The sequence below is a fragment of the Saccopteryx leptura genome, chromosome 5, assembly GCF_036850995.1.
Source record: "Saccopteryx leptura isolate mSacLep1 chromosome 5, mSacLep1_pri_phased_curated, whole genome shotgun sequence".
NCBI lineage: Eukaryota > Metazoa > Chordata > Mammalia > Chiroptera > Emballonuridae > Saccopteryx > Saccopteryx leptura.
In genome coordinates, this window is record NC_089507.1 from 193624933 (window position 1) to 193697021 (window position 72089).

Below are 72089 nucleotides of genomic sequence, written 5' to 3' on the forward strand. Positions count from 1 at the left end.
CATACACAAATCAAAAGACACTCAGAGGATAGCAATGAAAGGGATAAGAGCAGGCAAACACTAACAAGAACAAAAAAGATGGTGCAGCAGAACAAAGAGCAGACAAAATAGTATTTTAGGAGGAAAGTAGTAAAAAGACAAAGAGGGATATAGGATATAGCACACTGATCGGAGAAACAGTCCACCGAGGAAACAGCACATGAAACAGCACATGAATGAACATGCTCTCAGAAGTATAGTGTCAAAGTACAAAAATGACACACAAATGACACAGTCACAAAGAGAAATAGAGACAGAATCAAAAATAGAGAATTTAGGACTCATTTCTCAGGACAGATTGGAAGGAGAGATTAAATAGATTAAAAGGAAAAGAAATAGGATGGATAATGAATGAATGAATGAATGAATGAAACCAGGATGAGGCTATTCCTACTTCTGCACTAGAGGGTGGGCTTGTGGAAGGAGGTGAGAGGGGGAGAGAAGGCTGTGACTCTATATAGAGATCATGCACTCCTTTTTAAGTCCACATAGAACCCTTCCCGAAATGGACCATCTATTAGGCAACAGAAGAAACTGTAACAGATTCTAAAGGATTCTTTCACAGACTACGTTTTCCTGATCACAATGAAATAAAATTAAAAAGCAATTCAAGGGTTAAAACGGAAGGCATAATAGAAAATCTGATATATTTAGAATTAAGCAGTAACACCAGTTTTAAAACTTGTGAAATGAAACTATAAAATGGTCCTTAGAGGTAAATTTTTTATTCTAAAATACACCTGTTAGAAAACACTGAAACAAACACACGGACAGACAAGATCCGTTCTTAGAAACGTCAACAAACTCCAAGATGATTCATGTGCGAGAAAGGAAAGCACTTTCATCATGTAACATAGTTTTAAAAAGTAATATTTTAAAGATTTGGTGTATGTATTTTCAGGGTACAATGTGTAAGATACACATAGGAGTGTAAAATAAAAAATACATCACACATACATGTACATCATAACAAATCTGCCTTTAAAAGAACAAGTCATATTTAAAATACTCACAGCTGCTTAGGAATCTTGTTCCTGGCTGCTTTCTGAACCAGAAGCTTATTTTAATGTAATTCATGGTTGTCCTTCGGAGAGTCCATTTTCGTGTATGGTTCACAGTGGCTGGGTTGGGCAAATGTGCAAATCAGCTGGATATGTGAAAAAAAAAAAAGAAATGATATTCCACCTGGCAAATGGTTATCTAAGGAGTATCTTGTTAATTGCAGCAGAGTATCAATTTCTCTTGTTCATTTCAGATTTTCTTTTGGAAAATTCAACCCATTTCCTAAGGTTACAAATAACTGCTTGCCATCCATAGCACTTTGAATTCACTAAAATACTTCTTTGTAATGGTCCTCATTTTATGCCAAGGCATACAAGGTACACTTCAATTTGTTCACGGCTGAGTTCAGGAGAAGCGGCACAGAAACGGAATTTATATCACTTTAATGCCTGTATCCCACTATACTTTCAAATGCTTTGATTTCATTTTTGAAGACTTTCAGTAAAAGGCGGAAACAGCGAATCATACTTTAGTTGCAAAATTCTCTCTAGACAGCTAATAATCCGTTGGAAATTTTTCAATTGCTTTAAGTTCATTTTTAATGGAATTCTTTCCTAATATATGTATTTATAGGTCAACATTTACTAAGCTACATCCATTAAACCAGTGGTTCTCAACCTTTCTAATGCCGTGACCCCGTAATACAGTTCCTCATGTTGCAGTGGCCCCAAACCAAAAAATAATTTTGGTGACTATTTCATAACTGTAATTTTGCTACAGTTATGATTCGGAATGTAAATACCTGCTATGCATTATGTATTTTCTGATGGCTTTAGGCGACCCCGCTGGGGTCGCGACCCACAGGTTGAGAACCGCTGCATTAAACCCTTCCCTGTACAAATAATTACCCTTCTAATTATAGTCACACAGTCCTGTTATCACCGAGCTCTTTTGTGTTAAGTACAATGAAGTGCATGTGAGTGCTACATGGTGCACCAAGTCCTTGGGCACTAAGTGCAGGAGATGAGCAGAAAAACGGACAACTTTTCTTCATTTGTGAACATTCATTTTTCTCAGTTTATGTTTGTGAGTTTGAAGGAATCTCTTCTGTCAACCCCCCGCCCCCCCTTTTTTTGCTATAATTGTTTACATTCTGCAAGTCAAGCTGGAGTGTCTGTCCTCTGGTTCCCCAACTGTTTGTTGTTACTTAAGACCTGCCACTGGGGGCTCTGAAGGTTAATATTATGTGTCAAATTGACTGGGTCACAGGGTGCCTACGTATTTGGTCAAACATTATTCTGGTGTTTATGTGAGGGTGTTTGGGGATGAGTTTAACATTTGAATTGATAGACCTAGTAAAGCAGATTGCCCTCCCTATTGTGGGTGGGCCTCACCCAATTAGTTGAAGGCCTGAATACAACAAAAAAGCTGATCATCCTGAAAGTAAGAGGGAACTCCTCTTACCTGACTGCTTTTGTGTTGGAACATTGCTTTTTCTTTCCTGCCTTTGGAGTTAAAATATAACATTATTAGTTCTACTGGGTGCCAGGCCTCTGGATTCAGACTGGAGCTATACCATCAGCTCTCCTGAATTTCCAGCTTGCTCACTACAAATCTCGGGTCTTGTCAGTCTTTATAATCACGTGATTCAATTTCCTATTATCGCTCTGTCTATCATCTATCTATCTAGCTAGGTAGCTATCCCATTGGTTATGTTTCTCTGGAAGACCCTGAGTAATACAACAGGAAATAGATTCTCTGATTCTCCTGCACTTCCAAGCAGCTGCAGGCGGGCTGGGGAGGTTCTGGCAGCCCGGGCCAGCCCAGCCACAGGGGAAGCGGGTGCTGACTGTGGGGAGTGAAGACGCCAGGGCGGGAGTGCAGAACAAAGGAGAGGCATCGAGAAAATATGAGGAGCGGGGTTTGCTACACATGTCACAATTCATTTATCTTACACCGAATTTATGACATAGCTACTACAATTATCCCCATTCCACAGATGAAGAAGCTGAGGCTCAAGAAGAGACACTTGACTCGGCCTTAGTAAACGTCGGCGCTGGCATTCAGATGCAGGCAATTTGACTCTGGAAGAACGATGTGAAAAATCCTGTTAAGCTACAGGTAAAGGGAGAAATAATCATTAACACCCCAGAGAGGCCTGACCTGTGGTGGCACAGTGGATAAAGCGTCGACCTGGAAATGCTGAGGTCACCGGTTCGAAACCCTGGGCTCGCCTGGACAAGGCACATATGGGAGTTGATGCTTCCTGCTCCTCCCCCCTTCTCTCTCTCTCCCTCTCTCTCTCCTTTCTAAAATGAATAAAACAAAACAAAACAAAACAAAAACACCCCAGAGAGGCTTTGCTAATTCAAGGGTGAGACGGGGTAAGGGGGAGGTGAGGGGGGGGCAGGGTAGAAATGCTTGCAAAGGGGAGGAGGCGTGTGAAACTCTCTGTCGCGCTAACCAGAGCGTTCTGCAGTAGGAGCTGAAGAGGGATCGCAGCGGGGGACGACCTCTGTGGACAGGTGTCTCTCCTGGCTCTCAAACAGCCGGTCCCGTCTAGGCAGGAACCACAGAGGACGCTTAAGTTGAGCGAGCGCAGTGCCCAGCGTGGCCGCGAGAGGGCGCGCCAGCCTCGGGTATCAACTTGATCGCGCTATCCGGATGAAGCTCAGGCGACCCGACGGTCCCTTCCAGGTTGTGTCCCGAGAAGAGGCGCCCCGGGAGGTGTTTTCTCAGAGTCAGCCAGCTTCACTCTACATCAGACGCCCTCCCCCAGGAGCGGCGCAGCCCCCATCCCTTTTATATAAGGCCGTCCCCCCCACCCCATCTCATTACGAAGTCTGAAAGCGCCAGGGTGAGGAATTGGAGTTCTTGGAGACCGGAAAAGTAAATCTGGACAAAGAAAATCTGGAGCCAGTCCTTAAATTTAAAGCTTTGGCTGTATAAACAAACAAACAAACAAACAAACAAATAAATAAAACCTCAGCCGTTCTTCTGTTTGCTTTGGATTGAGAGAAGTATTTTAAGGGGTGGGGATGGTGCAATGAAGACATTAAAGGCGCGTTTGTGGTTCACTCTCTTCACACATCGGGTGGTTCCCTCTGCGGGGAATACGTTCCCCTAACTATCTAAAGCAAGCCTCTCCGAGGGCCACTTCCGCCCGCAGGGGGACTCTCTGAATGTCTGCAGAGTCAGATCTCCCCGCCTGCTGTCATCTGTCACCTGGAAATACACCAGGCAGGCGGCAGGTGCCAGGTCCTGTCGGTTCCCTAATCCAAGTCCCTTGCTGCGGGCCACTCTCCCGCGCCCTCTGCCCTCGCAGCGAATCAAGGCTTCAGGCTCACCATTTCCGGGCTAAGGGTGATTCTTCTTTCATTCCCCTTTTGGAAATGTAGGTTGGAGGCCGCCTGAAGCAGGGAAGGCCAGTCACTCCCTGGAATCCCCAGAGCTGTTTTCATCTTGGCCTCTAGGTCAGTGGTGGTGGCTTCAGGTGGAGGCCCTTGGGGGAGGAGGCTTGAAACAGATTGTGCCCTTTGGTAAAGTGGGGGGAGGGAAAAGGTAAGCGTGATTAATGTCCCTTTCAGGCACTCTGCTGGCCCCTGAAGTGGTTACAAAAGAGAAATAAAGTCACATGGGAAACTGAGTCACAGGGTGGGAGATTGCCCTAGCCAAGGTCACACATGTAATCAAATATAATTCAGATACAGACAAACCGATTGGACAAAGCGGCAGCCGTGTGGCTTGGGGCAACGGGGTTCACACCATGGAGGCCTCTATTTCTCCATGTGTAAAATGATTATGTCATGTAGTGTGTGGTGGATGTATGTGTATAAAGACCAATAACACACGTGTGCAGACCTTCCTTTGCTTCTACTGAAAAAATTCTCTGACCTACCCAGTCACTTTAAGGACCTCAGTTTTCTTATAGAGAAATGGGACACAATTCTGATGAACAATCAGTATTTATCCCAAAAATGATAGGATTGTTTGTCATAAAAAACAAAACAAAACAAAACACTACACTAAAGCCTGACTAGGCAGTGGCGCAGTGGATAGAGCGTCAGACTGGGATATGGAAGGACCCAGGTTCGAGACCCCGAGGTCGCCAGCTTGAGTGCGGGCTCAACTGGTTTGAGCAAAAGCTCACCAGCTTGGACCCAAGGTCGCTGGCTTGAGCAAGGGGTTACTCGGTCTGCTGAAGGCCCACAGTCAAGGCACATATGAGAAAGCAATCAATGAACAACTAAGGCGTCGCAACGAAAAACTGATGATTGATGCTTCTCATCTCTCTCCTGTCTGTCTGTGCCTGTCTGTCCTTCTCTCTGACTCTCTCTCTGTCCCTGTAAAAACCCTGGGCTTGCACAGTCAAGGCACACATGACAAGCAGTCAAGCAGTCAATGAACAACTAAAGTGAAACAACTGTGATTTGATACTTCTCATTCCTCACCCCCCCACACCATAAAAACAATAAATAAAATCTTTAAAGAGCAAACAAAAAAACCCCCTAAACATTTTATACATCAAAAACTAACCATTTTATAAATCCACAGTAAACTTTAGGATCTATATGGTCATCTCAATATAGTAGATCCTGAACACAAACACTTGCAATTCTGTCACCATTACCAAGAGGAATCTCAAGATAAACCAAGAGCAGAATAATACTCTATAGATCCTAAAAACACAGTACCAGTCAAGACCAGTGGTAGAGATTCAGCTGGTTCACACCGGTTTGGCAGAACCAATACCTAATTTTTTTGTTGAGTTCAGCAAAAACGGTTGTTAAAATGGCACTTGTAATCAGGGTTCTCTCTAAGGTGAGAGCCTGGGCAGCCACCCAATGTGGAAATTACAAATTTACATTCCTTACTCTTTTTTAATGTTCATCTGGGCAAAAGCGTATTCTAAGTGCCTGTATTAATGTTCATTTTGTCCTTGGTTGAAAGAAATTGCAAGTGAGGATGCCAGTCAAGAAACAATATGGCCTGACCAGGTGGTGGCGCAGTGGACAGAGCGTCAGACTGGGATGTGGAGGACCCAGGTTCGAGACCCCAAGGTCATCAGCTTGAGCGCGGGCTCATCTGGTTTGAGCAAAGCTCACCAGTTTGAGCCCAAGGTCTCTGGCTTGAGCAAGAGATCACTCGGTCTAATGTAGCTCCTCGGTCAAGGCACATATGAGAAATCAATCAATGAGCAACTAAGGAACCGCAACAAAGAATTGATGTTTCTCATCTCTTTCCCTTCCTATCTGTCCCTATCTGTTCCTCTCTCTGACTCTCTCTGTCTCTGCCACAAAAAAAAAAAAAGAAAGAAAGAAACAATATGGAAATTCCTTTAACAGTTTTATTGTTTTTGTCAGGTATTATTTAATATTTTTATTTTTTCATTAATATTTTGAAACCCTTTCTTGTAACATAATCTAGTTTGTATACCTCTTTTATTGTTCTTATTTAAGTATTAAATGCATGAAATAATAAACTACCTTTCAGTATATCATTTTTTTATACTTAAATGGTCATTAGGGCAGAGAACCAGTTGTTACATTAGTTGAATCCCACCACTGGTCAAGACTATTTTTTACATTTAAACAATAAAGGTATTCTCATTAAAATAGGCAAAACCATAATGCAGTCTTTTTTTAATTTGATGATCTGAAAGTAAGTAAATAGCTTATATAAAAAGAATAAGTAATAAATTATAAATAAGACTTTTAATGGAAAGGAGGAAATTTTTAAAAAAAAAACTATAGTCATTATTTGAAGCTGTTATGATTCAATATTAGAAACTAAAAAATACCTATTGAAAATGTTAGGTTAAAAATGAGATAGTAAACAAAGTGGTTGGATCCAAAAAAATATACTATAAAAAGTGTTTTTCTTTGTGTCAATAATTACAAGCTGAAAAGAAAAGAAAAAAAATTTTCTATTTACAAAAAAAACAGCCTGACCAGGCGGTGGCGCAGTGGATAGAGCATCGGTCTGGGATGCGGAGGACCCAGGTTCGAGACTTCGAGGTTGCCAGCTTGAGCGCGGGCTCATCTGGTTTGAGCAAAAGCTCACCAGCTTGGACCCAAGGTCACTGGCTTGAGCAAGGGGTTACTGGGTCTGCTAAAGGCCCGTGGTCAAGGCACATGTGAGAAAGCAATCAATGAACAACTAAGGTGTCGCAACGCGCAACAAAAAACTAATGATTGATGCTTCTCATCTCTTCGTTCCTATCTGTCTGTCCCTGTCTATCCCTCTCTCTCTGTCTCTGTAAAAAACAAACAAACAAAACAAAAAACAAAAACAACCCAGAACAAGATATGAAACTTTGGAGTCCTTTCAGAATTTTATCTTAAAAAAAATAAAATGCTCAGAACTCTAAAGAAAACCAATTACACTGAAATACAGTTTTCAAAATACTTTTATGAAATCCAAATTGATGGCATAGTAAGTAATACACATGCATTTTTATTAACATACTAAAACAATCAAATCCAGAGGCCAGATGTCTATGATTTGCAAGAGTTGTCTGAATACTAATGACATTTTGAGCTATCTATCCCAGCTGTCCTGTGGCTCAAAAAAAACTACCAGTGATTTCTCTTGGTGACAAAGTCATAGATTCTGCTGTCACTCCTGAGGCTTGTTGAAAACATTCACAAACGAAGAAAATGCTATTTCAGTTGGAGAGCAGTGAAAATAAAAGAGTTTGTAGATCCGAGTTTATAGCTCCCCTGGTCCTCAAATTCGGTGCCCCTAGTTAGTGTGACCCCAGGATGTCACGCCCTCATCCCAGTTCCTCCAGGCCACCAGAAGTCCGTCTTTATTTTTTAATCCACAAGACATGATGCAAAGACTTGTGCTCACAATTCCTAGATAGGGAAGAATCAAGCCAAGCTATGATTCATGCCTTCTTTGGCTTGACCAGAAAGAGCGCTGTGACCAGAACACAGGAAATTCTCATGTAGGACTTAGATGGACATACTTGTCCTAAATTCCAACTCCTTACTGTACCCACATGCACAGTAAAGTATTCCTTCAGGGCGTCTCAGACGTCACCCGGTCCTGGATTACTGGGATGGCACTTCTGGCTCCTCCCATTCCCAGGCCATCATGACTTGCGAGCTGGAGTTCTCCCCACAGAGCCCGCTACCAGCCCTCTGGGTTTTTCGCACCTTTTTTTTTTTTTTTTGCTTCCACTTTTCAGAGGCCTGTTTTTCTCATCTGCCTTTTAACTTGTGTCTGCTTGTTACTAAAGGCCCATGAGATCTATCTATAATTTTATTTCCTCATCATCTTCTGTGACTCAGGGATGAATAATCCTCCGCAGTGATCCTCCAAAACCTCTCTCACTAGACATAAAGCATGTTTGTCTGTCTTCAGGGCCACCTGCTCTATCTGTTATATCTTCACTGTGGATTCTACTTTCCTTTGATATGAAATGAATCTGTTTGTTCCACTGAATGCTTTGAATTCTGTGTAGTCTGAAATTAATTTTGCTATCTCTTATCTTTTTGCGTTTTCCTGATAACGCTGGGCTCTTTTTCTTTCTTTTTTTCCTTTTTTTAAGCATTTACTTTTAACAATTTTATTTTAGGTTTGTCTCTTAAAAGCCGCATATAATTAAAGTTTCTGTTGCGCCCCAATTATTTGAGAGTCCTTCTTTAAAGATCATTTTTTATTGTATTGTTTTTATCTTGTGCCATAAATTCAAGTTCCCTATTGAAAATACAGATAAACAAAAAGATGAAAATCACCCAGTTTTCACCATTCAGAAGTAACTACTGTTTCCTGAACCTGATTTGCATCTTTTCTTCTTTCTTTAGATTTCTTTAAAATTTAATTTATTGTGTTTACATAGATTATAGTGTCGCCCCGAATGCATCCCCCCTACCCCATATCCCCCTCAACATCTCCCTGCCCCCCTCCCAACTGAGCCCTCCCCCTTGCATCTCTTCTTTGACTTTGTGAACTTCCCTGTAATTTTCTGATACGTTCCCTGTATGTCTGAATTACATAGATTCACTATGTAATTACATACATAGATTCACTGCTTGCCTTGGAGAAGCCTCAGGCACATGATCTCTCAGCTCTATGGTGTGGCCAGAGGGCTTTGCAAGGTTGGGGAGGGGCAGCTTATCTTTTGATCTCAGTCTCTTCCTTCTATGTGGCTCTCATTGTCCTCGTACTAGAAGAACCCACAGTCCACTCTCCTCCATGGAACTCACAGGCATTTGTAACAACTGCTCAGCAATCCACTCTTAGCTGTAACTACTTCTGCCCCTTGGATGGTTCACTCATTCTACCTAAAAAGAGGGACCTGCGTTCAAAGGCACTTAGACCTCTTTAAGACTGCTTAGATTATAGTTGGCTTTCTTTCAGAATTAGTTTTCTTTGACTCTACTGAAACCTAACCTACAGATCGTCTACTTATTCATACCAACTGTTTGTTGATCACCTACCACGTGCTTGGTACTGGACACAATGAGCAAAAAAGGCATGGTCCCTCTATACCTTAAGAAGCTTTTATATTTACATGATTCACTACTCAAAAAATAAATAGATAAGTCATATCAGATACTTCTTGAAGCCCACCTCAAACCCTCTCTGTCAACGTTTTCTTTACCAGCTATTGCTCTAGCAACCAATTGCACACCAGTGGGATCCCAACACCTTTCCTCGGCTACACTGCCAATCACTTGCTTTCCGCCCCAGGGTTTCTCTGACTATACAATGAAGGAGCACACAGGATCCTATTCTGGTGCATGTACCAACCTGAAGAGGGTGGAGCTAATACCCACATAGGACAACTCTTTCTCAGTAGGTCCCAGAGCCACTGAAACGCTCAGTTCTTCTGCCCTGTAGGTGGACACTTCTGAAATGCATTCTCCATGGCTCCTCAGAGAGTCCCTAGCAGGACAGGCCCAGAGGTTCTCATCAGTGACAAGTTCACGAACACACTTTGGATACTTGCCTTTCCATCATGCTTCCCTCTTCTCGGTCCCCAACTCCTGTTTCCTAAGATCTGTCCCAAAGCAAACTATCCAAGTTCTCTGCTTTCTGGAGGACCACAGTCTAAGATTCAGTTACAAATAATAAGTGCTTTTAAGGAAAAATATGACATGGTAAGAAAGCTTCCATAAGAGACTTGACCTAGTCTGGCCTATCAGTGAAGGCTTCCCCAGAGAAATGACACCGGGGGGCAGAGACCGGGCCCACTATGGAGCAGCCATCCCCTCTGCACTGGTAGGGTTTGAGAGAATGGCTCTGGCGGTATCTGTGACGGATGAGACATGGTGGTGGTGGCCTGGAAGTCTCAGTAAAGAGCACCTAAGGCTGAGCTGACTGCCGAATGGTATAGTCACTCAAAGGGTTGCCCTTTAAAATGAACTGGCAGTAGCACTAGAGGCAGAGTGAGATCTAGTATGTGGAAAGAAAAATCGATGGCAGAAAGGACAGCATCAGTCCCATGGCCACCAGAGAGAAAGCTCTCCCAGCTGGTCAGCTAAGTCTGTGTCTCTGCCAGTTTGGATTGTATAAGCCCTGGGCTTCTTTTGTGAGCTGGGTTGGGGTGGAGCCCTAAGAGTGTTATACTGGTCTCCCTACCAATCTGGAGGTACTTGTTCTAAGTTAGTTTAAGAAGCTAAAAATAATCCTTCTATCCTATGTGTGTAGAGCAGTTTAGGTGGGTACACATGGAATTGCGGAGCTGTAACGAGCATGATTCAGGCACTGTGTTTAGAAGACAACTGACCTTATCCTCAATCTAGATGCTGTTTCTGTCCTTTCCAGTCTTTATGTGCAGTCTTTGGTTCCCACTCAGTTTCTGTCCTGCAGAAGACTGTGTTAGAAGCTTGGCAAATGCAGCACTGTGGCACATAAATATTATAGAAGTAACAGGTTTCTCTAGGGCTGTATTACCAGCAGGAAACATTAGATTCAGGGATAGTCTTTGACATTGTTAATCTAAGCTCCCAAACTTCTTTTGTTAAGTGCAATTGGATTGGTACGGTAGTCTCCTCTTCCAGTTTAGGGGACTTCCAGATCATGGGGAAAGCTGAAGTCAAAGGGGTGGCGTCTCTCATATCTCAGTTATATCATCCTGAAACCCTAGAATGACCACCTTAGCTGATAGGGATGAAAAACTGCATTTACCCATCTAGTCCACTTCATTACAATTTCCAAGCACCAGGTACAATGTTTTCACTATGCCACTGGTGCCACCTGGGTTATATACCATTGGCAAGAATCAGAGAAGCACAGTCACATTATGCCTATGTAACAAGGACCAGTGTGAACAAGCAAATGAGTTAGAGATCTAGGACTGCCTGAGCCCAGAAGACCTAGCTAAGGATTATTTCATCTTTTGAGTATGACTGTGGGAGGTGGGCGAGGTCAGAAATTTCTTGTTTCTACCGGTCCTGGTGTAAGATGGTTTTGCCTTCTCTGGGCCTGATAGATGTTTGAAGTGGCTACTCATGGATGGTCCCTCACATGCTACCCTTTAATGATGTCCTTTGACTGGTTGTTCTCAATGCTTCCTTGACTTCTGGTTTTTCATAGTGGGATAGATAGATTCTATAATATCCCACTGTTAAGATTCTTTTTCTTTCTGGCAGAAACACTCTTATTAGGCAGGTTCTTTTTGAAAATGACCCCAGGCTAGCATTCCTGTCTTGTGTGGCACTACTGGACCCAACTTTTTACATCTACCTGTTAAATAATGAGACCATGTGGAAAACAGATGAATTGCTTAGCTGAGGTTATTTTAAACTATTCAGGTCACGAAAAATTCACCAGCTCACTGTAAATGCATGGGCAAACCCATCCAAGATCAGCCATGCCCAATACAGACCAGAAGAACACTCCAGGTGACTCATTAATTTGTGAGCCAAATAGATACTTTTCACTCTATACCACTGAAATTTTTGTGGTTGTTTGTTATGCAGCATTATTTTTCAATAGATAACTAATACACAAGGGGTTTACATTTAGTTGCTGGGATTTGTATACCTTTGACCTACTCTTACAAGGGAGAGCATTTAGTTCCAAAAGTAGCAACAATTCTCACCCCCCTCTCCCTTTTTCTCTCTTCTCTCCCTCTCTTCTACCTCAGGCAACCCTCTCAGGCCTGTGAAATACACTACTGTTCCCCACAATTGCAGGAAGACACATCAGTTTTCCAAGTAGTTGTATTGAAGCCACCCTTATTTGGCTTGGATAAAGAGGGAAAGACCCTCATCTTTTCCCCATTTGAGGGAAATATATGTAATGCTCAGTTATAAGACATTCCCCATTCAAATCCTTTCCATTTGCGCTCACTTTGGCGGCATATATATAAAAATCCTTTCCATTTCCCCAACAATTTAGTGCTCCTTTATTTGTGCATTTTAGGGAAGAAGCTTTACGGAACCTTTTAAAACTCACATGTTAATCTGGAAGCTTGTTTTGGAATGTATTATAATGCCTCAATTGAGAGTTTCATTTTAATTCCAGGTTACATTTAGTTTGATTAATGCCTGTCTCCTCCACAAGACTGCTTCCGTGAGGCAGAAGCGCCTCTTGCTCACGTCTCTAACATCAGCACCAAGGACAGTGCCAGACACAAGATGTTCCACAAACACTTGCTTAATAAATCAGTGTGAACAAACCTTTTTGACCTTTGTCGTAAATAAGGATGCATAAAGTGCTTATACTTCTCTTTTATAGAGCATAAATTTGGTCATTTTTCAACAAATCTTTTATCACTTTTATAGATTACCATATTTATGATCCAGGTTGACTTTCACACTCCAGGCACTGCTGCCTGGGAGAAGACACTGAGGTAAGTTTTAGGTAAGAGAAAAACCTTTTCCTGATAAGGTTGTTATAAAAAATCTTTAACCTCAAAACCAAAGAGCAAGACAAGAACGAAGTATTTTTACAAACATTACCAGCATCTGTATTTTATTCTGCCTACTTGTGTATACAAAGGGTCAACTCTGGGAGCAGTGGTAGTCAACCTGGTCCCTACCGCCCACTAGTGGGTGTTCCAGCTTTCATGGTGGGTGGTAGCAGAGCAACCAAAGTATAAATAAAAAGATAGATTTAACTATAGTAAGTTGTTTTATAAAGATCTATTCTGCCAAACTTAGTGAAAATCTGACATAAAGTATTGTACTTGATAAGTAATTATTATTATATGTTTTAACTTGCTGTAACTCTGCTTTATAAATTTTATAAAGTAAAGTTACTTCCCTACTTTATAAATCACCATTACTGTGGAACCGGTGGGCGGTTAGAAAATTTTACTACTAACAGAGATACCAAAGTGGGCAGTAGATATAAAAAAGGTTGACTACCCCTGGTCTAGAGGGTTAGTAATGAAGTTCCTTTGGTTCTAATTTTAAGGCAGCTCAAATAAAATGTCTTACTCACCAGGCTGATCATAGGGAACATTCATACATTCATAAATTAATGAATGGCTGGTAAAGCTGTTTTAGTATCTTTCTAGATAAGAAATGAATCCATATTCTTCATCTTTTTAATTATTACCATTACTCATTATTATTCAAATTACATAGCATGATTCATGTCTAGAGATCAAGAGATCAGAAGGATTTTAAGAGCAAACTATGAAAATGAGAGTGAAGAAAGAAAAAGTGGTAGACAAGGACCAAGAATTTAGGATCAATGAGTTCCTTCTTCCAATGGCTGTTTTTTATTCATTGATAAATTGAGAATCTAATTGAATTAGTAAACATTACTAAAATATAATACATCTTGACATAATCAAAGCCTCAAGTCTGAAGTATAATATATTATTTTAATTCTCTCTCTTTTTTTTTTTTTTTTTACAGAAACAGAGACAGGGAGTGAGTCAGAGAGAGGGATAGACAGGGACAGACAGGAACGGAGAGAGATGAGAAGCATCAATCATTAGTTTTTCATTGCGCATTGCAACACCTTAGTTGTTCATTGATTGCTTTCTCATATGTGCCTTGTCCGCGGGCCTTCAGCAGACCGAGCAACCCTTTGCTGGAGCCAGTGACCTTGGGTTCAAGCTGGTGGGCTTTTGCTCAAACCAGATGAGCCCCTGCTCAAGCTGGCGACCTCGGGGTATAGAACCTGGGTCCTCTGCATCCCAGCCCGAGGCTCTATCCACTGCCCACCGCCTGGTCAGGCTGAAGTATAATATTTTATGGGGGACATTTAAGGTATGAACAGCCAATGGCTAGGGAAGAAATGTCGTGGTCCTGGACAGTCAAAAATTATCTTCAGTAGGCAAGTTCTGTCACAAAAGAGCTGAGATATTATAAATGGACTAGATAATACTTTTTACGTGATAATTCAAATAATTCAGGAAATATTTACTCTACTTTTACCTCTAATTATGGGCATAACATACCTCCCTTCCCCTCACTGACAGTGAGCTTGGCCAGATAACTTGCTTTGGCCAATGGGATTCTAGCAAACATGATCCAAACAGAAGCTTGAACTGTGCTTGTGAGTTTGGCCTTGCCCTTTTGTGCTTCTGCTATAGACATGTTAAAAAATATGCTTTGGCTTATCCTCTGGTCCAAGGAGGATGAGGAATGCATGGTGCTGACCTAGAACTTGGAGGTAGGCCCAATTGATCTTATCCTAAATTAGCTGAGCCTTCAATGTAGTAGAATAAATCATTGCTGTTTTAAGCTATTGAGTTTTGGAGTGGAGTTGTATAACTGAGAATTTGGCTGGGTTTTGTCCCCCATTTCTGGGAGGGAGCCTCTATATCCTTGGAATTCCTGAATGATAGAAGAACATTAGTTCTTCACGGTGGGCCTTCTGGATCACACCCAAATTTATGCTAATGAGATGATTCTAAATGGTGGTTGGTCACACCAAAAAAACCAACTATATGATTAGGAGACTGGAGCTTTGAGGCACATGATAAGGTTGTTATAAAAAATCTTCCAACTCCTGGGAGAGGATAAGGATTAAAGATTCAGTTAAATCACATGACTGATGAGTCAATCAATCATGCTTACATAAAAACTCTGGACACTGAAGCTCAGGAGAGCTTCCTAGTTTGGTGATACATATCAATGTGCCAGGAGGGTGATGTATCCTGAAGACACAGAAGCTTCATGTTTGGACCCTGTCAGTTCTCTATGTTTCTCTTATTTTGGCTAATCCCAATTTATATCTTTTGTAATAGAGTTATAATAATAAGTATAGTGTTTTCCCAAGTTCTGTGAATCTTTCTAGCAAATTATTAAAACTGAGGGAGTAGTGGGAATCCCTGAATTTGCAGCCAGTTGTCAGAAATGTGGTCAGCCTGGGAACCCTGTAGCTGTGGCTAGTGTCTGAAGTAGGGTAGTCTTGTGGAGAGCTGTGCCCTTAATCTATGAAATTTAACCTAGTTCTGGGTCGTTAACATACAAATTGCATTGCAGTTAGGTTGTTACACACTGATCCCTGACTGGTATACCCTATGTACATGACATGATGATCAAATAAAATATGTATATAAAAGTGTTTACAAACTATAAGTGCATATATAAGAGGTAACGATGTAAAGAAGTGTTATTGTAAGCAAATCATAAGTAAATGTGTTTACTTCCTCATAAGCAAGACAGTGTCAAGAGATTCTTTAAAGTTTGGTCCATCTGATACCTTCCTCTTTATGTTTTCTCTAATCTCCCATTTTTTAGTTTATGGTTCTCTTGTCGCTCTGACCACTCCCTGCAGTGATAGTCACATTCATGCCTGTATCTCATCCCTATGGGAAATTGTGAATCTTTTGAGGTCAAGAGCTGTGTCTGATATTACATCACAGAGCACTTTCTGGAATAACTAGGAGAGGTCCTGACATTCTTGTGATGTCTGATAGACACAGGCATGGAGCCTGAGCTTGTTTCTGACCCTTTTGAGTTGGTTAAAACTTAATGACTCATTCATCAGAATTCATTCCTTCATCAAATATTTAATAGTGTCCACTACATACCAGGCATTATTTCAGGCACTTGGGATACAATCACCCCTGACTTCATGGAACTTAAATTCTAGCTAGAAGGATGCTTAGTAAAATAAAACAAATGTCTTACTATGTGGTGGCAGGAGCTATGTAGGGTGGTTGTTACTTTCTTTAAGATGGTGTAGAAAATTGTCTCTGAGTATATGGCATTTGAGAAAAGACCTGAAAGGAGTGTTGGCATGAGTCATGTAGCTACCTGGGGGGGGGGGGGGGATAAGGGTCTGGGCAGAGGGAACAGTCATAGCGATAGTGGAGGCCCAGAGCTGTGAGTGCATTAGAGCTTGTGAGGTTCAGCAAGGAGGTCGGTCTAAGTTGGGTAAAATGAGCAGAGGAGAGACATGCTGGAACTGAGGTGAGAAAGTGCAGATAACTAAATCAGAGAAAATATTGGCTTTGATTTTTTATTGGATTTTTGAATCTGTCTCCATCTCCTCGTGACTCCCTATTCCTGGCAATTCCCATTATCTCAGGTAGAAGTCTCCATGTTATCCTCAGCCCTTGGTAACCCAGCCCCTGACCACACCAGCAGAACCAGTCCTGGCCCCTTGTGAGATGGGAAGCAGATAAGCATGAACTCTGTATCAAGATAGATAATATCAGCCCTGGCCAGTTGGCTCAGTGGTAGAGCATCAGCCCAGTGTGTGGAAGTCCTGGGTTCGATTCCCAGCCAGGGCACACAGGAGAAGTGCCCATCTGTTTCTCCACCCCTCCCCCTCTCCTTCCTCTCTGTCTCTCTCTTCCCCTCCCGTAGCCAAGGCTCCACTGGAGCAAAGTTGGCCCAGGCACTGAGGATGGCTCCATGGCCTCCACCTCAAGTGTTAGAACAGTTCTGGCTGTAACTGAACAACATCCCCAGATGAGCAGAGCATCGCCCCCTGGTGGGATTGCCAGGTGGATCCCAGTTGGGTGTATGTGAGAGTATGTCTGACTGTCTCCCTGCTTCTAACTGGGGGGAAAAAAAGATAGATAACATCAATATTAATTCCTATACCCTTGTTTTTTATCTTTGAGGAAGTGGAGGTTTGAGAGTTTATCAATTAGGGTTTCATCAAGAAACTGATGGTACCCCCATGTAAGGTCATTGATAAGAGTTTGGCTTGTTTGTAAAGGAATGGTGTGGGTCAAGGAAGCCAAAAGGAGTCGAGGCCTGCAGGACTGGTAGGTAGAGAAAGCTGTTTCCTACCTTAGAATAAAAGGGCAAGAGAACAATCCTTTGCTGTCGCTGTAGGAGAGACCACCCAGGGAGCACTCTTTCCTTCAATGCAAACTCAGAGAGACCCAGAGGTAAGGGAAGCCAGGGTGCAATTGCCCTGACTCATTCTCCTCCCTTTCTCTGATATCTTGCTGGTGCTTCCCATTGAGGGAACCCCTGAAACCAGAGGGTCAAAGAGCCCATCGTGGTGTCTTTACTGGTTGGCCTCAAAGAGCTAGGTGAAGTGAGTGGCCTGAGCAGCAAACAAAAGATACCCAGTGCAGAGAAGATGTGTAACTCCCCTGAGATCACTCGGGTGGTCTGGTTGAATTCACACTTAGTTCTGTTGGACTCCATGCTCCCAACAAATACACTATGTTCTCTTCTATAGCATTTGCTATTTCTATTTGAACATTTCTTGTATTCTGGTTTTGTATGATACTGTCTTACATGTCCCTTACCAGAACCTTCCATTAGAATGTAAATGACCAGAAGGCCAGGTTTGTTGCTCAAATAGTTACACTCCTGGAGCAGTAAGCTCAGTGTCTCACATATTTTGGTGAGTGTACAAATGTGTACGCCATCAAGATTGGAAGTAATGAGTTCCATAAACAGTGAAGAAAGTGAGCAATACCTTGTTAGCTGGAACAATCTGGAAAGCTTCATGGAGGACAGGCCTGGGCTGTGGTTGGGGTTTGGATAGAAGAACAACAAAGGAGGGCATTCCAGGCAGCAGACAAGGGCAGGGAGGGGTAGGCGGCAGGCACTCCAGAGAGGGCTGTGATGGGAGGGGCTGGGTGACAGCCGAGGACAGTTGGGATGCTGAGGAAGAGGAGGAGGAGTCAGGGTCAGTTAAACTGCTCTGGCTGATGGAAAGAGAATCTGTCCCAGAAGGGGCTTCTTTCTGTTCTTACGTTGGAATCCATGGGAAACCATTGCTTAGCCAGGTCTACCCTGAGTCAAAGTAGCCGTATAGAAACTGAGAAACTCTGGCCAGACTGGATGAATCTTTATGATGTCAAACAATGTGTTCAACATCTTTTTTACCAAATCCACTGGCTGTTTGGATATAAATTTTTACACTATAATCCAGTTTCCAAAAGCTCACCTATAAAACCTTTCAAGAAAAAAAGTATGAAATGAAGCTTTGAGTTTCCCAGGAAATCTGATAACATTCAAATAAAATTAGAATGAATATTAATAATTATATATGAACATAATAAAAATAACAGCTTGATGTGTTACTTGTAGAGTGTAAGTATATGTGAGTAAAGCAAAATGAATGTCCCCAGATCAGCGATTTTCAACCGGTGTGCTGCAAGAATTTTAAAAACATGCAGTCTGGGGCACTGACCTCTTTTCCCTTAGATTGTCAAATAAAAAAAAGTGACAACAACTAACACAACAATAGCCGGTCAGTGTAAATGAATCAAAATTATATGTATTTTTTTGACATATCTCAAAAAATATTATATATATTTTGGTGTGCTACAGAATTTTAGCAATTAGTTTATGTGTGCCATGAGATGAAAAAGGTTGAAAATCACTGCCCTAGACCATACTTTTTGATTCATTTTTTTAAAAGCAGATCACTGGATAAAGTCTATTCGGTGTGGATGCTGCAGCTTATGCACACCTTACTGGGTGTCTCTTTAAAGCTACCAGTTCAAGGTGACCGATTTTCTTTTGTAGCACAAAAGCCTGGCTTTTTCTATTGCAATAAAAAAATCTTAAAGCCTAAATTAAAAAATGAATATGGAACAATATATATTTCCAATGCACTCAAGTAAGTGTAGGGCTACTTTTTTTTACAGGATAGATGAATTCTAGTAAGAATGGCTCTATTTCTGCAAGGTGAATTTTGTTTCCCTGTGGTTTCTTTTATACTCTTAGGGGTATATTTCAATAGTGCCTCTTTACTCTCTCCACCTAAAAAAGAAATAAATAAAAGTGAAGGGGGAAAAAGAGACAAAAATATGAACAACAAAATGGCAATAAATACATATCTAGTAACAGTGGAATCTAAAAAACAAAATGAATAAGCAGAACAGAAAAAAAATGGAGATAATATTTTTACAAATCTTGAGCCCCCAGAATACTAAGAAAAAAGCCTTATATATAGTATTCATGTAATTCAAACAAAATGCTTTAGGGGTCTAATTGTTATCCCCCCCTTTTTTGTATTTTTCTGAACTTAGAAGTAGGGAGGCAGTCAGACAGACTCCTGCATGTGCCGGATGGGGATCCACCCTCATGCCCACCAGAGGGCGATGTTCTGCCCATCTGGGGCCTTGCTCCGTTGCAACTGGAGCCATTCTAGTGCCTAAGGCGGAGGCCATGGAGCCGTCCTCAGGGCCCAGGCCAACTTTGCTCCAGTGGAGCCTCGGCTGTGGGAGGGGGAGAGACAGAAAGGAAGGAGAGCGGGAAGGTTGGAGAGCAAATGGGCACTTCTCCTGTGTGCCCTGGCTGGGAATCAAACCAGGGACTTTCACATGCTGGACTGACACTCTACCACTGAATCAATAGGCCAGGGCCTAATTATTATTCCCTTTTAAATTTTAGTAGATTTTTTAAAAATAAACTTTTTATTTTGGAATAGTTTGAATTTATAGAAGAGTTGCAAAGACAGTACAGCGAGTTACATTTTTTTCTTCTTCTGTACTTCTCTGAAGCCGGAAACGGGGAGAGACAGTCAGACAGACTACCGCATGCGCCAGACCGGGATCCACCTGGCACGCCCACCAGGGGGCGATGCTCTGCCCCTCCGGGGCGTCACTCTGTCGCGACCAGAGCCACTCTAGCGCCTGGGGCAGAGGCCGAGGAGCCATCCCCAGCGCCCGGGCCATCTTTGCTCCAGTGGAGCCTCGGCTGCGGGAGGGGAAGAGAGAGACAGAGAGGAAGGAGAGGGGGAGGGGTGGAGAAGCAGATGGGCGCTTCTCCTGTGTGCCCCGGCCGGGAATCGAACCCGGGACTCCTGCACGCCAGGCCGACGCTCCACCACCGAGCCAACCGGCCAGGGCCCAGCGAGTTACATTTAACTGCGGATAAAAGACAGGTGAGATTCTTTGATCATTCTGTTTCGTGGTATCCTAAAGTTCCATCTAATTGCAAAGAAAGCAATTATTATATGGTATGACCCAGAATGAGGAGGCATCCTTAATTACCTCAGCTCTTACTGCAAAGGAAAATAATCACTGGGACATCAAGAATAAGATCTCTCAAAAGACCAGTTAGAATTTTGTAGTATCACAAGGCTAGCTTCCCCTTAGAGAGGTGGGTGTTTAGCTGCAATGTCCAAAAAAAGGAAGTGAAAATAGATGTTCAAGCTTAAACGGAAACTTGCCTGACCAGTGGTGTGGATCCTTGGAGATGTGTGAGATCCGTGAAGTGCAGAACCTAGTCTTGTTTTTTGGGTGATTTGAGAGGTGATTGCTTATGCAAACTGCAAAAACTCAGCACGCAAAACTTTCAATGAGACACACGTGAAGACAGAAACACCCAGGAAGAAGGTGGTCAGTGGTAGGATTCAGCTGGTCCGCACCAGTTAGGCAGAACTGGTACCTAATCTTTTGTTGAGTTCGGCAAACCGGTTGTTAAAAATGGCTCTTGTAATCAGGGTTCTCTCTACGGTGGGTGCCTGGGCAGCTGCCCAATGTGGAAATCACAAATTTACATTCCTTACTCTTTTTTAATGTTCATCTGAACAACAGCATATTCTAAGCACCTGTAGTCATGTTCATTCCATTCATAGGTGAAAAAAATTGCAAGTGAGGACGCCAATTGAGAAGCAATATGTAAATATCTTAAATAACGGTTTTATTGGTTTTTGTCAGGTATTATTTAATATTTTTTCATGAATATTTTAAAACTCATAATCTAGTTTTGTGTATCTCTTTTATTGTTCTAATTTAAGTATTAAATGTATGAAACAATAAACTACATTTCAGTATATCGTTTTTGTTTATTTTTTATACTTAAGATGGTCATTAGGGCAGATAACTGGTTATTAAATTATTTGAATCCCACCAGTGGAGATGGTGCCTGTTATACTAATAAGGCAAGTGCAAGTTGGGCTATAATTGGAGAATGGAATAAAAGGATCTTGTTTTTACCTTGAGTTTGTGGAGCAGATCTTACTGGTCAACTTGTCCCAGGTGATCCTCTTGGCCACTGGTTATTAACTTTTTAAAATTTTAAGCCATGGTCTCTTTTTCCTCTTGAACATGGTTATGCAATTTAGGGTTACGTGGGAAATTATTCTAAGTATGTATACCTAGATGTAAAAGTTTACACAGATTTCAGGGGATTCCAAGAAGGTCTGAAACATATCCATGCACCTTGACGTAAGATTATTTTTTTTTAAGAGACAGGTAATATTAATATAATTATTTTGGCTTTATTAATGAAAATAGGAAAACCCAGAGTGGATAAGTGACTCATTTTAGGTCACACATCAATCGAGTGTCAGAGTGGAACCAGAACTTAAGTTTCCTAATTTCTTGTCACCACAGCTCCCCTCGGAACAGTCATTATCCTTCCAGCGAAAGCCACCAGGCATGTACGCTTTTGCTAGGCACACTGTTGAAACATGAGAACTTCTGTTTCAGGCTTTTGATGAGAGAGCTGAAGCTGGAGGGGGCTGCATCGTATTCTGCTTAATTTCTTCATCAATAACCTTGATAGACTCACCCGTCCTTGCAAACACTGAGGAATTGGCTTGTCTTTAAATTGTTTGTTGCATTACTATGCTCCCAATCAATATGTGAATCTCTACAGTCCTCTTGCCCTTGGAGAAGGATGTATCAGAAGACATTTGTATTCTGAATGCTGCCTTGCATTTATTTTCCAGGAGACAGATTGAGAGCCAGGGCTTGTTGGAAGACAGGCTACACTTCCATTGTGGTTCTTATCATGCCTATTTGTTATGTATACTCCTATTACAGTACAACTGACCTTTCTGTTTAAAAAACAGCCAGGAGTGTCCTGCACCGTGTTTGTGCGGGTTTACAATTTGACCTTGGTGCTATTTTGCCTTCTGCTTTGACATCCTGCCACCTTCTGGGGCTCTTGCTCTCTCCCCAGCACATACCTTGCTTTCTCTCTCTCAATTAATTGCTGACATCGGTATAGGTGTTAATAATGGATTACAGCTTTATGTGTGCACTCTCATGGGGATGTTTACATGTTAATAAGGAGCTTTTAAAGGGCATAAATAATAACGTTCTAATGTTGGCTTACAGATGATGGAACAAGCAGTAGGGAAATACTTTGGGATCAAAATATCTCCTAAATGGAAAATCCTTTGGGATCAAAGTATCTAAGGAGTCCCCCTTTTATTCCCATGCACAGGTAAGACCTTACTCGTAGTGAACATTATGGCAGATTGCTTGGCTTGTATTACAACCCCACCTATCATACAGAGGTTGGAAAGGCAGAAACTGTTATTTCTACATTATCTTAGAGTCAGAGTTCCAGTTATGTTTAGGCTCCAGCAATCAGATGAACTTGTGAAAAACTTTGATTTGGAACTGAATGATATAGGGGTACAGAAAGGGTGTGAAAAGTTTCTTTTGCTGGTGAGGATTGTGGCATAAATTTGGAGCAGCTCTTGCAGCAGTGGGTGATAACTTTTCTTGTCATTGTCAAGGTTGTATGCTCATTCAACAACTGGCAGTGGTAGAATTTCCTGATGTATCAGTTGCTGCAATAGCCTAAATAGTTCTTCAGGATCATCTCCTTGATGTAGTCTACAGTCTTTTCCAACAATTTTAGAAGCACCTAATTCCCTGCATCAAATCCCTTATGGTAATGCCAGTGAAAGTGGATTTTTTTCCACGCAACCAAACTCAAATCAGTTCAGTAATTGGTACCAGAACTGGTAACAGGCAACAGATTTTCAAGGCAATGAGAATCTGGGATTGACTACCCACCCTGGTTGGATTTGAAGACAATGAAAATACTGCAGCACATTTTTAAGTTGGCATCTAAGTGTTTTTATTATTATACACTGAAATATGACAACTAAAATAAAAGAATGTAATTTCTAGAATATTGTAAATACTGTATTGAGATTTCAAAATATAACAATTTCAGCACTTTTTAAAATGTATCCAATGAAATCTAGCTACCTTGGTGATTTATTGCTCTCAATTATCCACTTTTATCTATTTATTTTTTTATTTATTGATTTTTTTTAGAGGAGGGAGAAAGAGAGAGAGAGAGAGAGAAAGAGAAAGGGGAGGAGCAGGAAGCATCAACTCCCATACATGCCTTGACTGGGCAAGCCCAAGGTTTGGAACCGGCAACCTCAGCGTTCCAGGTCGACGCTTTATCCCACTGCACCACCACAGGTCAGGCTCAATTATCCACTTTTAAAAGTACAGTCTTCTGGCCCTGACCAGTTGGCTCAGTGATAGAGCATCAGCCCAGCATGTGGATGTCCCGGGTTCGATTCCTGGTCAGAGCACACAGGAGAAGCGACCATCTGCTTCTTACCTCTCCCCTTATCTCTCTCTCTCTCTCTTCCCCTTCCACAGCCATGGCTCAAATGGTTCAAGCAAAGTTGGTTCCCAGCACTGAAGATGGCTCCATGGCCTCACCTCAGGTGCTAAAATAGCTCAGTTGCTGAGTTACAGAACAGCTGCTGATGGGCAGAGCATCGCCTGGTAGGTGGCTTGCTGGGTGGATCCTGGTTAGGGCACATGCGGGAGTCTGTCTCTTTGCCTTCCCGCCTATCACTTAAAAAAAAGTACAGGCTCTGGCCGGTTGGCTTAGTGGTAGAGCGTCGGCCTGGCGTGCGGAAGTCCCGGGTTCGATTCCCAGCCAGGGCACACAGGAGAGGCACCCATCTGCTTCTCCACCCCTCCCCCTCTCCTTCCTCTCTATATCTCTCTTCCCCTCCCGCAGCTGAGGCTCCATTGGAGCAAAAGATGGCCCGGGCACTGGGGATGGCTCTGTGGCCTCTGCCCCAGGTGCTAGAGTGGATCTGCTCGCGACAGAGCGATGCCCTGGATGGGCAGAGCATCGCCCCCTGGTGGGCGTGCCGGGTGGATCCCTGTCGGGCCCATGCTGGAGTCTGTCTGACTGCCTCCCCGTTTCCAGCTTCAGAGAAATACAAAAAAAAAAAAAAAAAGTACAGTCTTCTTTAGCAGAAATTCTACAATGTTTGTATTTTCTTTTAAATTTATATTTCTCTTTCACATCTACTACGTATTAAGTCTTAATAAAATGTATTTTATGCTCAAACAACTTTATTGTTAGCCCTAATATCAAAAAACAACTTTAGGGCCCTGGCCGGTTTGCTCAGTGGTAGAGCGTCGGCCTGGCGTGTAGAAATCCTGGGTTCGATTCCCCGCCAGGGCACACAGGAGAAGCGCCCATCTGCTTCTCCACCCCTCCCCCTCTCCTTCCTCTCTGTCTCTCTCTTCCCCTCCCGCAGCCAAGGCTCTATTGGAGCAAAGATGGCCCGGGCGCTGGGGATGGCTCCTTGGCCTCTGCCCCAGGCACTAGAGTGGCTCTGGTCGCAACAGAGCGACGCCCCGGAGGGGCAGAGCATCGCCCCCTGGTGAGCAGATCGTCGCCCCCTGATGGGCGTGCCAGGTGGATCCCAGTCGGGCGCATGCGGAGTCTGTCTGACTGTCTCTCCCCGTTTCCAGCTTCAAAAAAATACAAAAAAAAATATAAAAAAAAAAAATTGGGAAGGCTACATGCCACATTGATAAGACTGCCAGTTTTACCCTTCCCTCCCTGTGTGACCTCAGGCAAGTGACTTTCCCTCTCTGGGCCTCAGTTCTCAACTATGAACTGGGGATGGTCATGCTTGCTACCTTGGAGGACTAATGTAAAGAGCTATGAGATTGTGTATAATGCTTAGCTGAGAGATATAAAAACAATTAATAAATATTTGATATTGTTAAAAAAAAACTTTATAAAAATTTTAACTTTTTGTATATTCTGTGATCATAGAAATCCTCAGACATCAGAGTAATGGCGGGGTAGGAAGCGATTCCGATAAATCTCCCCCAAAACTCAACAAGATCTTCAACCAGAAACAGAAAAACCTATACTTGGAGCCTCCAGATGCTTCGCAATACACCCAAAGGTATGGTCGAGTGAAAAATTGGCTAAATATATAACCAAACCCTGAAGGAAATAGGGAGTAAGAAATGCTCCACCTTCCTCACTAACCTAAACAGGGCAGCTTTCTCTGGTAACTGTGAATATAGAAACTGAGACGGGCAAAGGGGGTGAATAGATCCAGGCCGCGGCACAAACGGCCGAACCAGGCTGTGGCACGGAGATCCAAGCCAAGGAAAAACTGATCCTATGGCAACCCGGGCAATACAAGCTAACACTCGCGCCAAACCCAAACAAAGAAAGACAAGCGGGGTGGCCATTTTACCCGGTCTCCTGGTCGGCGTGCGCGCAGTTAGTGGGCGAGAGATTTCTTCCTAGGCCCCGAGAGTGGGTGCCCGTGTTGCCCCACAGAGAGGCAGGGTCAGAGGCCTTTCTGTGGGCCGAGGGCAGAGTCTCTGGGCAGCCCCAGCACCCTGGGAAAGCCACGCACGGGAGGGAGTGAGAACTAATTCCAACGGTGGAGATTTTCCGTGCTGGAGGGGATTTCACTCAGAGGAAAACGCGGCCGGCCTCATATCCTGGTTTGTGCGCGCAGATAGTGAATGAGAGATTCCTCCGAGTGCCTCGGCAGTGCGCGCCCGTGTTATCGCACAGAGGGGCAGAGTCAGGGGCCTTTGTGTGGGCCAAAGCGGAATCTTGGGCCGCCCCAGCGCCTTGCAAAAGCCGTGCATGGGGACGGAGCAAGACTCAATTCCAACGGCTGCAACTTTTCCCTGCGGTTGGGGGTTTCACTCAGAGCGTGAGACTGCTGGCCGGATATCCTGGTCTGCGCGCGCAGCCAGTGAGTGAGAGTTTCCTCCAAGCGCCCCGGAAGTGGGCGCCCACCTGTGTTACCGGACAGAGCGGCAGACAGAGCCAGAGGTCTTTGAGTGGGCAGAAAGCCCGCCTGATTATGCTAGCAGCTCTGACTGACTGAGCCTTACCCAGAGCCCTGTGCTGAGTGGAAATAGAGTGGGGAGTTGCCAGCTCTTTGAGCCTCTTACTATCCAGGCAGAGGCAACAGCAACCCCATAGCTGGATTATCAGGCTACTAATTGAGGAAGGAAAGACTAGGAGAAAGGCTCCAGGAACACAGACTCTCTCACTGTCGGAGCCTATAAATGCTAATGAGCCTCGACTGCCAACGAGACTAAAGCACAATACATGACATTGCCATAGAGACTTATCAACTGCAAACCTCTACCTGAGCGTGCCAAAGGGGCAGAACCCGGGGTACAGAGTCACCGACCAGGAAGAGGGAGAGAAAAGAAAAAGCAAGAAGATAACCTCTCAAAATCAAGAATAATCTGCAGACTGTATAACCTATCCCATTTTATTATATTTGTTTGTTTGTTTCTCTTATCTTCATTCTTGATACTTTTTTTCCTCCTCCAATTTGGCCGATTAACTCTCTGCCGGTCTTACTCTGTCCTCTCCTTGAACTACACTACCCATAAGTGTTATATCTCCCATTATCTTTTCTCTTCTCTTCCTTTCTCTCTATGAGGGTTGCACTCCAAAACCCTTAACTCTCTTTCTCTCTCTCTCTCTCCTTTCTTTTTTCTTCTTTTAGTGGTTCCCTCTTTTTTTCTCTCTCTCTCTTTCTTTTTTCCCTCTATATTAGTTTCTTCCTTTCTCCTTTACATCTCCTCTCATTCAAACCTCAATAACAAACAAATTATCTTATCTGGGACTCAAACTTATGTTTGTGGCATTTTGGGGGGTTTTTACTTCACCTTTTTAACTCACTAGCAGTGCTCCCATCCCTGGCTCTCCATTTTATCTAGTTCTTGTTCCACTAAATACAATAGTAATTTTTTAATTTGTCCCCCCATTTTTCCATTTTCCTCTTATTCCTCTCATCATAACTCTTAGACAACCAACACCTAAAAACAAATCATTCTATTCTTGACCCAAATTTTTTCCTTATTTGCTTTTTGTGGGTCCATACGCTCTTTTTTTTTTTCTTTTTCTTTTTCTTTTTTTTTTTTTTTTTTTTTTTTGCCCCTTTATTACTTTTCCCCAATTCAGGCCCTCCATCACAGGCATTGTTTGTTATAATTCACAGTTCACCACAAGATTTTCTCAAGAAAGAGGGGAGAGGAGAGGAGAGGAAAAAAGGAGGGGGGGAATAATTTCCTTTTTAAAAAATTTTTATTTTATTTTATTTTTCTTTATTTCATTATTAATTTTTTAAAAAAAAAAACAACTCTTTTCGATTTTTTATTTTTTTTATTTTTTTAACTTTTTATTCTTTATTAAATCTCATTAATACTATCAACAGGAGTGACGTCACGGAAATGGCGCCGTGAGCAGCGCGTCCGACAGATCTCCCCAAAATCACAACAAACTTATCAACTAGAAACAGAAAAATTTATCCTCGGAGCATTCCGGAGTTCCACACAAACTGAAAGCGAAAGGACTGTTATCACTTGAATCTGAGAGACGAGGGTGTGGAGGAAGCTACCGCAAGGACGTTCATTCAAGCCGCGAGGGAGTGCGCCTGTGGTGAGTCAGCCCACACTCGGGAGCCGCGAGCAGCAGCCGCGAGCAGCCGCGAGCAGCTGCAGGCGTGCGCCCGGTTCGGTTGCAGAGCGAGCACGGCTAACGTTCCCAGCGGCCCGCGCACTGCGAGTGAGAGTCACCAGCCACCGGTGCCCGGAGCACCCCATTCGCGCGTGTACCCTGGGCATTCCACGTGCCCAGAGCGCCCTGCTGGCCCGCACACCCAGGGTGCCCCATCATCCTGCGCCCGGTGCACCCCAGCCGCCAGCAGCGGGGGGAGCGGGAGAGGCCCCAGGGCAGTATTCCCTACTTGGGAGATTCTCTCCGTGGGCAGGGCACCTCACCCAGCCATTCAAGCTAACAATCAAGCGTTGGGGGAGGGGCGCGCAGGCAGCCTGAAATACCTTCGGGAGCACAGCTGCGACCCAATCACTGAAATTAGCTTAACCCGTGAAATCTGCGCACCCTCGGTTCTAATTGATAAGATCTCTCTCAGTTCAGCGACCCAAGACAAGAGGCGTGATATTTTTTAGTGCCTCTCGCTAAAGGGGCGGGGGCAACTTCTGATTGATAGAGCCTCCATATTCAGGGATAAACGCTAACAAGAAGGACTTGGCAGATAATAAGATCTATACCACACTAGTCGCAAGCAGAGACTAGTGCCTCTTCTTACCAGCCAAAACAGGCTACAAAGTGTGGAAAGCCTGGGTTGAGAGGTCCAACTGAATGCTAGGCGCTGAACAGTCACCTTGACAACAATTGACTCCCACCCCCGCCTGATTACACTGGCGGCCCTGACTGCCAGAGCCTTTCCCAAAGCCTTGCACTGAGTGGGGATAGAGTGGGGATTTACCAGCTCTTTGAGCCTCTTACTCCCCAGGCAGAAGCGGTTGCAGCCTTATAGCTGGATCACCAGGCTGCTAATTCAGGAAGGGGGGACTAGGAGAGAGAATCCAGGAAAGCAAACTCTCTCATCGTTGGACCCTGCAAACGCCAACAAGCCTTGACTACCAGCAAGACTAAAGCCAATTATATGACATTGCCATAGAATCCCATCAACTGCAAATCCCTACCTAAGTGTGACACAGGGGCAGAGCCTGGGGTACAGAGTCACCGACCAGGAAGAGGGAGAGAAAAGAAAAAGGAAGAAGTTAACATCTGAAAATCAAGAAAAATCCACAGACTTTACAACTTGTTCCACTAATTTTTTGTTGTTGTTGTTGTTTCTTCTATCTTATTGCCTTTATTTCCTCCACCTCGGTCCTTCTATTCTCTGCCCATCTTATGCTTCCCTTTTCTTGAACTACACTACCCATAAGTGTTACATTTTATTTCTCTTCTTCATCCTCACCCTCCTTTAAGGTTATACTCCAAAACACTTAACTCTCACTCTCTCCTCTTTTGTTTTTTTTTTGTTTTGCTTTATCTTGTTTTTTTCTCTTCCTTCGTTTTTCTCTTTTTCTTATTTTTTCCTTTCTATTCGTTTTTTCTTTTCTCGTTTTACTTTCCTCCCATTTAATCCTCAATCACGAACAAATTAGTTAATTTGGGACTCAAGGCTTTTTTTTGGCTTTATTTTTCTTTTTCACTTTTGTTTTTGTTTTTTTCTTGTTTGTTTATTTTTGTGGCATTTTGGGTCCTCCCAACCCAAGGTCTCCATTGTATTTAGTCTTCGCTCCACTTAATACAAAAGATTTTTACTTATTATTTTTATTTTTTTCTTCTTTATTATTCCTTTTTTTGTCCTTTTTTCTGGTTCCCTCTTATCCCTCTCATTATATCTCTTAGTTGACCATCACTCACAAGCAAATCATCTTATGCTTGTCTAAGATTTTCTTCCTTTTTTTTTTTTTTTTTTTTTTTGCATTTAGTAGGTCCCTACTCCCCTTTTTTAGCCCCTTGAACTCTTCACCCCAAATCAGGCCCTCCATTATAGGCACGATATTTCCCTGAGGAGGGGAGAGGAGGGAAAGAGAAGAAAGAAAAAAAGGGGGAAATACTAAATTATTACTGTTTTTTTTTGTGTGGGGTGTTTTACTTTTTTTTTTTTTTTTTTTTTTTTTACTTTTTACTCTTTATTAATTCTAATTAGTGCTATCAACAAGACCACCCTCAGATGCCAATAAAAAAGAGGAAATCGAATATTATGGATACAAAAGAAAGAGAGGTAACACAAATAGATGTGGAAAAATCTATGGAGAAAAGACTTAACATATTGGAAGCCTTGGAGCTAAATGACAGAGAATTTAAAATAGAAATCTTAAAAATACACAGAGATATACAAGAAAACACAGAAAGGCAATATAGGGAGATCAGAAAACAACTCAATGAACACAAAGAATATATTACCAAGGAAATTGAAACTATAAAAACAAATCAAACAGAAATGAAAAACTCAATTCACGAGCTGAAAAATGAGGTAACAAGCTTAGCTAGCAGAACAGCCCAGATTGAAGATAGGATTAGTGAAATAGAAGACAAGCAACTTGAGGCACAACAGAGAGAAGAAAGAGACTCAAAAATAATAAAAACCGAGAAAGCCCTACAGGAATTGTCTGACTCCATCAGAAAGAATAACATAAGAATAATAGGTATATCAGAGGGGGAAGAGAGAGAAAATGGAATGGAGAATATACTCAAACAAATAATAGACGAGAACTTCCCAAGCCTGTGGAAAGAACTAAAGCCTCAAATTCAAGAAGCAAACAGAACACCGAGTTTTCTTAACCCCAACAAACCCACTCCAAGGCACATCATAATAAAGATGACACAAACCAATGACAAAGAAAAAATTCTCAAGGCAGCCAGGGAAAAGAAGAGTACAACATATAAAGGAAGGCCTATTAGATTATCATCAGATTTCTCAGCAGAAACTCTACAAGCTAGAAGAGAGTGGACCCCAATATTTAAAGCCCTGAAAGAGAGGAACTTTCAGCCAAGAATACTATACCCATCAAAGCTACCCTTCAAGTATGAAGGAGATATAAAAACATTCACAAATACAGAAAAGATGAGAGAATTTATCAACAGAAAGCCCCCACTCCAGGAAATACTAAAGGGGGTTTTCCAACCAGATTCAAAGAACAAAAGAAAACAACACCACAAGTAACAGCTCCACCAAGAACACAATAAAACCAAACTTAAATTGTGACAACAAAGGAAAAAAAAGGGGGGGAGAGGATGGAGATTAACAGTAGCAAAGGACGATGAAGTGCAGAAATACTTGTAAGATAGGGTACTACAATGAATATGGTAGGTACCCTTTTCATTACTTAATGGTAACCACCCTAGAAAAAACCACCACAAAAACACTTGACTTAAAAAAGGTAGCAACAGAGGAAAGAAGTATGGAACACAAACAAACAAAAACAAATGATAGAAAAACAAAAGAGAAGAATCAAACTAGATACAAAACTAACAGAAAGCAATTTATAAAATGGCAGTAGGGAACCCACAAGTGTCAATAATTACACTAAATGTAAATGGATTAAACTTACCAATAAAAAGACACAGAGTAGCAGAATGGATTAAAAAAGAAAATCCAACTATATGCTGCCTACAAGAAACACATCTAAGCAACAAGGATAAAAACAAATTCAAAGTGAAAGGCTGGAAAACAATACTCCAAGCAAATAACATCCAAAAAAAAAGCAGGTGTAGCAATACTCATATCTGATAATGCTGACTACAAGACAGAAAAAGTACTCAGAGACAAAAATGGTCATTTCATAATGATTAAGGGGACACTGAATCAAGAAGACATAACAATCCTTAATATATATGCACCAAACCAAGGAGCACCAAAATATATAAGACAGCTACTTATTGACCTTAAAACAAAAACTAACAAAAATACAATCATACTTGGAGACCTCAATACTCCGCTGACGGCTCTAGATCGGTCATCCAAACAGAGAATCAATAAAGAGATAGTGGCCTTAAACGAAATACTAGAACACCTGGATATGATAAACATCTACAGGACACTTCATCCCAAAGCGACAGAGTATACATTTTTCTCTAGTGTACATGGAACATTCTCAAGAATTGACCATATGTTGGGCCACAAGACAATATCAGCAAATTTAGAAAAATTGAAATTGTACCAAGCATATTTTCTGATCATAAAGCCTTGAAACTAGAATTCAACTGCAAAAAAGAGGGGGGAAAACCCACAAAAATGTGGAAACTAAACAACATACTTCTAAAAAATGAATGGGTCAAAGAAGAAATAAGCGCAGAGATCAAAAGATACATACAGACAAATGAAAATGAAAATACGACATATCAGAATCTCTGGGATGCAGCAAAAGCAGTATTAAGAGGAAAGTTCATATCACTTCAGGCCTATATGAACAAACAAGAGAGAGCCCAAGTGAACCACTTAACTTCCCACCTTAAGGAACTAGAAAAAGAAGAACAAAGACAACCCAAAACCAGCCGAAGAAAGGAGATAATAAAAATCAGAGCAGAAATAAATGAAATAGAGAACAGAAAAATTATAGAAAAAATCAATAAAACAAGGAGCTGGTTCTTTGAAAAGATCAGCAAAATTGACAAACCCTTGGCAAGACTCACCAAGGAAAAAAGGCACAGGACTCAAATAAATAAAATCCAAAATGAAAGAGGAGAGATCACCACAGACATCATAGATATACAAAGAATTATTGTAGAATACTATGAAAAATTATATGCCACCAAATACAACAATCTAGAAGAAATGGATAAATTCCTAGAACAATGCAACCTTCCTAGACTGAGTCATGAAGAAGCAGAAAGCCTAAACAGACCAATCAGCAGGGAGGAAATAGAAAAAACTATTAAAAACCTCCCCAAAAATAAAAGTCCAGGCCCAGACGGTTATACTAGTGAATTCTATCAAACATTCAAAGAAGACTTGGTTCCTATTCTACTCAAAGTCTTCCAAAAAATTGAAGAAGAAGCAATACTTCCAAACACTTTTTATGAGGCCAACATAACCCTCATACCAAAACCTCGCAAGGATGGCACAAAGAAAGAAAACTACAGATCAATATCTCTAATGAATACAGATGCTAAAATTCTAAACAAAATACTGGCAAACCGAATACAACAACATATTAAAAAAATAATACATCATGATCAAGTGGGATTCATCCCAGAATCTCAAGGATGGTTCAACATACGCAAAACGGTTAACGTAATACACCATATCAACAAAACAAAGAACAAAAACCACATGATCTTATCAATAGATACAGAAAAGGCTTTTGATAAAATACAACACAATTTTATGTTTAAGACTCTCAACAAAATGGGTATAGAAGGAAAATATCTCAACATGATAAAGGCCATATATGATAAACCATCAGCCAACATCATTTTAAACGGCATAAAACTGAGGACTTTCTACCTTAAATCAGGAACAAGACAAGGTTGTCCACTCTCTCCACTCTTATTTAACGTGGTGCTAGAAGTTCTGGCCAGAGCAATCAGACAAGACAAAGAAATAAAAGGCATCCATATCGGAAAAGAAGAAGTAAAGGTATCACTTTTTGCTGATGATATGATCCTATACATCGAAAACCCAAAGGACTCCACAAAAAGATTATTAGAAACAATAAACCAATACAGTAAGGTCGCAGGATACAAAATTAACATACAGAAGTCCATAGCCTTTCTCTATGCCAACAATGAAATATTAGCAAACGAACTCAAAAAAATAATCCTCTTCACGATTGCAACAACAACAAAAAAAAATACCTAGGAATAAACATAACAAAGAATGTAAAGGACCTATATAATGAAAATTACAAAGCATTGTTAAGGGAAATCGAAAAAGATACAATGAGATGGAAAAATATTCCTTGTTCTTGGATAGGAAGAATAAATATAATCAAAATGGCCATATTACCCAAAGCAATATACAAATTTAATGCAATTCCCATCAAAAACCCTATGAGATTTTTTAAAGAAATGGAACAAAAAATCATCAGATTTATATGGAACTATAAAAAACCCCGAATAGCCAAAACAATCCTAAGGAAAAAGAATGAAGCTGGGGGCATTACAATACCTGACTTCAAACTATATTATAGGGCCACGATAATCAAAACAGCATGGTATTGGCAGAAAAATAGACACTCAGACCAATGGAACAGAATAGAAAGCCCAGAAATAAAACCACATATATATGGTCAAATAATCTTTGATAAAGGGGCCAACAACACACAATGGAGAAAAGAAAGCCTCTTCAACAAATGGTGTTGGGAAAACTGGAAAGCCACATGCAAAAGAATGAAACTTGACTACAGCCTGTCCCCGTGTACTAAAATTAATTCAAAATGGATCAAAGACCTAAATATAAGACCTGAAACAATAAAGTACATAGAAGAAGATATAGGTACTAAACTCATGGACCTGGGTTTTAAAGAACATTTTATGAACTTGACTCCAATGGCAAGAGAAGTGAAGGCAAAGATAAATGAATGGGACTACATCAGAATAAAAAGTTTTTGCTCAGCAAGAGAAACTGATATAAAAATAAACAGACAGTCAACTAAATAAGAAATGGTATTTTCAAACAACAGCTCAGATAAGGGCCTAATATCCAAAATTTACAAAGAACTCATAAAACTCAACAACAAACAAACAAACAATCCAATAAAAAAATGGGAAGAGGACATGAATAGACACTTCTCCCAGGAAGAGATACAAATGGCCAACAGATATATGAAAAGATGCTCAGCTTCATTAGTTATTAGGGAAATGCAAATCAAAACTACAATGAGATACCACCTCACCCCTGTTAGATTAGCTATTATCAACAAGACGGGTAATAGCAAATGTTGGAGAGGCTGTGGAGAAAAAGGAACCCTCATTCACTGTTGGTGGGACTGTAAAATAGTACAACCATTATGGAGGAAAGTATGGTGGTTCCTCAAAAAACTGCAAATAGAACTACCTTATGACCCAGCAATCCCTCTACTGGGTATATACCCCAAAACCTCAGAAACATTGATACGTGAAGACACATGTAGCCCCATGTTCATTGCAGCACTGTTCACAGTGGCCAAGACATGGAAACAACCAAAAAGCCCTTCAATAGAAGACTGGATAAAGAAGATGTGGCACATATACACTATGGAATACTACTCAGCCATAAGAAATGATGACATCAGATCATTTACAGCAAAATGGTGGGATCTTGATAACATTATAAGGAGTGAAATAAGTAAATCAGAAAAAAACAAGAACTACATGATTCCATACATTTGTGGAACATAAAAATGAGACTAAGAGACATGGACAAGAGTGTGGTGGTTACCAGGGGTGGGGGGAGGGAGGACAGGGGGAGAGTTAGGGGGAGGGAGAGGGCACAGAAAACTAGATAGAGGGTGGCAAAGGACAATCTGACTTTGGGCGAGGGGTATGCAACATAATTTAATGACAAAATAACCTAGACATGTTTTCTTTGAATATATGTACCCTGATTTATTAATGTCATCCCATTACCATTAATAAAAATTTATTTAAAAAAAATACTATCAACAAAACCACCCTCAGATGCCATTAAGGAAGAGAAAATCAAATATCATGGATACAAAAGAAAGAGAGGTAACACAGCTAGATGAGGAAAAATCTATGGAGAAAAAATTTAATATATTGGAAACCTTGGAGCTAAATGACAGAGAATTCAAGATAGAAATCCTAAAAATCCTCCGAGATATACAAGAAAACACAGAAAGGCAATATAGGGAGCTCAGAAAACAACTCAATGAACACAAAGAATATATGTCCAAGGAAATTGAAACTATAAAAGCAAATCAAACAGAGATGAAAAACTCAATTCACGAGCTGAAAAACGAAGTAACAAGCTTAGCTAATAGAACAGGTCAGATGGAAGAGAGGATTAGTGAAATAGAAGACAAGCAACTTGAGGCACAACAGAGAGAAGAAGAAAGAGACTCAAAAATTTTAAAAAATGAGATAGCCCTACAAGAATTATCTGACTCCATCAAAAAGAATAACACAAGAATAATAGGTATATCAGAGGGAGAAGAGAGAGAAAATGGAATGGAGAACATACTCAAACAAATAATAGATGAGAACTTCCCAAGCCTGTGGAAAGAACTAAAGCCTCAAGTTCAAGAAGCAAACAGAACTCCGAGTTTTCTTAACCCCAACAAACCTACTCCAAGGCATATCATAATGAAATTGACACAAACCAACAGCAAAGAAAAAATTCTCAAGGCAGCCAGGGAAAAGAAGAATACAACATATAAAGGAAGGCCCATTAGATTATCATCAGATTTCTCAGCAGAAACTCTACAAGCTAGAAGAGAGTGGACCCCAATATTTTAAAGTCCTGAAAGAGAGAAACTTTCAGCCACGAATACTATACCCATCAAAGCTATCCTTCAAATATGAAGGAGAAATAAAAACATTCACAGATACAGAAAAGATGAGGGAATTTATCATCAGAAAACCCCCACTCCAGGAATTACTAAAGGGGGTTCTCCAATCAGATACAAAGAACAAAAAAAAAACAGAGCCACAAGTAAAAGCTCCAAGAAGAACACAATAAAACCAAATTTAAACTCTGACAACAACAAAAAGAAAGAGGGGGAGAAGATGGAGATTAACAGTAGCAAAGGACGATGGAGTGCAAAAGTACTCACAAAATAGTTCGCTACAATGAACAGGGTAGGGACCCTTTTCATTACTCAAAGGTAACCACCATTGAAAAAACCACCACAGAAGCACATGAGATAAAAAAGATAGCAACAGAGGAAAGATGTATGGAATACAACCAAATAAAAACAAAAGATAGAAAAACAAAAGAGAAGGATCAAACAAGACACAAAACTAACAGAAAGCAAGATATAAAATGGCAATAGGGAACTCACAAGTATCAATAATTACACTAAATGTAAACGGCTTAAACTCACCAATAAAAAGGCACAGAGTAGCAGAATGGATTAAAAAAGAAAATCCAACTGTATGCTGCCTACAGGAAACTCATCTAAGTAACAAAAATAAAAACAAATTCAAAGTGAAAGGCTGGAAAACAATACTCCAAGCAAATAACATCCAAAAAAAAGCAGGTGTAGCAATACTCATATCGGATAATGCTGACTACAAGACAGGAAAAGTATTCAGAGACAAAAATGGCCATTTCATAATGGCTAAGGGGACACTGAATCAAGAAGACATAACAATTCTTAATATATATGCACCAAACCAAGGAGCACCAAAATATATAAGACAGCTACTTATTGATCTTAAAACAAAAACTGACAAAAACACAATCATACTTGGAGACCTCAATACACCGCTGACGGCTCTAGATCGGTCATCCAAACAGAGAATCAACAAAGACATAGTGGCCTTAAACAAAACACTAGAGCACCTGGATATGATAAACATCTACAGGACATTTCATCCCAAAGTGACTGAGTATACATTTTTCTCCAGTGTACATGGATCATTCTCAAGAATTGACCATATGTTGGGCCACAAAAACAACATCAGCAAATTCAGAAAAATTGAAGTTGTACCAAGCATATTTTCTGATCATAAAGCCTTGAAACTAGAATTCAACTGCAAAAAAGAGGAAAAAAATCCCACAAAAATGTGGAAACTAAACAACATACTTTTAAAAAATGAATAGGTCAAAGAAGAAATAAGTGCAGAGATCAAAAGATATATACAGACTAATGAAAATGACAATATGACATATCAGAATCTATGGGATGCAGCAAAAGCAGTAATAAGAGGGAAGTTCATATCACTTCAGGCATATATGAACAAACAAGAGAGAGCCCAAGTGAACCACTTAACTTCCCACCTTAAGGAACTAGAAAAAGAAGAACAAAGACAACCCAAAACCAGCCGAAGAAAGGAGATAATAAAAATCAGAGCAGAAATAAATGAATTAGAGAACAGAAAAACTATAGAAAAAATTAATAGAACAAGGAGCTGGTTCTTTGAAAAGATCAACAAAATTGACAAACCCTTGGCAAGACTTACCAAGGAAAAAAGAGAAAGAACTCATATAAACAAAATCCAAAATGAAAGAGGAGAAATCACTACGGACACCATAGATATACAAAGAATTATTGTAGAATACTATGAAAAACTTTATGCCACTAAATTCAACAACCTAGAAGAAATGGATAAATTCCTAGAACAATACAACCTTCCTAGACTGAGTCAAGAAGAAGCAGAAAACCTAAACAGACCTATCAGTAGAGAAGAAATAGAAAAAACCATTAAAAACCTCCCCAAAAATAAAAGTCCAGGCCCTGACGGCTATACAAGCGAATTTTATCAAACATTCAAAGAAGACTTGGTTCCTATTCTACTCAAAGTCTTCCAAAAAATTGAAGAAGAAGCAATACTTCCAAACACTTTTTATGAGGCCAACATAACCCTCATACCAAAACCAGGCAAGGAGGGCACAAAAAAAGAAAACTACAGACCAATATCTCTAATGAATACAGATGCTAAAATACTAAACAAAATACTAGCAAATCGAATACAACAACATATTAAAAAAATAATACATCATGATCAAGTGGGATTCATCCCAGAATCTCAAGGATGGTTCAACATATGTAAAACAGTTAACGTAATACACCATATCAACAAAACAAAGAACAAAAACCGCATGATCTTATCAATAGACGCAGAAAAGGCTTTCGATAAAATACAACACAATTTTATGTTTAAGACTCTCAACAAAATGGGTATAGAAGGAAAATATCTCAACATGATAAAGGCCATATATAATAAACCATCAGCTAACATCATATTAAATGACACTAAACTGAAGGCTTTCCCCCTTAAATCAGGAACAAGACAGGGTTGTCCACTCTCTCCACTCTTATTTAATGTGGTACTAGAAGTTCTGGCCAGAGCAATCAGACAAGACAAAGAAATAAAAGGCATCCATATCAGAAAAGAAGAAGTAAAGGTATCACTTTTTGCAGATGATATGACCCTATACATCAAAAACCCCAAAGAATCCACAAAAAGACTACTAGAAACAATAAGCCAATACAGTAAGGTCGCAGGATACAAAATTAACATACAGAAGTCAATAGCCTTTCTATATGCCAACAATGAAACAACTGAGAAGGAACTCAAAAGAATAATCCCCTTCACGATTGCAACAAAAAAAATAAAATACTTAGGAATAAACATAACAAAGAATGTAAAGGACTTATATAATGAAAACTATAAACCATTGTTAAGGGAAATCAAAAAAGATATAATGAGATGGAAGAATATACCTTGTTCTTGGCTAGGAAGAATAAATATAATCAAGATGGCCATATTACCCAAAGCAATATACAAATTTAATGCAATTCCCATCAAAATCCCTATGAGATTTTTTAAAGAAATGGAACAAAAAATCATCAGATTGATATGGAACTATAAAAAACCCCGAATAGCCAAAGCAATCCTAAAGAAAAAGAATGAAGCTGGGGGCATTACAATACCTGACTTCAAACTATATTATAGGGCCACGACAATCAAAACAGCATGGTATTGGCAGAAAAATAGACAATCAGACCAATGGAACAGAATAGAAAGTCCAGAAATAAAACCACATATATATAGTCAAATAATTTTTGATAAAGGGGCCAACAACACACAATGGAGAAAAGAAAGCCTCTTCAATAAATGGTGCTGGGAAAACTGGAAAGCCGCATGCAAAAGAATGAAACTGGACTACAGTCTCTCCTCCTGTACAAAAATTAACTCAAAATGGATCAAAGATCTAAACATAAGACCTGAAACAATTAAGTACATAGAAGAAGACATAGGTACTCAACTCATGGACCTGGGTTTTAAAGAGCATTTTATGAATTTGACTCCACAGGCAAGAGAAGTGAAGGCAAAAATTAATGAATGGGACTACATCAGACTAAGAAGTTTTTGCTCAGCAAGAGAAACTGATAACAAAATAAACAGAAAGCCAACTAAATGGGAAATGATATTTTCAAACAACAGCTCAGATAAGGGCCTAATATCCAAAATATACAAAGAACTCATAAAACTCAACAACAAACAAACAAACAATCCAATAAAAAAATGGGAAGAGGATAGGAATAGACACTTCTCCCAGGAAGAAATACAAATGGCCAACAGATATATGAAAAGATGCTCATCTTCTTTAGCTATTAGAGAAATGCAAATCAAAACGGCAATGAGATACCACCTCATACCTGTTTGATTAGCTGTTATTAGCAAGACAGGTAATAGCAAATGTTGGAGAGGCTGTGGAGAAAAAGGAACCCTCATACACTGTTGGTGGGAATGTAAAGTAGTACAACCATTATGGAAGAAAGTATGGTGGTTCCTCAAAAAACTGCAAATAGAACTACCTTATGACCCAGCAATCCCTCTACTGGGTATATATCCCAAAAACTCAGAAACATTGATACGTAAAGACACATGCAGCCCCATGTTCATTGCAGCATTGTTCACAGTGGCCAGGACATGGAAACAACCAAAAAGCCCGTCAATAGATGACTGGATAAAGAAGATGTGGCACATATACACTATGGAATACTACTCAGCCATAAGAAATGATGACATCGGAACATTTACAGCAAAATGGTGGGATCTTGATAACATGATACGAAGCGAAATAAGTAAATCAGAAAAAAACAGGAACTGTATTATTCCATACGTAGATGGGACATAATAGTGAAACTAAGAGACATTGATAAGAGTGTGGTGGTTATGGGGGGGACGGGGGAATGGGAGAGGGAAAGGAGGTGGGGAGGGGCACAAAGAAAACAAGATAGAAGGTGACACAGGACAATCTGACTTTGGGTGGTGGGTATGCAACATAATTGAATGACAAGATAACCTGGACTTGTTATCTTTGAATATATGTATCCTGATTTATTGATGTCACCCCATTAAAAAAATAAAATTATTAAAAAAAAAAAAAAAAGAAATCCTCAAATTTTAGAATTTTCTAGTACATCATTATTATAATTGTTAGTGATATATAACTAATCACAATGATATAAATATATTATATACTAAATAACTAATTATTGAACATAAAAGTGAGATACTAATGGAAATATTTCTCTCAGTGAAATGAATGAAGCTAGGTTTTTCCTCCTAGATTACGTTCACATGAATGAATATTATTTTTTATTAGAATGAGACAGTTCCAATATCAATTATAATTTTATATATGTAACTACTGAAAAACTGTATTCACATAACTGAGTAGATGGGAATGCAGAGCTTTCTTAAAATAATGATTTCATTACATTCTTTTTTGTTTTGCAAGTTTCTATTGTGTTTGTAAGTAGAAGTAAAATTGCTAGGTTGTAAGATAAGTGTGTTTTCTAATTTTTTTCTACTACAATTGTATCCCTGAGCCCCCTTTCCCTGGTTGACTCCTACCCATCTCCCAATATCTCTACCAACTCAGAGACTACTTTGCCCTGCCAGACAAGACCGAGTCCCCATATTCTAATTTTCTAAGCCCAGTCTATTTCTCTTTCCCCAGAGTTATTCTGTTAGCTATACATCAGTTTAAGAGTTTACATGATTGACCATCCTGCCTCATTAAATTCTTTCAACTCCATCCCCGTATAAAATATTTCTTTTTAAAATTTTTATTGAATTTATTGGGGTGACATTGGTTAATAAAATTATATAGATTTCAGGTGTACAGTTCTATAATACATCATCTGTATACTGTAGTGTGTGTTTATCACCCACGTCAAGTCCCCTCCTCTCACCATTTATCCCCCTTTGCCCTCTTCTACCCCCCCCCTTCCCTCTGGTAATCCCCATACTGTTGTCTGTGTCCATGAGTTTTTTGGGTTTCTTTGCTTAATCCCTATCACCTTTTTCACCGAGTCCCATAACTCCTCTTCCCTGTAACAGCTGTCAGTCTGTTTTCTATACCTGAGTCTGTTTTTATTTTGCTTGCTTGTTTGTTTTGTCCATTAGATTCCACATATAAGTGAAATCACATGGTATTTGTCTTTCTCTGACTGGCTTATTTCACTTAGCATAATACTCTCCGGGTCTATCCATCCATATTGTCATCACAAATGGTAAGATTTTCTCCTTCTCCTCCTCCTCCTCCTCCTCCTCCTCCTCCTCCTCCTCCTCCTCCTCCTCCTGCTTCTGCTTCTTCTGCTTCTTCTTTCTCTTCTTCTTTTACAAGCAAGTTATATTTCATTGTGCAGCTTTTTATTCCACTCATCTACTGATGGGCCCCTGGGCTGCTTTTATATCTTGGCTATTGTAAATAACACTGCAATGAACATAGGGGGTACATATATTATTTTGAATCAGTGTTTTGGGTTTCTTTGGATATATTCCCAAAAGTGGAATCGCTGGGTATGAGGCAGTTTCATTTTTAATTTTTTGAGGTAACTCCATACTACTTTCCACAGTGTCTGCACCAGTCTGCATTCCCACCAACAGTGCATGAGGATTCTTTTCTCTCTCCATCCTCGCCAACACTTGTTGTGTGTTGATTTATTGGTGATAGGTATTCTGACAGGTGTGAGGTGATACCTCATTGTGGTTTTAATTTGTATTTCTCTGGTGATTAGTGACATTGAGCATTTTTTCATATGTCTATTGCCCATCTGTATGTCCTCTTTAGAGAAGTGTCTATTCAGTTCCTTTGCCCATTTTAAAATTGAATTGTTTGTTTTTTTGGTGTTGAGTTGTGTAAGTTCTTTATAAATTTTGGATGTCAAAATAAAATATTTCTTGAAATTATTTTAATGATCATTGTAAACCCTAATGGTCTTCCTTCAATTTTTAAAACAAAAAAGTAGAAATCCCATAATTTTCAAAAGGGAAAAAAAACTCTAGCCTAGTCATCAGATTCATTCATTTTCTCAATTTCTGGGAAATATACCAAGAGGGTTTTATTAAAATTTATTAATGAACATTACTTATAGTGATTTCTTTTTCACTTAAAAATACTATATTTAACCTTATAATTAGAAAGGCTTGGAAGAATAAAAATTATTCTTCATTTCAATACACTTTTATCAATACTTTTTTTTGGTAAAACACTTTCACTGTAATCATGTGATTTAAATATCTTCTTATAAAGATCCTAGAGCTGCAGATTAAACTCATTTAGTTTATGGAAAATGCCGTCCATATATCCTAATTGGAAAGCCAGTGCTCATGGCCAAATTAATGAGCCAAGTCAGACCCAATTATTGTCAGAAATACTCTGACTTAATTTTCCAATTCAAGTAAGCATGTTATTATGCAGTCCTGTGACAGCTGTTTAACTTCTGGATTCTGTATCGAAGATAAGAGGGAAAGATAGGCTGATGCACGGAGCCCTTTGAGAGCTTGCCTCCTAGGTGAAGCCGGATGCCTCCACCTTCAACCACTCCTGCTTAACAGTCTTTTTCATTTTGTTCTCATGGTGCTTTCCATCCTCTACCAAGAGTTAGAGAACACGAGAAATAAAGTCCTTATAACAATTCTCCCCACTTTACAATGTAGGAGGACACCTCAACATAGGCCAAATACCTATTTGAAATGACACAGTCACCCTTTCATAGATGGATACATATGACAGAAAGGATCAGTATTGATACGCCTTGAATTAAAGAGGTTTCCTAATACAAATATTTAAAATTGTACCTTTGACTGATGCCCTGGACATTTTTAGATCTGGGTCACTGTACCATACCTGGATGGGGAGAGTGGGGGTATGAGGCCATCTCAAAGCAACCCCGCCTAGGAGGATGATCACATTTGGGTAGGTCTTTTGACAGAATTCAACAGCATCCAAATGCAACATGGCATTGGGGAGAAGGGCAAAAAGGCAGACCTCAGGACATGGATAAACTGGAGCAGTAGCAGGTTACTAAGGTAGAAACTCCATTCAAATAGTAAAAGTAAGTCCAGTTACAGAAAGAAAAGATATTGTTAGGAAGGCAGTGTGGCAGAGAGGTCAGGGAGCTGGCCGTGTAGTCAGAAGATCTATGTGCAAATGCTCACTCTACTAACAACCAGATATGTAGAGGGTAGATGGATGGCAAAAAATGGCCTCCATTCTCCACCCCACCCTATATTCTCACCCTTTGCGATGTATGTTTGCAATTCTCCCCCTTAAAAGAAAGAATCTACTTTTCTATTTCTTGAACCTAGGCTGGCCTTGTACCATGCTGTGGGCAAAAAAAAAAAAAAAAAAAAAAAATTTAAAAAATGGTGCAGAATTATGATATTGTGCCAGCTCTAGCCTATACCTCAAAAGGACTTGATACTTCTTTTTTTTTTTTTTTTTTTTTTTGTGAAATAATAAACGGCTTTATTCAGTACAGAGCGCGCATCCCGCCCGGCAAGGTTCCCTGGCCCCGAGGAAAGAGAGAGATGGAGGTCAGGGAAGTTGCCGATACTTCTTTTTTTTTAAGAATCTTATCTAGCTTCCATGTAAACAAGCTTGAGCTAGCTAGCCTACAGGAACAGTGATGAGTCATCCAAGTCGACCTACCTGAAGCCCCAGATATGTGGAAGAACCCAAATCTGGTCTGCAGCTGACTACAGATGCTAGACATGCAAGACCAGAACCATCCAACAGAGCCCAGCCAGAATTGCTGACCTACAGAATTCAGAAAGTTAGCTACTCACTCCATGCCTCAGTTTCCCCTATATGAAACACAGATGATAATAGTACCTGCCTCATAGAGTTATTGTGAAGACCAAATATATTAACGACTAACAGTATTTAAAATGTCACTTGGTAACTACAAAGTGCTCAATAAATATTCTTCTTATTATCACCACTGTTACTGCTACTACTAGAATTGAGGCGAAGATTGCAGGATATGGTATGGGGACACAAGAGGATCCTTCAAGTCCTCCCAAATGCATTATTCCAAGAGCCAGCAGGAAAGTGGCTTAGTGATTGTGGCTTGACCATATTAACTGGGCTTGTCTATTGTTTCTATGTTCTCAATACAGAAGCTGGATGAAGCTATTCTTTTATTCATTATAGAGAGGGGAGAGAGAGTGAGAGAGAGAGAGAGAGAGAGAGAGAGAGAGAAGGGGGAGGAGCAGGAAGCATCAACTCCCATATGTGCCTTGACCAGGCAAGCCCAGGGTTTTGAACTGGCAACCTCAGCGTTTCCAGGTTGACGCTTTATCCACTGCGCCACCACAGGTCAGGAAGCTATTCTTTTGTATGGATTTTGAGAACCCCATCCCTCTGTGAGGCCATAAAAACCTACTTTTAAAAAAATCTGAAGGCTGTTTAGGTCCTAATTGTGCTTGAACTATTTTTAATAAACCATTTTTGTTCAGTTTATAATTTTCCATCAGCTGATAGCTTTACACAGGTAAAATGAAATACAATTCATCTTGCCAGACTGAAGTATTCATCTAGCACTGAATGGATTTTAATCCAAAGCAAGAAATGAATTGTTATAGCCTAGTAATTACCAAGTCAGGATAGGGTTTCATTAAAATTGCTGTTGGATGGAATCCTGAATTCCTGGACGTGGCCTCTGATTTATAGGTCCACTGTAAAAGGCTGCAGTGGGATTTTATGCCAGCTCTTGTTCAGGTGAACTCTCACTCTCCATTTAGGTAATTAATGGAAGCCACTGAAACTCAGGTCTTGCTAGGCTTCTTTGTCATCAGTTGCTTCCAGGGATTGAAATGAGATTCTTGATTGGGGAACTTGGAACACACCCAGCAAACTCAACATTCTGATTGCCAGGCACAATTTTTAAAGCTTCAGCCACTTGACCTGGACAAATAAGTCTCATAGGAATCACTACAGGGGTGTTTAGATGAATGCGGTAGCCCACATCAGAGGAGAGGCAATAGATCCAGAAGAATCATGATGTAGATCTTGACAACTATATAGCTTTCTGCATGCCCTGGTTTATTTTTCTTCAGCATCATCTTACGTGGCCATGTTTTATCCTTCCCATGTAAGTGAAGCAAACTCTAACAGTGAAGCCTGTGACTTTTATATTAAACCAGTTATTTTGAAATTTTCAGTGGTTCTAAAACTTTTATTTGCAAAAGACTCACTAAAGTATTTTTTTTTTTTTTTGGTATTTTTCTGAAGCTGGAAACGGGGAGAGACAGTCAGACAGACTCCCGCATGCGCCCCACCGGGATCCACCCGGCACGCCCACCAGGGGGCGACCGCTCTGCCCACCAGGGGGCGATGCTCTGCCCCTCCGGGGCGTCACTCTGTTGCGACCAGAGCCACTCTAGCGCCTGGGGCAGAGGCCAAGGAGCCATCCCCAGCGCCCGGGCCATCTTTGCTCCAATGGAGCCTCGGCTGCAGGAAGGGAAGAGAGAGACAGAGAGGAAGGAGAGGGGGAGGGGTGGAGAAGCAGATGGGTGCTTCTCCTGTGTGCCCTGGCCGGGAATCGAACCCGGGACTTCTGCACGCCAGGCCGACGCTCTACTACTGAGCCAACCGGCCAGGGCCTAAAGTATATTTTAAAAATGCATATTACTGACTGTATGTTTGGTTTGGTAGGTCTGGGGTGAGGATCTAGAATTGGAATGGTTTTTTTTTTTTTTTTTTTTTCCTGAAGCTGGAAACGGGGAGAGACAGTCAGACAGACTCCTGCATGCGCCCGACCGGGATCCACCCGGCTCGCCCACCAGGGGCGATGCTCTGCCCACCAGGGGGCGATGCTCTGCCCCTCCGGGGCATCGCTCTGCCGCGACCAGAGCCACTCTAGCGCCTGGGGCAGAGGCCAAGGAGCCATCCCCAGCGCCCAGGCCATCTTTGCTCCAATGGAGCCTTGGCTGCGGGAGGGGAAGAGAGAGACAGAGAGGAAGGAGGGGAGGGGGGGTGGAGAAGCAAATGGGCGCTTCTCCTACGTGCCCTGGCAGGGAATCGAACCCAGATCTCCAGCACGCCAGGCCGATGCTCTACCGCTGAGCCAACCGGCCAGGGCTAGAATTGGAATGTTTAATAGGCTCTCCGGGTGATTCCTATGCAGGAACACTAAGGGCCACTCTCTGAAGACATCATCACAGGCGTGGATTCCTTAAGGTTCTGTGTGTCTGTGGAAGAGAAGATAGACTGTTACCTGTACTCACAAGGTCCACAGAGTAACCACAGCCATGCCCTTGCACATGGTAGTATCCAGTATACGTGATTCATGATTTTTCACTGATGCTCGAGTTCCAACTTAACCAGATGGAATTCAGGTAGCCATTAATTTATGCTAGAGAAAGGGATATATTAATGCACAGACAAATGCTGATTCTTTGAGAAGAATAATAAAATTGATAAACCCTTAGCAAGAATAATCAAGAAAAAAAGAGAGATAGCACAAATACCAATACAAAGAATGTTTTTAAAAGGCTATCACTATTGATATAACAGACATCATGTATTAAGTATACTTTTTACTTCCTTTATTTTCTATCATTTTGACATCTGGGGCTTTGCTGATCCTGAAGAGTCTGCCCCTCCCAGTGCTAGCTTAGAGATAGTTAAAGACTGGCCTACACGGTGGCCAAGCTCTCACATGTCCTGTCATCATGTCCTTGCCCTCATCACCCCAGGGCGAGGTAGCAGACAGTGGGGGTGGGGAGCAGCCCTGACATCCTGGAGCCCATTGAGGCTGTTCAAACTAGCCAACCCTAGACTGCTTCGCCTGTTTTACCAATTCTCTCTTGCAAAACCACAACAAAGACTTTTGCCCTCGTTTTCCAGTCCTTCCCTCTGCCTCCTGACCAACCCTGGTGCTTCCTCAGGTAGCCCTGCATGGTGTGTGGGGGGGTGGGGGGCAGGGGGGCTCCTGCTTCTAGGATACTGGGAGTAAAAGCTTCCTTCATGACAGTCATCTCTGTGTCTGCCTGTCTTATCTGCTCAATTCAAACAAAGCCCAGGTACATTTTTACAACACATCAAAAAGACAAGAAGAGGTCAGGAACAACTTTATTATGCTAATAAGCTTGAGAATTGAGACAAAAGGACAAATTCTGAGAAAAACACAATTGATAAACATAAGAAGAGATTAAAAAATCTGAACATCGGCCCTGGCCAGTTGGCTCAGCGGTAGAGGTAGAGCGTCGGCCTGGCGTGCGGGGCACCCGGGTTCGATTCCCAGCCAGGGCACATAGGAGAAGCGCCCATTTGCTTCTCCACCCCCACCCCCTCCTTCCTCTCTGTCTCTCTCTTCCCCTCCCGCAGCCAAGGCTCCATTGGAGCAAAAAATGGCCCGGGCGCTGGGGATGGCTCCTTGGCCTCTGCACCAGGCGCTGGAGTGGCTCTGGTCGCGGAGGAGCGAGCCCCGGAGGGGCAGAGCATCGCCCCCTGGTGGGCAGAGCGTCGCCCCTGGTGGGCGAGCCGGGTGGATCCTGGTCGGGCGCATGCGGGAGTCTGTCTGTCTCTCCCCGTTTCCAGCTTCAGAAAAATACAAAAAAAAAAAAAAAAAAAAAAAATCTGAACATCTTACATCAAATTTAAGAAATTGAATTTGTAACTAAAAAGTCTCTCCAAAAGGAAACTCCACTCCTAGATGATTTCACTCTTGAATTCCTCCAATTTATTTTTTAACTTTAAAAAAAATTTCAACATATCTATAGAGTCATAGTTCAAGAGGAGATGTTTATTTAATATTCTATTACCATTATTTGAGGTAGATATCTATCTATGAAAAAAAAGCATTGACGCAAAATTATATTCTTAATTAATAATTAGTAAAAATAATGTTACTGACTTTGTATTTTGTTATGATAGAGATGTAAATATAGTCATTTAATTAAAATTTTTAAAATTTACATGGGTTTAGATGAATTTTTCACTCTTAATTGGATTAGTAAAATATAGCCTCAATGTAGTTATTCTTCCTTGTTTGGAAGGAGGTCACTCACTACATGAAGCCCACACTTATAGGGGTTGGAGAGTTATGCCCCATCTCCTGGAAGGGGGAGTAGCTATACAAATTATTTGAAATACTTATCTATCATTTATTTATTAAAACATTTACTGGTTTAGAGTCATGGATGTTTATTTTGTACTTTGGATTACAATCAATATTATCTTTCTTTTTTTTTTATTTGCTCAAATTATTCCAGTTTACTCCAAATTTTTAAGGGAGAAATGACACCATTCTTATACAAACTCTTCCAGAGAATTAGCTAAAAGGGGACATTGCCCAATTTATTTAATGAGGACAGACTAGCCTCCAAACCAAACATGATAAGGATGTTATGAGAGAGAGAGAAAGAGAGAGAGAAAGAGAGAGGGAGAGAGAGAGAGAGAGAGAGAGAGAGAGAGAGAGAGAGAAATGCCATTTCTGTCATGAACATAGAGGTCAGTTTGGGATAGGACCCTGATTACATCAGGAGTTGATTCTGGAGAATTTTAAAGATCACAAAATTGTGAAGCAAGACAATTGACCTCTAGAAAGTGACAGTTGTTCTTTAAGTGGCAGTTTAGGCTTGATATTAGGCTACTTTTGATATTGAACATCTGATCTTGGGAGACCAGATGACCATGAGTTCCAAACACTAGCCATATGTCTGGGTATTGTTTTACCCAATTCACCACAGAGCACGCTGTTCTATCGTCAAGGGGAAAGAATATTAGTAAGATCAGGCCTCAGCAGGTCCTCAAGGTGCAGGTTAGTTCTGAGGAGTTGATGACTGATAAGCTCTCTCAGAACCCCTATTCCTGCCATTCTGCTGCCCTCCCTCAATTTGCACCTGGACACATGGGAGGGGCCTGATGCTTGGTTAACTAAGGAGGCAGAGAGCACCTATTTATAGGTGGCCATGCACGATATACCCTGATCACTGAGGGCTTAGAGACCCACTCAGAGGTAGCCTTGAAGGATAATAAAACCGGGAATTTTCCTATGAGCATAACTTTGATGAATTTCCCATTTCTCTTTTTTTTTTTTTTTAAAAAAAGAGACAGATTGATGTAAGGATCTATGCCGAAAAGTAAGCAGCCATCACTTTTTTGGTTGAAGACTGGGGACACGGAGAATGATTGGAGTGTGAGTGATAAGAAGGTTCAAGGACTACACGTGGGTCCACAATGGGAACTATTTCTATTCTGTATAAATTGCATCGGAACCCTCACTTCAGAAGCACACTTTAATAACCAAACAGAGATGAACGTGCCTTCTCTGAATGTCGGTCACCCACCTTCCCCAGCCATCTGGGTATATTGCTCACATTGTCCATGACTGGGGGGATATAGTAAAAGAAATATTCTCTCACCACCACTGTTGAGAGACCAAAGTGCAAGCAAAACAGTCATCTTCAAGACTCTCATGTATGGCTATCCCAAACACCCGGTAGCCAGTTGGTTGCATTGAACCCATTCCATCACAGAAGATGCAGTGATTTTTCCCTAGAGAAGAGACACTCCGGGGGCTGGATTTTCTGTCCCTGCTGGACCCACCATGCATGGACTTAATGAAGGCTTTACCCACCATTATGGTGTCTATCCCGCATATCACCTCCTCTAACAAGGGACTCATTTCTGGGGCAAAATGAAAGGCAATAGACGCATGAGATACACTGGTCTTATGTTCTGTGTGACTCAGATGCAACTGACCTCATAAAATGGTGACATGACTTGTTAAAGATGCAGAAAAATAAAAAGAAGAATGTTAAGGAACCTCAGGAATGAAGGTTTGGTCGTTTCACCTGGAAGGAATTCTACCAAGAGGCTGAATAAAGGCGAACTGAACATCAAATGCACAAAGGAGGAGAGAACTCACAAATCATAGCTATGGCTTAGAGTCCCTAGGTCACTATCCCTCTATCCACCGACCTTACAATGTTCCCAAGGGACAGAATTTGATTGCCCCAGCTTGGCCATGTGCTCGCTTCTGAGATCAATACAGCAGTGGTGGGGGAGTTATCCTCTGATCAGCTGCTCTGCTGGAACACAGTATTTGGGGAGCAATTCTCCCAAAGAGATGCTGGATAGATGGAAGCTGTATGTGTCCATGCATGTTTTCTCTGGCCATCCTTCTGCTCACATTTTCATCCACAGAAATTCGCAAATACTCCCACCCAACATTATACAACCATACCACATACCTCAAATTGTACATGCCAGAGATATGAGGTGTGCCTATAGATCATATACTTGGAGAATAACAGCCCGAAGACCTTGATTGTGGGTACAATAGATGTGAGATGTTTTCAACCGCAGGTCCGTGACCGCTGCCAGTCCATGAAAGAGTGATGGTGGTTAACTCTTTCCCAAACCTGCAAAAATTTCTGGCGGAACAGCAATCAAAGAACACTGGGCTAGTGAACAGTTCCAGAAACAGGATCTGTGGGTCATGGCTAAATCTGCCTTTTAGTCCACAGGTTGCAAAATTATGAGAGGGCACTGCAACAGACCTGGAGAATGAATGAAAAATACACAGAGGCTTGGAAGCAAATACTGAGGCAAGAATTGGTGTGCACGTCATTTATTTGGGAGGTGAGCCCAGGATGTGCACGAGTGGGAAAGTGAGACTGCGGAAGGGAAGGCAGGCGGTAAAGGGTACATCACTACACCACGTCAATGTGAGCAACTGGCGTTTAATCCCAAAGCATTACAAAGTCTGCAAGACTATAGAATATGCACCTAAGAGTTATTCCAATAACTCTCATAAAGGTGGAAACATTAAATATGTATCTTCCAGTCCTTTTAGTCACTGACTGGGGGCTGATCCAAAAGAAGTTCTAATAGTAGGATGCTTCCTGCCTGCCCCAGAATGGTCAGCGCGGTCTCCAGTGGCCACAGAAAGCCCCACAGGCAAAGAGCTGCAGTTGCTGAAAGTTGAAAGTCATGGCCAGCATGCACTGAAATTGTACATGCCAGAGATATGAGGTGTGCCTATAGATCATATACTTGGAGAATAACAGCCCGAAGACCTTGATTGTGGGTACAATAGATGTGAGATTTTCAGGAAGTATATTTGAGGTATGTGGTATGATTGTATAATGTTGGGTGGGAGTATTTGCGAATTTCTGTGGATGAAAATGTGAGCAGAAGGATGGCCAGAGAAAACATGCATGGACACATACAGCTTCCATCTATCCAGCATCTCTTTGGGAGAATTGCTCCCCAAATACTGTGTTCCGGCAGAGCAGCTGATCAGAGGATAACTCCCCCACCACTGCTGTATTGATCTCAGAAGCGAGCACATGGCCAAGCTGGGGCAATCAAATTCTGTCCCTTGGGAACATTGTAAGGTCGGTGAATAGAGGGATAGTGACCTAGGGACTCAGACCCGCCCACTTTGGCTAGGACCTCCCACAATCAAGCCCGCCAAAGGAAGCTTCCCAGGAACCATTTGGAAAGAAGCGATTGTCTGCCAGCCAGTGAAATTTCACCACGTCATAGTAGCTCCACTTCCCTAGAGGGACCCTTTAAATATCTCCCATGCGGTTTAATCCATGCAACTTCCCTGACCTCCATCTTGCACTTCCATTTCTCTTTCTTTCCTCGGGGCCAGGGAACCTTGCCAGGCGGGGTGTGCACTCTGTACTCAATAAAGCCATTTACTTATTCCACACTTTGCGGCTCCGGCCCTCTTCCTTCCTTCTCGGCGGGGAAAAATACCTTACAAACATATCTCTGAGTGGGAATGCAAAGGATGGGAGGCGGTTGGCTCTGAATTATACGAAGACAATTCTGTAATGATTAAGTCTGTAAATTTCTGAGATCTCTGGTTGCAGATTTCCAGAGGCTGGTTTGTTCAGTAATTCCATCATTTCCGTGAACTACCAAGCATCCTTCCAACACACTCTTCCTTTTGCTTCCGTTGGAGTCAGTTTAGATAACCTGCAAACAACCTGAACTCACACATAACTTCAAAGTTCCTAGGGGGACCAAAGTCAAAACTGCCTGTAAAAGAAAAGATCTGAGCCCTGTTATTAAATAACTTTAGATTTATGTCCCCTGGCTTATATTAATTTTTCTGAAGAAAAAGAAAATTAAGGCCAGTAGGAAATTAAAGCTAAGTATCTGCCTCTTTTCAAGTTCAACAGGAAAGAAATTCATTAAAGAACTGAAAGACCGAAACACTGGCATGGAATTAACTATTGATACAAATAGATTAAGCTTTAAAGCGCTGAAGTCTTCAGAAGAGGGAAAGTGACATGATAAAAGAGAGAAATGAGGCAAGGTTCTCGGGCATCAATTTTTCTGAGTCATTCTTCAGGGGAAGCATGCTAAGTAAAAGAAGCCAGATACAATAGGCCACACATTTCATGATTTAAGTTGTTTGGTTGGGAATGCTAACTTTCTCTATCTGTAAAATGGGAATTCTAACACTTATCTCAAAGGGTCATTGTATTAGCAAATATATGCAAAGCTCCCACCAGGATGACTGGCATAGGCAAGCATGCGAAGGGAGGAGATGATAATGCTGGTGTCACTGACTGACACAGGACAAGACAAAGCAGAGGCTTTGAACGACATTTGGGCAGCTTGATTTTCAGCTCCAAGGAATTTTAAGGTGGGCTAAAATTCTGGGACATATCTGAACCCAAACCATGAGTCTAGCCACTGTAGGGCAAACAGAGAAACACGTTCTAATTTCCTGATCTGAGTGCCCTGCTTCGCTGCCCTCTGATGAGATGCCACACAGCCTCCTCCACGGATTGTGACAGCCGCCACCAAACTGACTTCCAAAAACATTGTTCGAGCAATGAAAGAGTAACATAATGTTCCAAGAAGATATAAATCTGGTCTTCTGGAAAACTCAGTTTGGGTTTGTCTCTTTTCTCTGGCATTTTGTTCTACAAAAACCTTCCCACCCTTTTACCCAAATTTTAAACAGCACAGTTTTATGGAGCAATTGGCCTGCTGAAGACCTCTCGGGGGAACCATTTGTAGGCCAAAGCAGTGGAGCCCTGCTTGCAATGGTAACTTAATCCCTGAAAGACAATATCCCTAAAAGACAACCCAGTTTTGCTTTTCTCTGGGTCTGGTTGGGGCAAGTACTTGAATGGGCTTTCTGCATCACCACAAGCCTGTTGGCACAGTAAATGCGTGTCTAAAAAAGTCCACAGCGCTCAGGGATATGGTGTAGGCTCACCCAGAGGTTGGTTTTCACAATAAACAGAGATCGGACACTTGAAAATGGTTATTCTTCAATTTGAAGCATGAGGTGGAGGATGTGGAGGAGGAGGGAGGCGGGGGGGGGGGGGGAAGAGGGTGTCCCTACACTTTTTGGACCATAGAGTTGTTGGTTCCTTTACAGTCCCCTTGCTACTAATGTCATGGCCACCATTGCCATGGGTGGTGTTTGATCCGTGCGTGTGACAGAATGGTGAGAAGCAACAACAGCATGAGGTTTCCCCATTCTCTCTGTGTTAGGAGACATGTCCCATGTCTCTACTAAGGACTAGCGGGCTTTTCCTGAATCTCTCCCCGTGGACACCAGTGCCCATGGCAGGGGCTCAGGCTGCATCACATCAGGTCAGGGGACGCTGGAGGGGAAAGTGGCATTAGCCTCACTGCCAATTTGGTGTCATTTCAAATGCTGATCTTCCCCATCTGCCTGCTACTATTCATTTTCCAGAGCCTTGCAGTAGTTGCTTGAGAATTCTGTCCAGATTTTGTAGCTGCATTCAGTGGCAGGGACATGCTGCTGTGAGCTCACTGTCTGGTCTGGACCCATGAAAGATACATTTTTTAATTTTAATTTTTTGTTTCAGTACACACTTGCCATTTTCAATCCGAAGCATATTGGATGGCAAAGCTTTACTTGTGTTTGCACATGGCACCTCTTATAGTGCCCACTTTGCCCACCCGTGTGAGGGGCCAGCGAAGAGGGTGGGAATCCCCGGAGAACTGGACAGCGTTCCTCTAAGGCAGGGTGGCAACCATCTTTGTTTGTTTGTTTATTTGTTTGTTTTTAAGGAACAGATAGTAAATATTTTAGGCTTTGCAAGCCAAACCAATTCTGTTTCAACGACTCAACCTTTCCAATAAGATGTCCTTTGCAAAAACAGATGGTGGGCTGGATTTGGCCTATAGGTTATAGTTTGTTGACCCCTAATCTGAGAGGTCGTTTCTAGTTGATGTCAGCAGTTACCTTTTTCTGTAGTGGCTTCCTTCCATTGTTTTCCCAGTTTTTACCACCCCAGAGCAAGAATTTCTATTCTGGGAGTTCATGATCTATGAAAAGAAAAAAATTATTTTTACTTTCATTAACCTACAACTAAAACTTGGTGTTTGTTTTTATGATGAGTGTAGGCAACAAAAGAGTAATTTTAACAGTACTTGTGACTTTGTCATCAATGGAAACCACTGCAACTATTATGTTATAGTTCTTGTGGATTTCCAAAATATTTGTTATGCTCATCACTCTTTTAAAATCAGGGAATTTCTACCTGCCACTATATCGCATTGTTTTGTGCATTAAAAAATCATTACATATTATACCATAGTCAGCAATGGCTCAGTAATCCTAGAATCCTTAGCTCTTGCTTTTTCATTTTAAAAACAATATATTGAGGTGAAATCATACAACATTAAATTTAATATTTTAAAGTGAGCAATTCATTGGTTTTTAGTACATTCTCAATGTTATACACCACCACCTCTATCTAGTTGCAAAATAATTCCATAACTGAAAGTAGAACTCCTTACCCATTAAGCAGTTTCTCCTCATCGTTATGGACTTCTCTATTCTGGATATTTCATATAAATGAAATCATATAATATATGACATTTTGTATCTGGCTCCTTTCACGAGGCTTAATGTTTTGAAGGTTTATCCACATTGTAGCATATATCAGTACTTTATTTCTTCTTATGGCTGAATAATATTCCATTGTATGAATATATATGAATTTGTTTATCTAGTCATCTATTGATGAACATTTGCATTATTTTGATCTTTTAAGCTATTGTGAATAGTGTTCGTCCGAACATGTTTATATATATGTTTGTTTGAATGCCTGTTTTAAATTTTTTTGGATATATACCTAGGAGTGAAATTGCAGGGTCATATGGTAGTTTTTTTTTGTTTGTTTGTTTTGTTTTTTACAGAGACAGAGAGTGAGTCAGAGAGAGGGATAGACAGGGACAGACAGACAGGAATGGAGAGAGATGAGAAGCATCAATCATTATTTTTTCATTGCACGTTGCAACACCTTAGTTGTTCATTGATTGCTTTCTCATATGTGCCCTGACCGTGGGCCTTCAGCAGACCGAGTAACCCCTTGCTGGAGCCAGCGACCTTGAGTTCAAGCTGGTGGGCTTTTGCTCAAACCAGATGAGCCTGCGCTCAAGCTGGCGACCTCGGGGTCTCGAACCTGGGTCCTCTGCATTCCAGTCCTACCCTCTATCCACTGCGCCACCGCCTGGTCAGGCTCATATGGTAGTTTTATATTTAACTTTTAGAGGAACTACCAAACTGTTTTCTCAGTGCCCGAACCATTTTGTATTCACAGCAGCAATGTACAAGAGTTCCAATTTCTCTAAACTCTTGCCAATATTTATTTATTTTTTGATTAAAGCTATCCTAGTGGGTGTAAAGTGCTACTTCATCATGATTTTTATTTGCATTTCTCTAGTAACTAATGATGTTGAATATCTTTTCTTGCATTTCTTGGCCATTTGTAGGTCTTCTTTGGAAAAAATATATATTCAAGTGCTTCGCCAATATTTAAATTGGGTTGTATGTCTTGTCACTGGGTTGTAATAGTTCTTTATATATACTGCACACTAGGCTCTTATCAGATATATGATTTGCAAATATTTTACCCCATTCTGTAGGTTGTCTTTTCTCTTTTTTGATGGTGTCTTTTGATGTACAAAGCTTTGTAAATTTGATGAAGTCCAATTTATTTATTTAAAAAATTTTGTTGTTTAAGCTTTTGGTGTCATATCTGTGAATCCATTTCCAAATCCAATGTCCTGAAGATTTACGCCTATTTTTTTCTTCTAAGATTTTTATAGTTTAGGCCTTTAAGTTTAGCTCTGTGAGGGTCCAATTACATTTTTTTGCATGTAGATATCCAGTTTTCCCAGCAGCGTCTGTTGAAAAGACCGTCCTTTTCCCACGGATTGTCTTGGTACTTTGGGAAAATCAATAGGTCATGCATGTATGTGAGGGCTTATTTCTTAGTTCCATCGTTCTATTTGTTTATCCTTAGGCTAGTACCACACAGCTTTTGATTACTGTAGCTTTGTAGTAAGTTTTGAACTCTGTAAGTGTGCATCTTCCAATTTTGTTTTCCAATTCAAGTTTGTTTTAGCTATTAGAAGCCCTTCACAATTTCATATGAATTTGAAGTTTGGCTTTTCCACTTCTTAAAAAAAATTAAGATTTTGATTGGGATTGCATTAATTCTGTTGATTTCTTTGGGTAGTACTGACAGCTGAACAATATTAACTCTTCCAATCCATGAACATGAGATGTCTTTCCATATATCCTAGGCCTTTCATTTCTTTCAGCATTGTTTGGTTGTATTTAGTGTACAAGTCATTCACCTACTTGGTTAAACTTATTCTTATGTTGTTTTCTTAATTTCTTTTCTAGGTTGTTTATTGATAGTATAGTAAAAACAGAAATGATTTTTAGGTCTTGATCCTTGCAACTTGGCTAAATTTATCACTTCTGTTAGCTTTTTTTGGTATATTCTTTGGGGTTTTCTAGAAATAGATTCATGTCTATAAGTAAAGATAGTTTATTTCTTCTTTTCTGATATGAATTCCTCTTATTTCTATTTCTTGCATGATTGCTCTAGCTAAGGATTCTAAGTACCATGATGAATGGCCATGGTGAAAGCGGGCATCCTTGTCTTGTTTGTTCCTGTTCTTTGTCCATGATGTCACCCTGTAGCTCTTCTTTTAAGTGTCTTCGGCCATAGGACCCTGGTTTCCCAGCTGGAGGGTAGCAACTTTCTTTGAAATCAAGTTTTGTAGTCATATAGGTTTCCACTGCTGCACCTTAAAATAAAAAACTTCTTCACCTTTATAGAGCCCAGTCATGCTTATTTCTGATGCTCAGTGAGAAAACAGAGGGGTAGAGCCTGGAAATCAGGTCGTATTTTAGCTATTGACAATAAGACCCAAGCATGTAGACAACATTTTTTTACTTTAATCCTTTTAATAGTTTTCCATTTGCAATGTGGAACTGAGCATCATGTAGGCAGAGACTGTCCAGTTTTCCCATGACTGAGAGAACTGAACCTGAACCTTGCGCTTTAGGTCTTAGCTTAGCCCTCAGTCCATGATCTACCAGGGGTCCCCAAACTTTTTACACAGGGGGCCAGTTCACTGTCCCTCAGACCTTTGGAGGGCTGCCACATACAGTGCTCCTCTCACTGATCACCAATGAAAGAGGTGCCCCTTCTGGAAGTGCGGCAGGGGGCCGGATAAATGGCCCTAGGGGGCTGCATGCGGCCCGCAGGCCATAGTTTGGGGACGCCTGATAGACACTCCCTAAACATGGTTCCAGAAGAGTCCTCCTCCCCTTCACTTTTTTTCCTCTGGCCCCCATTTGTCAAGGTAGTCCATGAATTATCTGCCAACTACTGGCATGGAGAAAGTCTTAGTTGTCTCTCATATTTTCTGGTTTTCTGGTGGCCACTTCTAGGTGTTACCCATTTCCTGTGAAACCAAGCCCTGCCTACCTGAACTGCCACCTAACCTGGCCAACTAGGAAAAGCCAGAGGCCTGGAAGGCTAGGCTACCTCTCTTTCTTGGCAGTGCAGTCCCAAACCCTCTAGGGGGCACTGTTGGCCCCAATTACAGATTCTTTCATTACACCAAGTCCTTTGATGCCCTTGGAAACATTCCAGGGCCAAGTGGGCGCCTGGATGCCAACACAAGGCCATCCTGCAGTCAGCCAGGTCATGTTCTCTGCCTCATGTGGATATTTCTTCCTTAAATAAAGAAAAGTGAAATAAAACGTGTGCTATTGTATAATGCAAACAATACAGGAAATGTTGAAAGAGAAAGATTATGTTTTTCCTTGCACTTCTCAAACAGTAGATCCAATCCCCCAGAAGCTTAGGAGAACTTGCTTGTATTACCCTGAGTCAACAAGAATTTGGGAATTTGGCACGGGGGGCATGCAGTCACCACAGGCTTTACCTTCAGGGGGTCCTGATTATGTCCCGATGTGCTGTTTCCTGTCCAGCTAGCTGGATGGCCTCCAGCTCGTTTTCTTACGTGTTCTACAAGGAAATGATGGCACCATATTCCACAGGGTGGTTTTTGTGATTAAATGAGAAGCAATGTGCTCACTTCCATGTATGGTACAAGGTAACTTTCACTAAGGGAGGGGCATGAATAAGATAAGAAGGACTCTGAACGTGAATGAGCACCATGGTAAAAATACACAGTTCTGAAAATAAAAGGGGTTCTCTACTAGAGACCCTGTAGCTCCCCCAAGGTTCCCATGCCCCTCTGAACCCTGCAGAAACCCAGGAAGCTAACAAGCCTCCTGTTCAGGCTGACTGTTTCCTCCATCTGCCCCGTGGCTGTCTTTTCTCTTTCTTTTCCTGCTGGGGCTTCTGTTCCCAACAGAATCCAGTTCTGATGTTCTGAGCCTCTTCTTGCCTTGAGCCTGGGCCTGTGCCAGCCCAAGTGCTAGCAACTTCCTCTCCCCTGCTCTGAACCACAAGCGCTAACGTTATGACCCTGAGGCCCAAGATGCAAGAAGACATCGCCTGGCTGAGGTTTTGGGGAGATCATCTCTTGTGGTCGTGGAGTACTTTTCTAGTCTCCTAGAAAATCAAGTCTTCTTGACTCTTTTTCTAGTCTTCCCTCCTCCTGCCGCTGTTTAAGACATAGAGCCCTAATTTGAAGCTGCAAATGGGTATGGGAATAAAATTTAGGGGTCTCTGGACTAACACAGGAAAACTACAGCTTAATTTTCACTAACCTATGGTGAATTTAGTATATGTCCTTCCATTATCGGAGTAGTCAACATAGTCTAAGGAAATGAGTAATAACTATGACTTTTTCACCAATACAATTAACAGATATTTCACATGCTAGTGATAGATTGCTAATGCTCATCATGACTTCAGAGTTAGGGTTGTTATTAGACCCACAGCTAGATCTTGTATTTAATAAAGAGCATTGGTCTGTGGACTGGTGCCAGTTCATAAATCACTGCAGGTCCATGATAAAGGAATACAGGAAAAGTATAAACATTTAGAAACTTTTAAAACAATTTGAATAATTTAATAATAACTGAATAACTTTGAATAAAAATAGAAAAATTAATGTCTTTTGAACCAAATAGTAAAAATTGGGATTTGTATGTCAATATCACTTTTATTTTATAAAAATTTTTATTGTTTTATAAAAGTTGTTAATCCAAGATGGATTAGAAAAAATAAATTGGTCCTTCCCCATAGAGAGTGCAAAATGCATGATTTAATGCATTAACAAGGAAGCACACATTAGAAAAATACTTTGATAACTGTATTTCAGCATAATTGGCTTCTACTGTCTTATTTGAAAAGCATCATTCTGATGTAAGATCAGTTAGCCTCACCAGAATGCCGAAGGAATTCATGTCACAAAAAATAGGTTAGGTATGCCTGAGTAGGAGCTCTGGGATCGCCTAGAGGTTTTCACCTAAGTCTCAGAGTGGAGACAAGCTTATTCCTCATCTAGCCCTGGGAAAACAAGGTGTCTCTGAATTTCCAGGGTAAGGAATGAACCAAAGATAAGCCTTACCTGTGAAATCTTTGGGGATGTCATAACCTTTGGGATGCTTGTTGGAAGCAAAAAGATGAGCAATATGACATCTCAAGCTAAAAAAGTAAACACTTTCTCCAATTCTGTACAGGCTGCCTTTTCTATAAATTATAGCATCCTCTCCTAACTCTGTTCTTTCCTATCATGACAACCATGCACCTTCCATAATAAGTAAGCAGTTGGGATCATTATTAAAGTAGACAGATTAATGAAACTTGCCATGTTTTCCTTCCTTTTTCTTGTCTTCGTTCTCCTTTGCTTCTCGTTTTCTTTCTCTTCTTCCTCATCCTCTTCTTTCATCATTATTATCATTATGTTTATTATCATTACCATTATTAATATTTGTTACATCTTACTATGTGCCAGACACTGAACCTAAATTATTTTATTTAATTCTTCCACAGTTCCTATGAGACACATACTATTATGCTGTTCTTCTTCCTATTGGAAAAGGGGAGGGAAACAGAAAAACATTTCTTACTAGTAAATGATGTGATTTTGGTAAATTAGGCAAAGATTTAAGATCAATGAATGATTACAAAAGAATCGGTTTGAATCAGAAGAACTGAAAGTTTGGTCCACAGGTCATGAGAGGTACATGGGCTACGATTTCTATCATTTCTTAGTTCAAGGACTGGACAGTTATGTTTTAAGATGGTGACATAACTTTGGGCATGGAAATCTGGGGAATGGGTACAACTGGAAGTCTGGTGGAGCACACTCTGTTACCCAGTTCTCCTCTTTGATTCTCATATTGCCTTTGTATGCTGTTGGGAGCCCTGGAACCGAAGGAGCTCCCTCCGCCACGCTGTGTCTTCCCTGCCTTCTGGACTCTGCTGGGCCAGATTGGAGGATATCTTCCACTTACCTCCTCCTGTAAGTGGGTAGGGAGATGGAGTTTAGGGATAGAAAGAAGCCATCTCTCTTAACCTTCTCATTGCCTCTTGTGTGTCATGCATACACAGATATAATGCTTGTATAGGCTTGCTATATATGAAAGGTGTCAATGTCTTTTCTTCCAAAACCTATATAAAAATTGCACAGCTTTATAAATAAATTTTTAAAAAAACCAGAAAGACATACCCCAAAAACAAGATGCTTATCAATCTGGAAGTTCCAATTTGTAGACTGGGTTCTAAAGGGGTATTTCAGGTTCGAGGGTTAGAAACTCTCATTGAAATTTTTTTTTTAGTGGTAATATTCCTAACTGTGCTTGTTTCCCCATAAAAGTGTATTTCCCTCAATATGGTTGAAATGCTGCACATTTACAACAAAAATATAAAGTTATACTCTTTCAATATTCATAAACACCAAATGTTAATATTATAAGCAAGGCCCCTTTTGTTCTTGAATACTGTTGGTTGATTACAAGAAAACTTATTAGAGAAGGAAAAGGAGGTTGATAAGAATTTATAATATCTGGACACCAGCAGATAGCATTAAACACTTAAATTTTTCTTGACGTGTAGCCTAAGCATTACTCATCTCAACCTTGATTAAGGTTGTTTTTAGCTCACATTTAGACCACAGCAAGTGGATGAGAGCACAGGAGAAGACATAAAAAGAATGAAGAAGAAAACAAAGAAGAGAAGGAAATTTTTATAGATGGCTTACAAATGAGAAATGTGTGGTCTAGTGTAAAATTAATTGACCATGAATGATTAAAGGCAACAGAAAAAGAAATATTTAGAAAGAAATAGAAGGCCAGACAGGTCCTGGCTGGAGGAGAGGGTGCAGATAGAGTGTGGAGGGGATTTCAGAGTGGTCAGAAGAAGTGAGTACCTGCATCAGAATTAAAATTTGCAAATATAATATAAGTCTTTGGAAGGTCAGATATTTCTAACTCAAAGTGTACTTATATTTGCCTTATCCATAATAACTGCTCATCAAGTGATTACAAAGTTGAATGTTTTTGTGATATCTCATTCTGTTGTCATTCCCACTGTCTAGAGTTTGACATTGACATCACCAGTAAGTGAGATTTCTGCATCTGAGGTGTATTCTCCCACCCTTCCCCCGGGTCAATGTGTTCCATGACTTCATGCATATATACAAACAACCTTCTATTAGGCATCACAAATTCTGTTAATCTACACTGAATCCTCTTTCTAATTGAGTTACTGAGTCCTCAAACCATTGAGAAATCTGATAAATACATGATATATCTCTACTGCATCAAAGAGGAGGAAAAACTTTTGTGAATGGAGATATTTATCTCATCTAGACATGGCAGTTCAATAGAAATTGTTATCAGATGACTCATCCTTGATTCACCCTCTATGAATGGAAAATTCAGCCTTGAGATGAAGTTTCCAGCCTTTGTTCTCAAGTCTGGAACATATCCCAAAAGATAGGTTGTTGCCTAGGGAATCAAGATTGTAATAGTTAGTTTCTTGACTAAGAAAAGTACTTCTCAGGAAAAGACTGTCAAAAAGGCATGTCACCAATACCAATAATAAAGTCAAAGGCATAAAAGCCTTCTAATAGCCTGACTAGGCGGTGGTGCAGTGGATAGAGCGTTGGATTGGAATGCGCAGGACCCAGGTTCAAGACCCCGAGGTCGCCAGCTTGAACGTGGACTCATCTGGTTTGAGCAAAGCTCACCAACTTGGACCCAAGGTTGCTGGCTTGAGCAAGGGGTTACTCAGTCTGCTGTGGCCCCATGGTCAAGGCACATATGAGAAAGCAATCAATGAACAACTAAGGTATTGCAACAAAAAACTAATGATGGATGCTTCTCATCTCTCTCTGTCCCTATCTCTGACTCTCTCTGTCTCTGTAAAAAAAACAACAACCCTTCTAATAAATATTTGTTGAATGAACCAATTTATGAATGAATGGGCTGGTACAGAAGAGAGAGGAGTTGAGGATTACTCTTCATTTTCTGGCTTGAAGAACAGTTTTAGGTTGGGATAGTATTAACTAAGTGGGTATATGAGAGGAGAAGGTCTTGAAAATAGGTCATATCAATATATGTGATGAGTTCAGTTTTGAACACGTGGAATTGAGATGTCTGTGGCACATCCAAGTGGATATCTGGATGTTTGTTGGTAGAGCATACATTATGAAAAGAGAGAAAAGTCCTGGCATATGTAATGGGAACCTTCCCACACTTAATTTTTCTTCTTTTCCCTTGTACTCAGTCAATCTTCTTTCTTTCTAGCTTTTCTATTTTCCTTACACAAACATTTCTGGGTCATCTGTCATTTGCAAAGCTTTGTTCTAGGCACTGAATATATATAAAAAGGAACAGTTTTAACTCACTCACTTAACAAATATTTTATTAAACATTTACCATGTGCCGGGCACTGTCCTCTTTGTTATACTGGTCAGTATGCTAATCTTCCAAACAGACACAGTCCCATCCCAGAAAGCATTTGAAAGCATCTAAATTACAAGACAAAAAACTCATAAAACAAGTAAAGGGCTGTTCAAGATGGCAGATTGTTCTTTACTCCCTGTACAGGACATGTATATATTTATATTAAGTAATTATTCCAAAATCAAATAAATGGTTATTTAAAAATTAAACAAGGAGTTGCTATTGAAAAGTGATTCCAGCAGGAATCATTTGGGTCATTTTCTACTTTAATTTTTCTTGCCATATTGACCCTTCAAGAATATATATATTTTAAATGGCCCTGCAGTGAGCTCTTTTATGCAAGTGTAAATCATGGAAAACATACTCCGCAAGGTTTCTAAAGGTCCAGATACTAAGAGGAGACTGAAGGTTTTGAAAAGGTCCCTTAGTATTGGAAATGCTACTGACTACTAAAGTCCATTACTTTAATTGCTACATTTTTGAAAACCTAAGATGATCTCATTCAATCCATCAAACACTGCTTTACATATTCAAGAGAGTAAAAATTTAAAAACAACAAGATTAATTTAGTTTTTTTGTTTTCAATTCTAATTTTGAATGTCATAACAGCAAGCAGAAACATTTTTTTAATCTTAAGAAGAAATAACAAATTAAAACCATAATGTACAGCCACTAGAATACAGAATGACTAAAAGAGTCGGAAAATATCAAAGGTCGGCAAAGATGTGCTGCGTTGTCCCTCGTCCCCACTGGAATTGTCATCTATTTCAGGTGCAAGTAATATTGGTACAAATGTTTTGAAAAATTGTAGTATACTCTCTTATAAAGTTCAACCTGATTTCCAGGTATATGTCCAACAGAAGTTAGAACATATTTTCACCAAAGACATCACAAAAATGTTTATAGCAGCACTGTGCAAAATATACTAAACTGAAAACAACCCAAGTATTCATCATCAGAATAGATAAACAAATTGGGATACAGTCATGCCGCCATATACTACTCCTCAGGGATAAAAAATAACACTCTGCTGCTGTATTCAACATGGATAGAAGTTTTAGCAAAAAGAAACCAGATACAAAAGAGGGCATTTTGCATAATCTTATTTGTATGAAATTCAAGTACAGGCAAAAGTAACTGATGGCAATAGGAGTTAGAATAGTGGTTTTCTTTGTAGGAAATTGACTGTGAATATATATGATGGAATCTTTTGTGATAAGCAAATGTTCTAGAGTTTAATCCGGGTGATGGATCACACAGGTGTATACACAAACTCATTGAGCTGTATATTTAAAGTTTGTGAACTTGAATGCACATAAGATATCCCTTATTTTTAAAAATTTTAAATAAGCCCTGACTAAATAGCTCAGTTGGTTAGAGCATTGTCCCAAAGTGCAGAGGTTGCCGGTCCGATCCCCAGTCAGGTCACATACAGCAGTGGTCCCTAACCCCTGAGCTGCGGACCGATACCCGTCTGTGGGCCATTTGGTACCAGTCCACAGAGAAAGAATAAATAACTTACATTATTTCTGTTTTATTTATATTTAAGTCTGAACGATGTTTTATTTTTAAAAAATGACCAGATTCCCTCTGTTACATCTGTCTAAGACTCACTCTTGACGTTTGTCTCGGTCACGTGATACATTTATCTGTCCCACCCTAAAGGCAGGTCCGTGAAAATATTTTCTGACATTAAACCGGTCCATGGCCCAAAAAAGATTGGGGACCACTGGCATACAGGACTAGATTGATGCTCCTGTCTCTCTCTTTCTCCCTTCCTCTCTCACTAAAATCAATAAATAAAAATTTAAAAAAGTTTTAAATGAATAAACACAGTCCTTCATTGAGCATAGCCGCGGGAGGTGGCTGCTGCATCCATGTGAGGGGTCCTGGGAGGTCCCATCACCCTACCACCACACTGATGAACAAATACCTATGTAGTATCATCTAACTCATCAAATATCTATGGAGAACGCTCACTGAATAACGTGACGTGGTGGGCACTGCATAGCACAGAGCCTTCACTCACCTACCTCTTCCATCTCTCACATTTGATGCTCACATCAACCCTGGTCTGCCTTTCTCTTCTCCTTCTCTTCCCCCGCTTAACCTCTATCCCCAGTATGTGCAGGTGGAGAAATTTTAGACCTGGGAACATTCCATAATCCAGAAGCAAGCCCACAAGTAAGTAGACTTCTAGACTATTTCCTGGAACTGGAAAAACCCTGGTTAGGATCAGAGGAAGGAGGGATCTGCTCCGTGATGCCACAATAAAGCACTTAACATTTTCCAAAAAGGTATATAACCTTTCACTCTAGCCAGCACTTGTTAGCACAGGAAAGGAGACTGAGTTATTGGGTTATTCTTATCACTTTTATTTATTTATTTATTTATTTATTTATTTATTTATTTATTTATTTATTTTTGTATTTTTCTGAAGCTGGAAACGGGGAGAGACAGTCAGACAGACTCCCACATGCGCCCGACCGGGATCCACCCGGCACGCCCACCAGGGGCAACGCTCTGCCCACCAGGGGGCGATGCTCTGCCCCTCTGGGGAGTCACTCTGCTGAGACCAGAGCCACTCTAATGCCTGGGGCAGAGGCCAAGGAGCCATCCCCAGCGCCTGGGCCATCTTTGCTCCAATGGAGCCTTGGCTGCAGGAGGGGAAGAGAGAGACAGAGAGGAAGGAGGGGGGAGGGTAGAGAAGCAAATGGGCGCTTCTCCTGTGTGCCCTGGCCGGGAATCGAACCGGGGTCCCCCACACGCCAGGCCGACGCTCTACCGCTGAGCCAACCGGCCAGGGCCTCTTATCATTTTTAAGTAGCGATTCTTTAAATGCATGAGATGATAGACAGGTGTTTTTTAAAAGGAACAATGATATAAAACAAGATGATAAAATGATGTAAGTGGAAGTGACCACAACTACTCCAAGCCTACAGAAGGTGATCATTAACAGTTAAAGCCAATGATTCATCTTCAGCGTCCAGGCAGTAATCAATGTCAAGGGAAACAGAGAGTGTGAATGATAGGGTGAACAGGAAAAGTGAATGACTGGGGACAATGATACAAGGTGGGTCATCTCAGAGATTTACTCTCTTGCTTAGATAAACTGGACATTTTTCAAGGATAGCAAATATGAGCACTGCACAGGTGTGAAATGTGGTCCCTTCCATGTGAGGAGTGTGGCAGAGCTGGGTGCTTCCTCTTGCTTTGGCCTGGAGATGTCAGTCTCACTTGGTGGCCACATGGTCCCCGGGTGGTGCTGATGTCTCTGTTTGAGGAACTTATGATCACGGGTAGCAAAGTTTGCCCATCATTTCAGGCTAGGGGCAGCCAAGAATCTGCTGAAGAGTATTCTGTTTGGAGGCACCTGCAAACCCACTTTGCTCTCAGTGGGTTTACCACGTTGGTTGGTAAAAGACAGCCACCTCCTGTTCAAAGAAACAAGGCTGTTCCCATCTGATGCTAGCTCACACTGAATAGAAGCTTTAAGTATACTACTTGGGCCCCTTTTCCTGTTGTCTTCCAAGTACCACAACATCACAAGCTCCCATGGAGAAGAAAAGCATAATCTAGGCAAGAACAGGACAAGAAGAGCCCCAACTCCTAGTTCCACATGTTTCATCATCAGGCTGTGAAGCATTCTCTGAACATTCTCTGAACATCATGTGTAAGTAGGCTTTGGGAAGGATGGAAACAAATCAATGGAGGTCCTGGTCAAACCCAGCAAGACTCAATCCCAGGTTCCAGTTTTCCCAGTTCTAAACCTGTGGTATAATATAGGATAGATCTTTATCCCTGATTCGTAGCACAGAGCTTCAAAAGCTTAGAATTTCTTGTGTAATTGGAGTGTCTGTTATGATAATGAGGCAATCAGGGTGGATCCCTAGCTGATCAACAGAAAGATCAAGCACATGATCAGCCCTTTGGGATTTTCAGTCACTCCACTTCCAGGGTGGGGACTGGGCTGAAGATTGAGTTTATAATCACATGGCCAATGACTCAACCAGTTGTGCTTATGTAATGAAGCCTCAATAAAAATCTCTGGACAGAGGCTTTGTAAAGATTCCTCATTGGTAAACACATTGATAAGCAGGGAGAGCAAAGCTCCCTGACTCCATGGGGTGAGGACATGGGAGCTCTGCATCCATGACCCTTCCAGACTTTGCCCTACATGCATTCCTTCTAGTAAAAAATGCAATCATAAGTATAACACTTTCACTGAGTTCCTTTCCAATTTCTAGCTTGTCAATTGACTTGGCATCCATCCCAAAGCCCCTTCCCTGTCTCACCCCTAAGTATCCTCTTCTGAGTATCTGGACCTCATTCTTCACTTTTGTGAACTGCAGCCAACAACATTGGAAACACTGAACAGTTAGTGAGCTTTTCCTCTGTGCCAGGCCTTCACACGTCTCTCCCTTATGTGCACGCAACACCATGTGGTAGACATTACTACCGTCTGTTGTGCAGACAAGGAAGCTGTGACTCACAGAGGAAGTCATTTGCTCAAAGTCACAGAAGTTAATATGTGGCAAGGCCTGATGGCTCCACACCTGTGCCCGTCCATGCACAACAACATCGCCTCCCAAACAGAAATTCTATCCCTCTTCTGTCATTCCTTATGACCTTTGTCCCCCCCAGTCCCATGCAGAAGCCTTACCCTTCCACAGTCCACCACTCTTTCCATAAATATTTGTTAACTTTTACTTGATTACAAGTGTATTTATTTAAGAACTCGAGGCCCTGAACAGCAGGAGCAAAGCAGAGACCAACGAGACAAATTTTGCTCTGCTCTTTGGAGCTTCGAGAAGCTGTTGCTTTTCTTACTGACCTTGTTAGCTAAGGTTAAATCTTGTTAGCTTTGAAAATTCCATGCTGGACCCAAGGGCAGAGAAGATGACCCCAGCAGCTGGGAGGGATCAGAAGTCTAATTCCAAGGGAGGAAAACAGCTCCTCACGCTGATTGTTAGCGGTTGTACTGTGAACAATTACTGTTTTAATCAATTTCCCTGTGTTCAGAGTGCAGGACTGCGGCCTTCTAAGCATGGAGGGAAATTAAACACATAAATCATTTAATCACCCTCCCTGCACCCCCTCAAAATATATACATGGCACTAGGAGAATTGCATCAATAATTAGTCCAAGGAGGACGAGGAATCTCCATTCATCTAATTTAAAGGCAAACTTCCTACAACTTCCCTCCCATTTTCTACCTGTGTGATCAGCTTCTCTCAGTGGGTGACTTAACTCACCAGACTTCCTATGAAAGAGACCTAAACAGCACACTCCTCATTAAATTTAATTAGATTCTTCCCTTTCCTACACAAGTCTGTCTTTTTTAAACAGCCTATAGCAAAAGTAGCCACCTAAATGTTAAAAACCATGTCTTGGAGCAGGAAAGAGGAAAATTTTGTTTCTAGAAGGGAACTTGATTATCCTCATTCCTCTTTTTTTGACTTAAAAAGATACTATGATTCTCTCTGAATACAAATTGAGACTCTATTGTCATCTCTCTCTCTCTCTCTTTTTTTTTTTTGAGGTTCAATTTGGATTATTCAATTATTTTTTCATTTTTTAATTCTAGTAAAATATATGTAACATGAAATTTCCCCTTGTAATCATTTTTAATTGTACAATTCAGTGGTATTAATCACATTCACAATGTTTTGTGAATTATCACCACCATCTAGATACAAAAAATTTTATCATCCCAGAGAGAAACTGTAACCATTAAACAATAATTTGCTCAATAATTTCCTCTGCCCTGCACATGCCCCTGGTAACCACTATTCTACTTTCTGTGAATGATTTTTTCTATTCCAGATGTTGCATATAAGTGGAATTATACAATATTTTCTTTAAATTTTTTCCCATTGATTTGAGAGAGAGAAAGTAGCTACTTTTGATATAAGCTCTATCATATTGTAAGTAATGTTTTACAAATTGTTGCATGCACTCAACTTGTAGATATATTGCCATCAGAAGAATTGCATAGTATTCCATAACATAGATGGACATAGCTTACTGTATTTGGACTTTCCTTTATGATGGACATATAGGTTGGGTTCATGATTGTAACAGAATTGTAATAAACATTCTAGTGTGTGCCTCTTTAGGCCTCTTGGATTGGTATGAAGAAGTGGAGTTGTGGGTCACATCACAACCTTGTTTACCCCTCCCTGGTGGGTATACTTCCAGGTAGACATTATCAGTCCATATTATGGATGAGGGAGTTAAGGATAGAGGGATTCCAGAACCTTCTCACGACCATGCATCTAGTAAGTGGCAGAGTTAGACTATGATCTCAAAGATGGAAGGATTGCAACAAACTCTAATATTGTCTGATTTGGAAAAAACTATTGTCTCAACACAGAGGAGGAAAACATGTCAATCTTCCATGTAAACAGATGGTGGGGATGCAAGGTAGACAGTGAGAGGGGAAACTGCCACCTGCAAACGGAGCTTTTGGAAAATTCTGCTCCAATCACAGCTTGTCAAGTGACTAATGACTTAGCACAGTGAGTCACCGCAAAACCAAATGTCACAGCAGCAGCACATCAACCTTTCTGCAAACTATTCCTTGATGCTGCCCGTGTTTGGAGGTGGGAGGAGAGTAAGCCCTAGAGAACACCCCACATCAAAGATGAGCCTAATCCTGCTTTTCTTCTCTAATGCCAAGGTCTTGGAGTAAAAGAGAGAAGGAGCTTTTACAAAACACCAATGCCTGAGCAATACCCCAGATCAATTAAATCAGAATCCTGGCGTAAAACTTAGGCACCAGTATTTAAAAATGTTTTCTCTTCTTCAATTACAATTGACACTCAATATTGTGTTAGTTTCAGGTGTACAGCATAGTGGTTAGTCATTTTTTATAACGTAAGAAGTGATTGCCCCAATAGACATCAGTAGTTTTGAAAACTGTCCAGGTGATTCCAGTTGCAGATAAGAAACATTGTTCTACTGATAACTAATGTTTGTGGGAGCCCAGAAGAGCCTGTGTCCAGCAAACACACTGAGATGCTAGGCTCTCTCAGAAAACTTCCCCATTGCTCCCTTTCCATAGTCCTTCATGCTTCCCCCTCGCACTTGTTTTTCTATAGTTGGGATAAACAGGAAGACCCTTGTAGCACTGAGATAACACCTGATGACATTCTGTATTTAATCTATAATTGTTTGTTTACTTGTTGATTATCTGTTGTCTTCACTAGGGAGTAAGGCCTATGGGTCAACACTACTATATTACACAGCTCCTACATACACCAAGTGAATGCTGCTTCCCGCAGCTGTGCAATAGAGCAGCCCTGCATGGGGGAGGACATTTTCTCTTGTTTAGTGCATAGTTTCCCCAAGTGCCTAAAGTAGTACCTGGAACAATGGAGATACTCCTAAATATTTTATGAGTGGATGAATAAATGAATGAATGTAGAATGTAATAAGGGAAGGCTTGGTTTCCCTCCAGTTGAAGACCTTGGCTCTTATGATTTCCTTCTTCCCCTTCCTCTTCCTCCTCCACATCCTCTTTCTCCTCCTCTTTCTTTTTCTTCTTTGACCAGACCAGAAGCCCGAGGCCATCTGAGCTCAGCTGAACCCAGGCAACACACATACCTGCGAACAAGAAATATGTTTATTACTGTGAGCCACTGAGATCTTGGGGCTGTTTGTTTCTGCAATAGTGGCAGACTGACTCAGCAGGCAGCTGGAGGGAATCTTTTTATCTATTTATTTGGAGTGAATGCTTATCTCAAAGAGAATGTCATTTGGATGAGCACATGTTTAATAGTCAAACTGAACTACCTTGATTCCTGGTTTTGTTCCTGGAGGACCATGTGACTTTGGGAGATTTATTGAACATCTCTGAGCCTCAATTTTCTCTTCTTAGAACATGTAATGAAATCTACTTCGCAGGATGTTGTGATGATTAAGCGAGATGATGTTTGCAAGTTAAGCACCCAGCACATGGCAGGCAAAGCCGAAATATTTATTACCTTTTCTTCACTTTATTCCTATTGGTGTTCTGATGGGTCTAAAAGTCTAAGGATGGCATTTCTAGGAAGAGGTTTTACAATGCCATCCACCAAATCCAGAATGTATGACAGAATTCACGAATCTGTCAAGTCAACTTAGCTCTGGTGGAATCCCAGCCTTCTCTAAAATTGTTCTTGTTTTGATTCTGTGAGTTTCTGCTTATTTCCCTTAGGAGTTAGCATTCTTTTTCAAGTTTCCGGCTATCTGCGCA